The sequence below is a fragment of the Aegilops tauschii genome, chromosome 1 (genome assembly GCF_002575655.3).
Source record: "Aegilops tauschii subsp. strangulata cultivar AL8/78 chromosome 1, Aet v6.0, whole genome shotgun sequence".
Classification (NCBI taxonomy): domain Eukaryota; kingdom Viridiplantae; phylum Streptophyta; class Magnoliopsida; order Poales; family Poaceae; genus Aegilops; species Aegilops tauschii.
The window spans coordinates 195,228,728-195,300,816 of NC_053035.3; positions in this window are offsets into that span (position 1 = coordinate 195,228,728).

The window sequence follows — 72,089 nt, forward strand, 5'->3', positions numbered from 1 at the left end:
CTGCGAGCACCATGGCTTTTATTAGGAATAATTTAGTTTCGTAAGGCGGTCTCATTAGTTTTGGGACGCAAATGAAATCCTGAACGTTCGGGAATTATTAGCGTCCTTAATTAAGTATGTAAATGGAAAAGTTTGGAAACCTTGTGTATCCGTACGCATTTTGTAAGTACGTGCATATAGCACAAACTTAACTATATATCGCACTACACGTCTCACTCTATATATGCTTGCAGACTGTGCTACTACTATTACTTATGTACATGCAAATGCACGTTTTAACATTACGATGCAGTTTTTGTAAAAGTAGAAAAGCACTAGTCAAGCTTGTGAAATGATTCAATGCAAAAGAAATGCAAAAATGCTCGTCTGATTGTTTACTTTTAGCTTCCTTCTCTGTGGTTATTTCTCTATCGTACTTTTTATAGAGTATCTCACTGGTCAGGAAGGCATGCAAAGTCCCAAACCGCTTCATACACCCTGTATAGAATTTTTTGCCTAACAAGTTGTGTCGTGCAATTGGAATTCCAACTTGAGTACTATTACTAGGAGTACCAGGGGCCAATTCTTTTAGGCTTCTAGATTAGTAATCCCATAAATACTACCTCCGTCCTGGTTTATTGGTCCCCATTGTAAACTGTGTCAAATTTTGACCATAAATTTAACTAATGAAATGTTTATGCATGTCACGAAAATTTATATAACTTTTGTTGACATGCACTAACATTTTATCAGTTAAATCTTTGGTCAAAATATAGCATAAATTACAATGTGACTAATAAACTAGGATGGAAGTAGTAGTTTAGAAGCCCAAATGAATGAGTGAGGCGCCTTATGTTACTCTCCACCGTGACTAGTCTTATGGGAAAAGCTGGGGAAGAGACAACTTATTTTTTAAGCCGCCAAAAGAACTGGCCCTAGGATTAGTAGCTAGGGATACTAGGAGTAGCAGCTAGGGATATTAAGAGTAGTAGCTAGGGATCGAGCACTACAAAAAAATACACTTCCGTGATGATACGTGTTTGTCACAGTAGGTCACGTTTTTTGTCATGCATGTACATCCATGACGATTTTATGACAGAATCAAGATAGTCATACATGTGTTGTCGTAGAAGTGTTCCATGACATTACCAAAATTATCATCATGGAAGTGTCCACTTCCATGACGATAAATCGCGCGTCATAGAATTTATTCCGTCAAGGGTAACCGACACATGGCATCCACCGTAATGGGTCGCCGTTAAGCTATCGGGTTCCGGTTTCGATCCGATAACCCGTTAACAGCCCAGACCAATGGGGATTTTCCACGTGTAAAATTCTCAATGGCTAGAGGAATCACGTGTCGCCTCATTGTTGGGACAGATTTCATCCACTCATTGGACAGAAGGAGCCTATGATACGTCGACACATGGCACGGCCCAACAGAGGCCCATTCCGGTGAAAAGGGCGGCCCATTTGACTTGGTCAAAAGGTAGCAAGCCAGCCCACGGAAAACCAGTTAACAGCATGTTCGCATATAGCCCATTTACAGCCCGCTAGGTCACGGCCCATTACGGCTTATCCGAATTAGGCCCAGTAGCGTCATCTGGGCCGTCCAGTATGATTCCAGCCCTTTGTAACTTCCGGCACATGTATGGCCCATGACGTCTTTCGGCCCATATGAGGCCCTTTGTAACTCTTGGCCCATTAACGACCCGTGGTGAAACTGGCCCATAATGAACAGTGTATCGCTTTATACCCATTAACAGCCCATTAGTGCGTCGACCTTTTCCAGCCTGTGTTAACTTTCGGCCTTCTAAGGGCCCATTTATTCTTGGGCACATTTCCAGAATTTGATTTTTTACGGTCCGTTACTGGCCTGTTCCGCTTGTGGGCCAAATTCAGCCCATAGTTACAGTTGGCCTGTTTGTGGCCCGTTAACACGTTGTGTTGTTTTCATAGCGTCATCAATTATGGTCTATTAACGACCCGTTATGGTCGGGCCATAAAACAGACGATTTCCACTCTAGCCCGTTTACACGTGGTCCATGAATAGTACGGCCCATGTTTCACGAAACGATTATACGGCCCGTAGAAGGCCCATAAATGAGATGGCCCGTAGAAGGCCCATGGATCCTACGGCCCGTGGAAGGCCCATGGATCGTACATCCTGTGTAGGGCCATGGTCACTACAACAGGTAGCAGGACCATGGTCACAACAGTCCGTGTGCTGCCATGGTTATTGTGGCCTAGTTTATTGTGGCCACTAGAAAAATGTGGAAAAAGAACTACAGTGACTACAAGCAAACAACTAAACAAGATAATAAGGAAATAAATAAGCAAGCAAATAATGCTAGGCTATTAGACATATTACATCCACTGGGCATCAAAGTTCGCCACCAGTGCAAATATAGGGAACAAAGCATCATATTACATACACTGGCCATCTAAATTGGCCACCAGTGCAAATAAATGCGGTAGCAAAACAAGTCCATAATTGAAACAACTTCAGAAGAGCTCAAGAAACGTTATCCTGGGTATCCACCATGCTGGAAATAAGCTTAGCAATCTTATTAGCTTTGTCCTGTTTGGCGCTAAAATCCTCCGACGCTTGTTGTTGCACCAAAAAGTATGCATTTGAATGCTCTAGCGACTTCTGCAGTCCTTCCGCTTCTTGTCGCAGCACAGCTGATCGATGTCTTTCAGCTTGTAGTTGAGACTCAAGAAACCGAACTGATCCAGACAGTGAGTTTGAATAGCTTGTGCAAACGGTAGTTGCCAGTAACTCGAACACTAAACCAAGACAGGACTTTGGGGTTGTCTCACTGTCTTCAAGATAGTTTTCCTTAGCTGTTTTATCAGCTTTGTTGGAGACCAACAAGGATGTATCACTATCCTGAACCTTATCTGCATTACTTCATTTACCATTCCTTAATAAGGCACTCTTCGCCAATATTCCGTCAGCATTCAAAGAAGAAACAAGCAGACACATAACAGGTTTAGCATGTACTAGTATATGAAACTCATTTCGGTGAACCAGTTCATTAGTAAGGTGGACATGATTAAACTACCAAGTCTTCTATTGCCAAGTAGTACGTAATAAAAGCATCAAGCAAACATATATTTGTGTCCTATGGTCATTGCATTGTCTTGCCAAATCAAAATAGAGACACGGTTCAAATCATATCAGTTCAGGACAAAGCAACACTGAAAGAATACAAAGCGTGGGAAACTACACGGCATAACAAGATTTCAGATGGGTACCACAGGTCTACATGTACAACAACACTATTGGCTCTGTTGTGATGCTAGTAATGTGCATGATATGAGAAGTCAACTGTATACACAATTGAAATTGAAATCAACAGAGCTATTTATAAAAGCAAACCTGTTAAAGAAACATGCGTAAATGTACCTGCTATGCCATTGGAGTTTTGACTGGATCCTTCAATTTAAAAATAAGTTAGTATGAGTAAATATAGTGATACAAGAGCAAAGCAGTATGCACGATAGCAATGGAATCTTAAACGAGAACAGTTGTTCTTCAGGTTTAAGCACTTGTTCTACATGAACAGAGTACAGTAAGACGCAAGAATATAGTACTTAAAAAAATAGAAAGTGAGCTCATAGACCTTACCACATTCTTGGTTCAGGACCAGTATAGAACAAGGCATTCCCAGTCATCGTCCAGTAAATGTGTCTTAGGAGAACGTAAGGGAATTTGATTAGTTTCTTTGCCAGTGAAGTACGTTCTCTTTTCAGGTAATTCTGATACTGCCACGAAGCATTCTTGAAGATAGCAGAGGTATTAGCACAGGTTACCTTACCCTGAGTTTCCAAATCGGTCCTTCTCCATAGAGAAAAATGGGAAAAATTGTTGTATTATAACCATCATGGAGGTAGAATGTATGGGACAAAGCAAAGTCATTGCCATGAATAACATTACTTACACATAACTCCTGGACAAAAGTCTGCAACTGGCATTTTCCTTCATCTTCAGTATAATATTTCCATGATGGGAAGATATGCACATAGGATTAACAACATCAAATGCGATAGATGCTATACTATGACTGGCTGGTTTTGCTTCCTCTAGAGGAATAAGTTTACTAACTGGTGGAGTTGGGGTCCGCCGTGGTAGTACTGGCGCTTTGGGCACTGGAGCTGCCTTACTAACTGCTCTTGTTTGGGAGCTCTGTGGTGGACATGGTGCTGTGTCAACAGGAACTGGGTTACTATCTGCTGGGGTTGGGGTTAGATTGGGTGAAGCTGGTTCTCTGTCCATCGTAGTAGGGGTACAATCTGCGAGAGTCTAGGTTATGTGTGGTAGGGCTAGTTCTCGTGCATGTACAACCGGGGTGCTATCTCCACCAAGATGTAGCACTGTTTTATTTGAAGACCGTGTTTTTACTCCGCTAGATACCGCCATCACCCGCTCCAATTCAAATGGCTGATAAGCAGGAAACCTAATTGAATGTACATACTTTGTATGAGAGACAGATGCAATAGATAGTTTGGAAAAAAGATGGCATGAAATAGTTGACATGTATATCGATTCAAACAGCAATTGTTAAGCGTCTCTGGATATTGTAGCAACCTACACGCCTTTTAACTAAAACGGATCGCATGACATAATTTCACATATATGATGTCTACCTAAACTGGATAGCATAGCATAACATAATTCAAAGATACGATGAATAACTAAACGGGATCGCATGACATAATTCACATACATGTTATCTAAGTAATCAGGATCGCATGATTTAGTTCACATATGTGATTTATATGCTAAGTAGAGGGTTCACATATATGATGTCAAAACTAAGAACATGGTGTTGAATATTGTGTGTATGATGTCTAAACGATGCAATGCAAGACACCATATGCATGATATGAGCAGTATAACCATGCCAAGTTAGAGCATACACCTCGGTGGGGGAATAGGACTGGTCATTTGTCTCTGAATCCATCTCCGAGGAGCTATCTGGACCCAGGAAGAGATCTGCTTCGACAGGTAGCACCGTCTGCTCTAAAGGCCTTGTTTTTACTACAGATTTTTCCATCACTCACTCAAATGGCTGATTCACAGGAAGAGTAGTTTAATGTACAAACATTGTCGACAAATGGAAATGTAATGAAGAAAAGGATGGGCAAGATATCATTCAAATATATGATGCCTGGTTAAACAGGATGGCATTGTTCATTTCACATATATTATGCCTGGCTAAAAGACATGAGACTGCATAATTCCCATATATGATATAGAAACTAAACAGGTGGCATTACAGAACATGTATAAACTAAGTAGATGACATATATGATGTCTAAAGCAGGCACTGCAAGGCAACATATGCATGATATGTCTAACACCATCATGCCAAGTTAGAGCAAACACCTTGGGGGTAAATAGAAATGGTCAGTTGCGTCTGAATCTACCTCAGCACAGATATATTCCTCTGGATTACAATCTGGAGAGGGGGGAGCGTTTGCCATTGAACCCACCATGGAGCGATGTCTGCATGACATTGTATTGCCGCGCAAAACGCTTCTCTTTTTCTCTACATGTTCAGCATGACTGTGCACAATATCTGACATGCATACGAAAAAAATATGGTGAGATTATGTAAGGAGAGCATGTAGAAATCTAGAGTGATGGTAACAACCAGTAGATGGATTCAAAAATAATGATAGCAGGCTGATGATTGCTTTAATTTAATAAAAAGACAGATGATGATTGCTTTACTATTTGTTTCCCACCCAAGATGAACATAGGCATACCCTAGGTGAACCAGATATTAGACAGACATACTATTCATTGTTGCCTCTATATGTGCCCCACAACTAATTTGGAACTCAAGTTTGAACATTAATTTGGACCTGACTTGGAGTATAAGAGGTGACCGGGACGATAAAGTAGCAGGTAATATTAAGCAATGCATAACATAAGCAGGAACAAAAGAGTGTGACCTCTCTTGTGGGCCCGTGTACTCCTCAGGTTCATTTGCTAAGTCGATGATGGTGATGCCGTTGCGGTGGGTGCTGGCGGTAGGGAAGGAGATCTGAGGCGGCAAAAGACGGTCAGGAGTTGTGATGTCTGGTTTGGTGGATGCTTCTGTCAATGGAGCAGCTCAGGTGAGTTGGACGACGTCGTGGCAGGAGCAGGACAAACCACACAAAGTTTTCTTCGACACCTACCTGTAACTGAAGTAATTCTGTAAGGGCTCCTTTGGCTTGCATGATTCTAAAAAGGCAGGGATAGGAAAAACACCGGAATAGGATAGGAATGCACATGGGAAATAGAGCATTTGTAAACACAGGATTTCTGTCAACTTGGGTGTTTGGTTCACAGGAATTGGAAGAGCAGAGGAAGGCAAAGAAACATGGCCAAATTAAAGTGAAACCATATGAAAGCGTGTACAGTTAGAATTTTATTCTGCCACTAATGCACTTGGTCTTGTTTTCATGCATAAGATTTTCAAAAGTAGGTCCAGGTGGATGTTTTGCTCCACTCCTTTCAACAAAATGCATGAATAATTGAATAGTAGAGTGCCATAGGATTTTCATGCATAGGTTTTCAAAAGTAGGTCCAGGTGACATGCATGAGCATTTATCATACTATATATAATGTTAGTTAAATTTATGGTCGTACTATATATAGTAAGGTTCCCGTGCGTTGCATGGAAGAGTGAAATGCATTGATCGGGGAGTTGTTTATTTTGACAAAGTATGTTGGGGTCATCACATGTGTACCGAGTATCGATAGGTTTCTTCAAGTATTATTTATTTTCTAGTACTCACAAACATCTGGGTGAAATAGATAAAAAGTATCTTTTGCAAACAAAAGCGTTCAACTGTTCAACCTGCATCCAAAACCTGTGAAGAAATAACACTTATTGTGCTTTGCAAGAAATGAACTTTAAGAATTAGTTTTTTAGTATCGATTTTGTTTATTTTTTCTAGACCACCATGAATGTACTCCCTCCGTCTAGGTGAATAAGTCATCTTAAGTTGTGCACCATGACCAAGAATGAGGGGAAAACGAGAGAACTTAATGTTTATTTGCTAATTAATAGCATTGCATGCAATGAACTAACCACTGCATGTCATGTTTGGTAGTCTCGAGTCATTGAAAACATGCACGCCCCACATGTCTTATTAGTTGATATGTCAAGAAACAAGAAACGAGGTGGGAGTTAATGCACTGCGCTGAAGTGTTTTTGGATTATTTGGTTTCGTAAGGTGACTTAGAGCGACTACAATAAGGTACAGTCAGCAGGCTGTAAGAAGTAAAGTAATATTTCGAATGCTTTGTTGGAGGAGAGAGGATAGGAGAGAGAATGTAAGCGGGCTCTCATACAAGAGCCAGCTGCAGCACGTGCTCCTAGGCACTATGTGAGAGTGGAAAGTGGGCCATGTATTCATAAAGTAGCACATACTTATAGCTAATTGTTATACGTGTTGGCTATAAGTTGGCTATAGATTACATGACACTTTCTTATAGTCAACAGTTGGCTATACTATTAAGTATTAACCATGCTCTTATACACCTAGACGGAGGGATTAAATCAAGATGACTTGGAAGGGGGCAGAGGAGATGTAAGAAATGGTTTATCCTAAGTCTTTCACCATTACTGGAGTAAAAATTCTCAATTAATCTAGTAAATGACAAGCGAGAACTCTAATGGAGCAAAAGCATACATGAAAAATTCTAGACTAAACCATAAATCGATACTCTTTTATTCAAGTGTGATACTCTAATAGAGCAAGATCATGCATGGAAGGTTCTATATTATATAAATAAGAAGTCTCCACATGCTTAGACAGCTAATTACATTGAGCGAAGACTAATGATGAACATTGACTTGGTAATGTATATGACTAGTTAAACCTCCTTGGAGTCCCCGTGCACCATCTTGGGGTGAAAATCATACCAGGCGTCTTCCATGTCGACATTGCCGGGAACGGAGCAGCTCGGCACAGTCCCAATCAGCGTGATGGAGGCGGCGTGGGCGCCCTCGTACCTGGGAGGGCCAACAACAGTGAGTATGCACCCGTACACCGGCCTTGTGTCGGCGTTAGCGGAGTTTCCCCTGACGCACACTACAGAGGCGGGGCGGCGGCTTGCATGGGGCTTGCCGGTGCCCACGGCCAAGAGGAAGATGTTGTCGTCCTCCTTGGCGACTAGCAGGCGACGGTGATCCTCCAGCGACTCCGCATGGCAAACGGGTAGCATGTCTCGTACGTGATGTTAACCGCTGCGGGCTTGTAGTGAGTGACGAACGGTGCCGTGAGGTGATGCACGAGGCTCGCCGGTGAGCCCTCAAACGGCGGCGTGCACTCATAGCAGTAGCAAGGCGCGTGCGCGCATCTGGAACCATGCTCCGTGATGTCTACTATGCAACCTTCTTCTTGTAGACGTTGTTGGGCCTCCAAGTGCAGAGGTTTGTAGGACAGTAGCAAATTTCCGTCAAGTGGATGACCTAAGGTTTATCAATCTGTGGGAGGCGTAGGATGAAGATGGTCTCTCTCAAACAACCCTGCAACCAAATAACAAAGAGTCTCTTGTGTCCCCAACACACCCAATACAATGGTAAATTGTATAGGTGCACTAGTTCGGCGAAGAGATGGTGATACAAGTGCAATATGGATGGTAGATATAGGTTTTTGTAATCTGAAAACATAAAAACAGCATGGTAACTAATGATAAAAGTGAGCAAAAATGGTATTGCAATGCGTTGAAACAAGGCCTAGGGTTCATACTTTCACTAGTGCAAGTTCTCTCAACAATAATAACATAATTGGATCATATAACTATCCCTGAACATGCAACAAAGGGTCACTCCAAAGTCACTAATAGCGGAGACAAACGAAGAGATTATTGCAGGGTACGAAACCACCTCAAAGTTATTCTTTCTGATCGATCTATTCAAGAGTCCGTAGTAAAATAACACGAAGCTATTCTTTATCATAGAGTTCGTACTAGAATAACACCTTAGGACACAAATCAACCAAAAACCCTAATGTCACCTAGATACTCCAATGTCACCTCAAGTATCTGTGGGTATGATTATACGATATGCATCACACAATCTCAGATTCATCTATTCAACCAACACAAAGAACTTCAAAGAGTGCCCCAAAGTATGTACCGGAGAGTCAAGACGAAAACGTGTGCCAACCCCTATGCATAGATTCCCAAGGTCACGGAACCCGCAAGTTGATCACCAAAACATACATCAAGTGGATCAATAGAATACCCCATTGTCACCGTGGGTATCCCACGCAAAACTTACATCAAGTGTTCTCAAATCCTTAAAGACTCAGTCCGATAAGATAACTTCAAAGGGAAAACTCAATTCATCACAAGAGAGTAGAGGGGGAGAAACATCATAAGATCCAACTATAATAGCAAAGCTCGCGATACATCAAGATCGTGCCAAATAAAGAACACGAGAGAGAGAGAGATCAAACACATAGCTACTGGTACATACCATCAGCCCCGAGGATGAACTACTCCCTCCTCGTCATGGAGAACGCCGGGATGATGAAGATGGCCACTGGTGAGGGATCCCCCCTCCGGCAGGGTGCCGAAACAGGGTCCCGATTGGTTTTTGGTGGCAACAGAGGCTTGCGGCGGTGGAACTCCCGATCTAGTTTATTTTCTGGAGGTTTCTGTATTTATAGGAATTTTTGGCGTAGGTCTCACGTCAGGAGGGGTCTCCGAGTCGTCCACGAGATAGGGGCCCATGCCCAGGGGGTAGGGCGCGCCCCCACCCTCATGGACAGCCCGGGACTCTTCTGGCCCAACTCTTTTACTCCGGGGCTTCTTTTGGTCCATAAAAAATCATCAAAAATTGGCACGTCAATTGAACTCCATTTGGTATTCCTTTTCTGCGATACTCAAAAACAAGGAAAAAACAGAAACTAGCACTAGGCTCTAGGTTAATAGGTTAGTCCCAAAAATCATATAAAATGGCATATAAATGCATATAAAACATCCTAGATGGATAATATAATAGCTTGGAACAATCAAAAATTATAGATACGTTGGAGACGTATCAAGCATCCCGAAGCTTAATTCCTGCTCGTCCTCGAGTAGGTAAATGATAAAAACAGATTTTTTGATCTGGAATGCTACCTAACATATTTATCAATGTAATCTTCTTTATTGTGGCAAGAATATTCAGATCCATAAGATTCAAGACAAAAGTTTAATATTGACATAAAAATAATAATACTTCAAGCATACTAACCAAGCAATTATGTCTTATCGAAATAACATGGCCAAAGAAAGCTCATCCCTACAAAATCATATAGTTTAGCCATGCTCCATCTTCGTCACACAAAATGCTGTCATCATGCACAACCCCGATGACAAGCCAAGCAATTGTTTCATACTTTAGTATTCTCAAACTTTTTCAACTTTCACGCAATACATGAGCGTGAGCCATGGACATAGCACTTTGGGTGGAATAGAATATAATGATGGGGGTTGTGTGGAGAAGAAAAAAAAGGAGAAAGTCTCACATTGATGCGGCTAATCAACGGGCTAGGGAGATGCCCATCAATTGATGTCAATGCAAGGAGTAGGGATTGCCATGCAACGGATGCACTAGAGTTATAAATGTATGAAAGCTCAACAAAAGAAACTACGTGGGTGTGCATCCAACTTGCTTGCTCACGAAGACCTAGGGCATTTGTGGAAGCCCATTGTTGGAATACACAAGCCAAGTTCTATAATGAAAAATTCCCACTAGTATATGAAAGTGACATAATAAGAGACTCTCTATCATAAAAATCATGGTGCTACTTTGAAGCACAGGTGTGGAAAAAGGATAGTAGCATTGTCCCTTCATTATATTTTTTTATTTGGCCTTTCTCTTTTTTTGCCTTTCTTTTTTTGGCATGTCTCTTTTTTTTCTTTTTTTCGGGACAATGCTCTATTAATGATGATCATCACACTTCTATTTATTTACAACTCAATGATTACAACTCGATCCTAGAACAAAATATGACTCTATATGAATGCCTCCGGCGGTGTACTGGGATGGGCAATGAATCAAGAGTGACATGTATGAAAATATGCATGGTGGCTTTGCCACAAATACGATGTCAACTACATCGCAATATGACAATGATGAAGCGTGTCATAATAAACGGAACGGTGGAAAGTTGCATGGCAATATATCTCGGAATGGATATGGAAATGCCATAATAGGTAGGTATGGTGGCTATTTTGAGGAAGATATAAGGAGGATAATGTGTGATAGAGCGTATCGTATCATGGGGTTTGGATGCACCGGCGAAGTTTGCACCAACTCTCAAGGTGAGAAAGGGCAATGCACGGTACCGTAGAGGCTAGAAATGATGGAAGGGTGAGAGTGCGTATAATCCATGGACTTAACATTAGTCATAATGAACTCACATACTTATTGCAAAAATCTACAAGTCATCGAAACCAAGCACTACACGCATGCTCCTAGGGGGATAGATTTGTAGGAAAAGACCATCGCTCGTCCCCGACCGCCACTCATAAGGAAAGCAATCAAAGAACACCTCATGCTTCAAATTTGTCACACAACGGTTACCATACGTGCATGCTACGGGACTTGCAAACCTTAACAAAAGTATTTCTCAATTTCACAATTACTCAACTAGCATGACTCTAATATTACCATCTTCATATCTCAAAACAATCATCAAGTATCAAACTTCTCATAGTATTCAATGCACTCTACATGAAAGTTTTTATTATACCCATCTTGGATGCCCATCATATTAGGACTAAATTTATAACCAAAGCAAATTACCTGCTGTTCTAAAAGACTCTCAAAATAATATAAGTGAAGCATGATAGATCAACAATTTTTATAAAATAAAACCACCGCCGTGCTCTAAAAGGATATAAGTGAAGCACTAGAGCAGATGACAAACTACTCCGAAAGATATAAGTGAAGATCAATGAGTAGTCGAATAATTATGTAACTATGTGAAGACTCTCTAACATTTAAGAATTTCATATCTTGGTATTTTACTCAAAAATCAAGCAAAACAAAAGAAAATAAAATGACGCTCCAAGCAAAACACATATCATGTGGTGAATAAAAATATAGCTCCAAGTAAAGTTACCGATGAACGAAGACGAAAGAGGGGATGCCATCCGGGGCATCCCCAAGCTTAGGCTCTTGGTTGTCCTTGAATATTAACTTGGGGTAACTTGGGCATCCCCAAGCTTAGGCTCTTTCCACTCCTTATTCCATAGTCCATCGAATCTTTACCCAAAACTTGAAAACTTCACAACACAAAACTTAACAGAAAACTCGTAAGCTTCGTTAGTATAAGAAAATAAATCACCACTTTTGGTACTGTTGTGAACTCATTCTAAATTCATATTGGTGTAATATCTACTGTATTCCAACTTCTCTATGGTTTATACCCTCTGATACTACTCATAGATTCATCAAAATAAGCAAACAACACAATGAAAACAGAATCTGTCAAAAACAGAACAGTCTGTAGTAATCTGTATCAAACGTATACTTCTGGAACTCCAAAAATTCTGAAATATATTGGTGGACCCGAGTAATTTGTCTATTAATAATCTGCAAAAATAATCAACCTAAAATCACTCTCTAGTAAAAAATGGCAGCTAATCTCGTGAGCGCTAAAGTTTCTGTTTTTTACAGCAAGATCGCAAAGACTTCACCCAAGTCTTCCCAAAAGTTCTACTTGGCACAAACACTAATTAAAACATAAAACCACATCTAAATAGAGTCTAGATGAATTATTTATTACTAAATAGTAGCAAAAGCAAATAACAAAAATAAAATTGGGTTGCCTCCCAACAAGCGCTAACGTTTAACGCCCCTAGCTAGGCATGATGATTTCAATGATGCTCACATGAAAGATAAGAATTGAAACATAAAGTGAGTATCATGAAGACTATGACTAACACATTTAAGGATAACCCACTTCCTATGCATAGGGATTTTGTGAGAAAACAATTTATGGGAACAAGAATCAACTAGCATAGGAAAGCAAAACAAGCATAACTTCAAGATTTTAAGCACATAGAGAGGAAACTTGATATTATTGCAATTCCTACAAGCATAAATTCCTCCCTCATAATAATTTTCAGTAGCATCATGAATGAATTCAATAATATAACCATCACATAAAGCATTCTTCTCATGATGCTCAAGCATAGAAATTTTATTACTCTCCACATAAGCAAATTTATTCTCATCAATAGTAGTGGGAGCAAACTCAACAAAATAACTATCATGTGAAGCATAATCCAATTGAAAATTAAAATCATGATGACAAGTTTCATGGTTATGTTTATTCTTTATAGCATACGTGTCATCACAATAATCATCATAAATAGGAGGCATGCTTTCATCATAATAAATTTGCTCATCAAAACTTGGGGGACAAAAAATATCATCTTCATCAAACATAGCTTCCCCAAGCTTGTGGATTTGCATATCATTAGCATCATGGGTATTCAAAGAATTCATACTAACAACATTGCAATCATGCTCATCATTCACATATTATATGCCAAGCATTCTATGTAATTCTTCTTCTAGTACTTGAGCATAATTTTCCTTCCCATCATTTTCACGAAAGATATTAAAAAGATGAAGCATATGAGGCACCCTCAATTCCATTTTTTTGTAGTTTTCTTTTATAGACTAAACTAGTGATAAAACAAGAAACAAAAAGATTCGATTGCAAGATCTAAAGATATACCTTCAAGCACTAACCTCCTCGGCAATGGCGCCAGAAACTGCTTGATGTCTACTACGCAACCTTCTTCTTGTAGACGTTGTTGGGCCTCCAAGTGAAAAGGTTCGTAGGACAGTAGCAAATTTCCCTCAAGTGGATGACCTAAGGTTTATCAATCCGTGGGAGGCATAGGATGAAGATGGTCTCTCTCAAACAACCCTGCAACCAAATAAAAAAGAGTCTCTTGTGTCTCCAACACACCCAATACAATGGTAAATTGTATAGGTGTACTAGTTCGGCGAAGAGATGGTGATACAAGTGCAATATGGATGGTAGATATAGGTTTTTGTAATCTGAAAATATAAAAACAGAAAGGTAACCAATGATAAAAGGGCGAAAACGGTATTGCAATGCATTGAAACAAGGCCTAGGGTTCATACTTTCACTAGTGCAAGTTCTCTCAGCAATAAAAACATAATTGGATCATATAACTCTCCCTCAACATGCAACAAAGAGTCACTCCAAAGTCACTAATAGCGAAGAACAAACGAAGAGATTATTGTAGGGTACGAAACCACCTCAAAGTTATTCTTTCTGATCGATCTATTCAAGAGTCCGTAGTAAAATAACATGAAGCTATTCTTTCCGTTTGATCTATCATATAGTTCATACTAGAATAACACCTTAAGACACACATCAACCAAAAACCCTAATGTCACCTAGATACTCCAATGTCACCTCAAGTATCTGTGGGTATGATTATACGATATGCATCACACAATTTCAGATTCATCTATTCAACCAACACAAAGAACTTCAAAGAGTGCCCAAAAGTTTCTACCGGAGAGTCAAGACGAAAACGTGCGCCAACCCCTATGCATAGATTCCCAAGGTCACGGAACCCGCAAGTTGATCACCAAAATATACATCAAGTGGATCAATAGAATACCCCATTGTCACCACGGGTATCCCACGCAACACATACATCAAGTGTTCTCAAATCCTTAAATACTCAATCCGATAAGATAAATTCAAAGGGAAAACTCAATTCATCACAAGAGAGTAGAGGGGGAGAAACATCATAAGATCCAAATATAATAGCAAAGCTCTCGATACATCAAGATCGTGCCAAATCAAGAACATGAGAGAGAGAGATCAAACACATAGCTACTGTACATACCCTCAGCCCCGAGGGTGAACTACTCCCTCCTCGTCATGGAGAGCGCCGGGATGATGAAGATGGCCACCGGTGAGAGATCCCCCCTCCGGCAGGGTGCCGGAACAGGGTCCTGATTGGTTTTTGGTGGCTACAGAGGCTTGCGGCGGCGGAACTCCCGATCTAGGTTATTTTCTGGAGGTTTCTGTATTTATAGGAATTTTTGGCGTAATTCTCACGTCAGGGGGGTCTCCGAGTCGTCCACGAGATAGGGGCCCACGCCCAGGGGGTAGGGCGCGCCCCCCACCCTCGTGGACAGCCCAGGACTCTTCTGGCCCAACTCTTTTACTCCGGGGGCTTCTTTTGGTCCATAAAAAATCATCAAAAATTGGCACGTCAATTGGACTCCGTTTGGTATTCCTTTTCTGCGATACTGAAAAACAAGGAAAAAACAGAAACTGGCACTGGGCTCTAGGTTAATAGGTTAGTCCCAAAAATCATATAAAATAGCATATAAATGCATATAAAACATCCTACATGGATAATATAATAGCATGGAATAATCAAAAATTATAGATACGTTGGAGACGTATCACTCCGCCAGCGAGTGCTGGTCAACGTACCTCTCGCAGCTGAAACTCTTGTAGACGCAGTGCACCTTGCACGCATCGACCAGGGCGTCCATGAAACGGGATTGGCTGTAGGGGATGTTGTGCCCGTCGAATGGTGCGCAGGAGGGAGTGGCTGTAGGGGACGTTGCGCCCGCCAAATGGAGCGCAGGAGTAGCACATGAAGCAGTAGATGGTGTCCTTACTAGTACTCCCTAGTACTCCCTAGTCACTACTCTTATGAAAAAACCGAGTTGGTGATGATGGTGTGCCTGCTGTCTTGTAGTATAGACCGTCCGATCTATATCTAACAGATAGAAAGCAAACTATGACAATCTTACAAAAGATACCCGCACCTCTCTCTACATTTACAGATAAGGCCTTGCCTTGTTCATCCTTATCTCCCACAACCTCATTGCTGAGCAATTAAGAAAGGAAGTCTCTGGAACAATCTGGCATGGTGGCCGCTTCCGGCGCCCATCCCCATGCCTCCGCCCAGCCGACCACCAGTCACCACCACGCCCCACTCCTGCTCACCTTATCTCTCATCTTCCTCGAGATATCATTTTTTCTATAAAATTCTTGAGATACCATTTTTCTGATGAAATTCTCAAGATATCATTAGTTTTTACACATGGGATTACTCTTGCATGGGTCAATCACAACACGTGTTTTGTAAAAAAAATGCATGTTGATGTTCCGTGCAATGCATGGGCATCTTGCTAGTTTGCATACAATTCGAAACACCACGTAGAGACGTTCTTTGACCATTTTTACAAATATGTTAGTATCATTGTTAGTGGTCAGCCGGTGCAAGTAATAACCCCGGGGGTTTTAACCTTTCTTTAGTAATGATATCTGGCGATTGTTCGCCACGAGCTCAATCCTGGCGAATCCCACGTAACCGTCATGTTTCCATCCGACGGTGGCCTGTTTTTAAGTCATAGTATTTTAACAAAACCGCCACCCTTACACACGTACTGTAACTGCATCGTGGGCATTTGCAACTACCATGTCTCCCAGTGAATGTTTGCTGGGGATTGGAGTTAGCACCGATGGTGGTTAGTAGTCGTTCCACGCTCGGGCATTGTGGCATCCCGGCTCAGAGAGACCGGAACGCCCCGTATTCCAGCCAGAGATCGAGGAGAAGTCTTTTGGAATACGGCACTGCTTGGCATAGAACAAATCTGCTCTCTAATACAGTCTATATGGGTACAAAGGGATCACATCGGCACGACGACACTACGCCTACCACGGTTGCTCCATGCAAGCAGCAGAACGACACGAAACAGCGGAATAGCGACGACGGTGATGAACTCCACTCCGCAGGGACTCTGGCTGGAATGCTTATCCTAGCTCGCAAACACAGGATCCACGACAAACAAGCAAGCAGACAAGGCATGACCTGCAAACTGGCATTACACGCCAGGTCAGTACAGTGAATGTACTTGCAAGCTCACAGCAACCAAAGCAATCAATACAAACAACAACATGGCATTTACAGGTTACTTAACAAAGATGAACATGATAGTAGCAGAACACATGGCATGCACAGGATGAACATGATACAACTAGAACAATACCAGATGAGCATGGCATGAACATATTAGGATACTAACATGCAACATGTTAACAATATCATGCACCAACTTACTCTGTTCGGGGTTATCTCGTAACCACCACATGAATCACTTACCATCATGGTCATTACACGATCACCTCAGGATCAAATCAAACTTGGTATTAACAATACAGTAGTAATCATTACATGACCACAAGGAGCTTGATCCTTACCCTTGATTCTTGCTAACACCATAAACCTCAACCATCTTCGGTATCCTCGATACCACTGTGATCCTGTCATGATCACATAAAGATCAACCAACTTCTTTCATCATCGAACCAAGGTTGTTATTAAACGGGTTATTATTTCTGTTGACCCATAGTGTGACCACTACGAACTAGGCCCTTATTCGCGAGCACGGCAATTGGTAGATTAAACACACTCTGCAGAGGTTAGCACACTATACCCACACCACAGAACCCATGGCCTCGTGCTCCCATTTGGGTGCACCAATGGCGTTCCGACAAAACCAATGTACTGCCATGGCACTCTCCCGGCCACTTCGACCAACTCCCCTTTGGGCTAAGTCATGTGTGGCCCCGATGCCACTCTGGATATCCAAGGCAAAACAAAAACGGTCCCAAACAGGGACATGTGCACATAACCAAACTCGGGCTCACAAGGCTTATGTCCGCCTACTTTGCCAAGAGAGTGCGTGCCCATAACCTTCCCTAGTTGGAGGCACCGGCAAGAGGCGTGATAATAGACCCAGTTAGGAGCCCCCATAAAGCAAGTGTGGATGCAATGGTCAGCTCAATTTCGATGGCACTATGACTCAGCCAACAGTTGCTCAAGTTCATTTAAGTCCGCTTAAACTTGAATGCATTAAGAAAAGCCATATTAAAATAACATGATGCAACTATAATTGAGGAGCATGAAATCATCGTAAGCATGGAGGTGCAGCATAATCATCATGCATAACAACAATGGATCATTTATCCAAACAAGCATGGCATAGTGACGAGCATAAGCATAACACTACACACGAGAATAGCATGACAACTAGTATCAGAAATAAATACCATGCAAGAACATAACAATAATACTACCAAGTAAGCATATAACCAACTAGATGCAAGGGAACATGCATAGCAACAGTACTGGATAACAAACGATAAGCATTGCATCAGAATGAACAGCACTACCACCAGCATGTGCTACTACTACCAAGCATGACAGGAGAAAATAACACTAGCAAGTAGTACAAGATAACAAGATGCATCAGAACATAGCATGAAGGTGGACATGAATCTACGAGCATAACCGAAACAACGACAGTAGCAGCAAATAAGCAGGCAATAAACGGGCAAACATCTATTAAGACAGAGAGGGTGTTTGTGAAGGAAGTACCATTTGGCAAGCCAAAATGGTATGACATTTTTACAGAATCTTTATATGTTCAAATCATCATGATCTACCAAATTTCAACTCAAATGTCTAGTCCATGTGAGTGCATCATCCAAATCAATATTCTGGACCTAATCTGCTGTTACAGAGCAACCAGGTTGTTTTGTGGTCCATTTCTTCTCTAATTGCACAGGATGATAGTCCTTCTTATCCCAAACACAGCAGACATGAAGTTTGGCACTTTACCCTTCTCTGTTGATCACACGTGTGTAGCCAAGTTTGCTACAACAAACTTTCATCGATGCCTACCTTAGCTATAGAGCCTCTTCTCTCGATATTTCACTTTCCACAGCCCAACTGATGCAGAGACAACACCACGGATAAGGTTTGCCAGCCCATTGCGTCCCCAGTGTGCCAGGTCATGTGCGCATTGGATTTTGCCTACGCACGCGCTCTGCTCGCTGTGGCCGCGTCCAGGACGTAGTTTTGCTTCGGGCCCTCCCCTGCTCGGCGTCTCAGCGTGCACGGGTGTGTCTAGCAGCTCTGCCTCGTCGACCCCTTCTCCCTAGACCCCTCTCCCCCTCCCGCAGCTCGCTCGCTGGCACTCGTCGCCGCGCGCCCACGGATGAACTGTAATCGGCCGTCATCTTCCTCCTCTGGCCGTTTCTTCCCCATGCTCCCGAACCACTTCTGCCCCGTGAGACTGCCATCTGCACCTCCCTGTCGCCTTTCGTCCAGCGTGCTGGAGTGCACACGCGTACACGGCCATGGCCAAGCCACGGCCACGCATCCGCGGATGTCCCCCTCGTCCACGATTATAAGTGTCCCTCCCCGGTCTCAGTTCTCCTCACCAGCAGCTCCACCATCCTCCTCTACCCCTCCCGGCCAGAGATCCCCTCCTCACCTCCCTCTGTCACCACGGCTGCCGGCGAGCCTCGCTCCGATTCCGGCGAGTCCGAGCTCCCCTCCCCACTCTAGCACCACCTGAGCACTCCACCACCCCTCCTGGGCCCTTCCAGTGCCCCTCCCTCTCCTCCGGTGGCCCCTTGCCACAAGCTCCAGCACCGGCCGAACTCACCTCCGCCGGATTCCTTGCTACCATCGCCTCCGTCCTCCCCGGCAGTCTCCCCGTACACCGTTGGATGCGGCCCGGCCTCTTGAGTTCTCTGGTGGCCGCGGCATCCCAAATGATGGCCGGAGTCAGCCAGAATCCTCGCCGGCACGTGTCGGCCTCGCCTGTGTTTCGTCTGGCGCGGGAGGAAGATGAAGAAGGAGCGCGAGGAGAGAGAGAGGTGGGGCCCACCCGTCAGCGACCCAGGCGCCCGGCCCCGCAACAGCCAGCTGGATACGTGGAGGCGTCAAGTCCAAAATACATTTTTTGTTCAGTGAAAGCATATTTCTCCAGAAGGCGCGATCTCTTAAACCCGCCAGGGACCTGTTTGTAGAATTTTATATTACAGATTGGTCCCTCAGTTTCATCTGGCTATATCTTTTTGCCCGTAACTCCGTTCGAGGTGAATCCAATGCCTACTTCTTCGTCTCGTCGAGCTCCGTCTGTTGTTATCATTTCCACAAGGTTGTCACACTGTGAAAATGACCTTTTTGCCCTTGCCCTTATCTAGCCCCCTCCAAGAGAGAAGCGTTCCGACGAATTGTTCTGCGACTTCACCACACTTCTTCCCAGTGATTTCTTCATCACCAGGCAAGTCATAACAGCCACTTGCATGATATCTCTCTAGGTTTCAAGACCACATAGCCACAGAAAAGCAATTCAAAGCAGAAATCCAAAGAAAATCAAAAGAAAAAGAAAGGACCAAAAATCAGGGTGTGACAAACCTTCCCCGCTTAAAGAAATCTCGTCCTCGAGATTTGGTTGCTCAGGGAACAAGTATGAACATACTAACTTAAGGAGACCGTTTCCAACTCAGGTATCCTTTTTCCTGTATGATGTTCCCATAAAACTTCATATGACTGACTGCCTGGCTCTAGGGTGGTTTGCTTCACCGTATCTGATATTCTGGCACGTATTACCTCACATGTTCATGTTTACACTGGCTCCAATATCTTTTATATCTGCTGACTTAGCTGAGGTGCGAAAAATAATCATGACTGCAACACGTGCCCTTCTCACAAGTTTGAGAGTGGTTTCCGATGGATGTGTCATTCTTGAATCCATCGCTGACAACATTCCATGGATTTGCGAATAGATCTTCCCACTGGACACTAAAATCTTATTCCTTGAATTGGGTTGCTTAAATAGATGCATTTCCTCTAGGTTCAACACAGTGTTGTGAATCAAACTGTTCTTGTGGCGGAATCTGACTTCTTACAGGTATCCCTGAATCATTTTGGCTAGCTCCACTGTCTTGAGTATTAGATCCGTACCAAAGATTTGACTGTCGTGTGTAATGACCAACATAAAGGGGTATGGCCTTGCAATGATAGTATCCACCGACTTGACTGATGGTGGAGGGCTCTTAATTCCTCACGTGACCATAGGTTATGTCGGGTGCAATGTTCTGGCATACGTACTTTTATACTCATCTCCTAACACGGTAACATCTTTTAATTGGCAAGTTCACCGCCTCTCAAGTTTTATCCGTAGGGAAATGATCATCCAAACCCTCGCAAGAAATCGGCAAATAAATCAGTAGCCACCAGAATGGTCTTTACAACTCAGATCTGGGACATTACTGAAATAACTCAACTACGGCTCAAGACGGTCGAAAAGCAGCTCAGAGCATGAGACCGTGTTGATAAGAAGAAAGTGTGCGAGTTCCCTAAGACGGGTGAAAAGCAACTCAGAGCATAGGGCCGCTGTCACAAAAAGAAACTCAACAGTAGTACGAGACGACCGGAAAGCAGCTCAGAACTCGTGACAGTTGTTGAATAGAGAGATATAAAGTCGGCATACACCCCGGATGGCCAAAAACAGCTCAGAACACAGGCGTTGTGCCGTTGCCGGAGAAAAGTAGACAAGGGCTCATCAGGACCATATACCAAATTCACAGGCACTTTCACAAAGCTCACGGTTGTCATCAATCTTCATAGTCCTTTGTCACACTATGGTGTAATACTGGCTTTCTTCTTTTAACAATACTCATGTGTTTGTCAGATTCCGTTTACATCATTGTTCGAGTGACTTGCAAGACCTTGGTTGTATGCTCACAATGAGAGCATGCGTAGCTGAGCATTTGGTTCCTGAGGGAGACACTTCTGTCCAGACTGGCTCATTTTCCTGACCAAACTGTTGTGGAACTGATTTTTGAGATGCACTACCATATGTTGCCAACTCGCTGTGTAATACCTTGTACCGGTGCCATACCGAGGAAGCTTGTGCTGACATGCATCACGCTGAGGAAGACTGAATAGCTTGTGCTCAAAGCTTTCGTCAGACAGCTTGCTAAAGAAGGTAGGGTACCATACTTCAGAAGCTTCCCCCCTTAAAGATTTGCTGGGGAAGACTCAGTACCTTGTGCCAGAAGCTTTTGCGGTGGCTTACGGAAGAAGCTTAAGTATCTTGTGCTGGAAATCATCCACATATCATGCTCGAGAAGATAGAGGAATCTTGCATTGGAAGCTTCTTGGGTAGCTTCCGAGGGAAAACCGAGTTACCTACAACAGAAGCTTCATATTGTGGTATGCTGACTGAATGCCATATATATACCCTTTAATATTTCTGCTGGCGATTACTGGTATAAAAAGGTTGTCCGACTATCCTTCTTGCTGAGTACTAAATTCATAGTACATTCTGGCTTTGACTGACAATATGCCATTGGTCTTGCGCACCACTGGTCTTCCGGATGATTTCATTATTACTGCTATGAAAATTGCACACTGATATAGACTTGATGTTGATAATTCAAGCCAGGATATCATTTGCATTCAGACCATATGCTCCCAGTTCAATGCAGTTGGTTGAGAATTCCATACTATTTTGCTGAGCTTCCAAATATTTGAACTCTTCACTGATTCTTCGGGTCCGGTGTCGGATGATGAGCAAGTTTTATAAGGGGAAATAATGCAACACCAAGGGCCCAAAGAAATAAACAAAAGAAGCGACGAAAACAAAAGAACACAAAGTATACAAATAATATACACACAATATCATATTCAAGCAACATCACATATTACTGCTACTCACAACAATAATATGCGTGCATACTTAAGCACACAAATATCACGGGAACACCGGTATTTGCGATCTACTATGCTGTAGCAGTGTGCACGGAAGTGAATCCAAGTGTGGAAGGAGTTGGTGTATACAAGGTTACACCAAGCGCTGGCTTAACATCATCGCATCTGGGCGGACACGAAGGTGAGGACACTCTTGGTGATCATGTAGCAAAACACAGAGGTTACGACCACATCATCATCAAGTGGACGGACGAAAATCATACACGTCCAAAGAATGGGTGACAAGTTAGGGTAGAGTTGAAAAATAAAGCCTGTTGGCATTGCCCTTTTCTAACAGCAGAGTTCAGTAAGGGTTGCCAACACGGCGAGATGGATGGCATGATTCGGGATAGTAACATGGCTATCACCGAAACGGTAGGGGTGACTGGCAGAAGGATAAGGATGCGATACCCGTGAATGGTGTCTGGAACACTTGGTACGTCGGCATCACTCCGCTGGGACAGAGATGACGCCAAACACCGAAGAGCAGGTATGCAAAACTGGAGGGTGCAGGTAGTGGATTGACACCGATGCCACCTACACTCACAAGATTAACCGTTAGCGAACATATAATAAGTCTATATGCATGATATGCGACAAACAAATGCAGCAGACTGACAAGACTCTATACTACCGTTGTCTAACGTTCGCGCGGACTAGGGCATCCTACAACCAGACGTGCTCTGATACCAAGCATGTGGCTCCCCGGCTCAGAGAGACCGGAATGCCCTGTATTCCAGCCCACAGATCAAGGAGAAGTCTTCTAGAAAACGGCACTGCTTGGCATAGAACAAATCTGCTCTTTAATACAGTCTATATGGGTACAAGGGGATCACATCGGCACGGCGACACAGCACCTGCCACGGTTGCTCCATGCAACCAGCAGAACGACACGAAACAACGGAATAACTACTGGAAGCGGAACAACGACGACGGTGATTAACTCCACTCTGCAGGGACTCTGGCTGGACCGCATATCCTAGCTCGCAAACTCAGGATCCACGAAAAACAAGCAAGCAGACAAGGCATAACCTGCAAACTGGCATGACACGCCAGGTCAATACATTGAATGTACTTGGAAGCTCACAACAACCAAAGCAATCAAGACAAACAACAACATGTCATTTCAGGTTACTTAACAAAGATGAACATGATACTAGCAGAACACATGGCATGCACAAGATGAACATGATACAACTAGAACAATACCAGATGAGCATGGCATGAGCATCTGAGGATACTAGCATGCAACATGTTAACAATATCATGCACCAACTTACTCTATTCGGGGTTACCTCCTGACCACCACATGAATCACTAACCATCATGGTCATTACACGATCACCTCAGGATCAAATCAAGCTTGGTATTAACAATACTGTAGTAATCACTACATGACCACAAGGAGCTTGATCTTTACCCTTGATTCTCGCATAACACCTTAGACATCAACCATCTTCGGTATACTCGATACCACTGTGATCCTCTCACGATCACATAAAGACCAACCAACTTCTTTCATCATCGAACCGGGGTTGTTATTAAACAGGTTATTATTACTATTGACCCATAGTGTGACCTACTATGAACCGGGCCCTTATCCGCGGGCACGGCAATCGATAGATTAAACACACTCTGCAGAGGTTAGCACACTATACCCACTCCACAGAACCCATGGCCTCGTGCTCCCATTCAGGTGGACCAACGACGTTCCGACAATACCGATCTACTGCCATGACACTCTCCCGGCCACTCCGACCAACTCCCCATTGGGCTAAGTCATGGGTGGCCCCGATGCCACTCTGGACATCCAACGGCCACCGTCGTGGCAAAACAAAATGGTCCCAAACAGGGACATGTGCACATAACCAATGTCAGGCTCACAAGGCTTATCTCTGCCTACTTGGCCAAGGTAGGGCGTGCCTATAACCTTTCCTAGTTGGAGGTACCGGCGAGAGGCATGACAATAGACCTAGTTAGGAGCCCCCATAACACAAGTGCGGTTGCACGGGTCAGCTCGATTTCGATGGCACTATGACCCAGCCAATAGTTTTTAAAGTTCATTTAAGTCCGGTTAAACTTGAATGCGATAAGATGAGCCATATTAAAATAACATGATGCAACTATAATGCAGGAGCATGAAATCATCATAAGCATGGAGGTGCAGCATAATCATCATGCATAACAACAATGAATCATTTATCCAAACGAGCATGGCATACTGACGAGCATAAGCATAACACTACACATGAGCATAGCATGACCACTAGCATCAGAAATAAATACCATGCAAGAACATAACAAGAATATTACCAAGTAAGCATGTAACCAACTAGATGCAAGGGAACATGCATAGCAACAATACTGGATAACAAACGGTAAGCATTGCATTAGAATGAACAGCACTACCACCAGCATGTGCTACTACTACCAAGCATGACAAGAGAAAATAATAGTAGCAAGTAGTACAAGATAACAAGATGCATCAGAACATAGCATCAAGGTGGACATGAATCCACGAGCATAACCGAAACAATGACAGTAGCAGGAAATAAGCATGTAGTAAAATGGCAAACATTTATTAAATATTCAAGTAGAAACCATGGCAATTGCATGTCTATCATGCAAGTGGCTGTTGTGGCTTGCTTGGGGATGAAGAAATCATCGGGAAGAAGTGTGGTGAAGTCGTGGAACGATTCGCCGGAACGCTTCTCTCTCAGAGGGGGATAGATAAGGGCAAGGGCATAATGGCCATTTTCACAGTGTGACAACCTTGTGAAAATTGTGCCAACAGATAGAGCTCGACGAGACGAAGAAGTAGGCGTTGGATTCACCTCAAACAGAGTTACGGGCAAAAAGATATAGCCAGATGAAACTCAGGGACCAATCTGTAAAATAAATTTCTACAAACAGGTCCCTGGCTGGTTTTACAGATCGCGCCTTCCAGAGAAATACGCTTTCACTGAACAGAAAACGTATTTTGGACTTGATGCCTCCACTTATCCAGCTGGCAGTGGCTGGGCTGGGCGCCTGGGTCGCTGACGGGTGGGCCCCACCTCTCTCTCCGTCCTCCTGCTCCTTCTTCCTCTTCCTCCCATGCCAGACGAAATAGAGATGAGGTCGACGCGCGCCGGCGAGTATTCCGGCCAACTCCGGCCATCATTTGGGACGCTGTGCCACCGGAGAACTCAAGAGGCCGGGCCACATCCAACGGTGTACGGGGCGACCGCCGAGGAGGACGGAGGCGATGGCAGCAAGGACTCCAGTGGAGGTGAGTTTAGCCGGCGTTGGAGCTCGTGGCAAGGGGCCACCAAAGGAGAGGGAGGGGCACTGGAAGGGCTCGAGAGGGGTGGTGGAGGGCTCATGTGGTGCTAGAGTGGGGAGGGGAGCTCGTACTCGCCAGAATCGGAGCGAGGCTTGCCGGCGGCTGTTGTGATAGCGTGAGGTGAGGAGGGGATCTCCAGCTCAGGGAAGAAGCTAGGGAGGGGTAGAGGAGGATGGTGGAGCTGCTGGTGAGGAGAGCTAAGGTCGGGGAGGACCATTTATGGCATGGCCGAGGGGGACGTCCGCGGAAGCGTGGCCGTGGCTCGGCCATGGCCGCGTACGCATGTGCACGCCTGCAGGATGGACGAAAGGTGACGGGGAGGAGCAGAGGGCAGTCTCACGGGGCAGAAGAGGTCGAGGAGCACGGGGAAGTAACCGCCATAGGAGGAAGACGACAGTCGGTTACAGTTCGTCCATGGGTGCACGGCGACGAGTGCCGAGGAGTGAGCTGCAGGAGGCGGAGAGGGGTCCAGGGAGAAGAGGTCGATGAGGTAGAGCTGCTAGACATGCCCGTGCATGCTGAGACGCCGAGCAGGGGAAGGCCCAAAGCAAAACAACATCCTGGACGTGGCCACAACAAGCAGAGCGTGTGCGTACGCAAAATCCAACGCGGTCACCATGCGACATGGCACACAGAGGACACAATGGGCTGGCAAACCTTGTCCGGGGTGTTGTCTCTGCATCAGTGGGGATGTGGAAAGTGAAATATCAAGAGAAGAGGCTCTGTAGCTAAGGTAGGCATCGATGAAAGTTTGATGTAGCAAACTTGGTTGCACACCTATGATCAACAGAGAAGGGTAAAGAGCCAAACTTCATGTCTGGTGTTTTTGGGATAAGAAGGACTATCATCCTAAGCAATTAGAGAAGAAATGGACCTTAAAACAACCTAGTTGCTTTGTAACAGCAGATTATGTCCAGAATATTTATTTGGATGATGTAGTCACATGGACTAGACATTTGAGCTGAAATTTGGTAGATCATGATGGTTTGAATATATAAAGATTCTGTAAAAATTTCATACCATTTTGACTTGACGAAATGGTACTTCCTTCAAAGGCATCCTCTATGTCCAGAAACTTGGGATAATTTTGGAGAGAAAAGGATTTCTTAAATGATTCCAAATTCGGTGGAGAGAAGTGATATTGGTAGGAGCATGATCTGGTAATTTTTCAGAATTAATGAAGCAATATAAGATATACTTGCTTTACAACCTAAAAAAATATTGACATAATCAAAGATTTGATGCTGTGCTCACATACATCATCGGATGGATCTGAAAATTGGAGGAGTGTAATGATATGAGCACATGAAGAAGGGTGCAAAATTTCAAATCATTTGGATACTCCTAGCTAGTACTTCCTTCACAATGGCTTCTGTCAGACAGAAACTTTGAAACATTGCTCAGGAATATTCACTAGGCAAATTAAGTTGAATTTTGGCATGGGGCAATGATATGGACAAGAAAAGGTGTCCAAAAAGTTTTGAGTCAATCCAGCAAAGATAAATGACACTTCCTTCTCAGAAAGCCACTTAGGGCAGAATGAGAAAAGGAATATTTGTGAATTATCTTTGATGATGCCAAGGAAGGAATTTGACATATTTGAGGAATATATGACCCAAACAATTTATGAGAATTATTTGGGAATTTTGGAAGTGACAGAAATATAGGTTGTTTCACAACCTAGGGCTAAAAGGATTATTCCTTTAATAGAAAAAGGAATAATCCCAATAAAAAGAGTATTGGGATTGGGCTAAGATGAAAATGACAAGGTCTTGGTGTGAATATTAGGATGACAAGCCACTTGGGAGAGGAATCAAGAGTGATCTCTCCAGGTTTCAAGATCACATAGCCACAGAAAAGCAATTCAAAGCAGAAATCCAAAGAAAATCAAAATAAAAAGAAAGGGCCAAAACTCAGGGTGTGACAGGCATTGAAGTTCGTAACTATTTCATAGTATACTACTCCTCCAGTGCTAGTAGTAGAGCAGAGTGCCGGAACAGGGTCCGAATTGGTTTTGGGTGGCTATAGAGGCTTGCGGCGGCGGAATTCCTGATCTAGGTTATTTTCTGGAGGTTTCTGTATTTATAGGAATTTTTGGCGTAGGTCTCACGTCAGGGGGTCTCCGAGTCGTCCACGAGATAGGGGCCCACCCCCTGGGGGGTAGGGCGCACCCCCACCCTCGTGGACAGCCCAGGGCTCTTCCGGCCCAACTCTTTTACTCCGGGGGCTTCTTTTCGTCCATAAAAAATCATCAAAAATTGGCACGTCAATTGGACTCCGTTTGGTATTCCTTTTCTGCGATACTCAAAAACAAGGAAAAACAGAAACTGGCACTGGGCTCTAGGTTAATAGGTTAGTCCCGAAAATCATATAAAATAGCATATAAATGCATATAAAACATCCTACATGGATAATATAATAGCATGGAACAATCAAAAATTATAGATACGTTGGAGACGTATCACTCCGCCAGCGAGTGCTGGTCGACATACCTCTCGCAGCTGAAACTCTTGTAGACGCAGTGCACCTTGCACGCATCGACCAGGCCGTCCATGAAACGGGAGTGGCTGTAGGGGATGTTGTGCCCGTCGAATGGAGCGCAGGAGGGAGTGGCTGTAGGGGACGTTGCGCCCGCCAAATGGAGCGTAGGAGTAGCACATGAAGCAGTAGATGGTGTCCTTCCTAGTACTCCCTAGTCACTACTCTTATGAAAAAACGGAGTTGGTGATGATGGTGTGCCTGCTATCTTGTAGTATAGACCGTCCGATCTATATCTAACGGATAGAAAGCAAACTATGACAATCTTACAAAAGGTACCCACACCTCTCTCTACATTTACAGATAAGGCCTTGCCTTGTTCATCCTTATCTCCCACAACCTCATTGCTGAGCAATTAAGAAAGGAAGTCTCTGGAACAATCTGGCATGGTGGCCGCTTCCGGCGCCCATCCCCATGCCTCCGCCCAGCCGACCACTAGTCACCACCACGCCCCACTCCTCCTCACCTTATCTCTCATCTTCCTCGAGATATCATTTTTTCTATAAAATTCTTGAGAAACCATTTTTTCCGATGAAATTCTCGAGACATCATTAGTTTTTACACATGGAATTACTCTTGCATGGGTCAATCACAACACGTGTTTTGTAAAAAAAAGGCATGTTGATGTTCCGTGCAATGCACGGGCATCTTGCTAGTTTGCATACAATTCGAAACACCACGTAGACACGTTCTTTGACCATTTTTACAAATATGTTAGTACCATTGTTAGTGGTCAGCCGGTGCAAGTAATAACCCCGGGGGTTTTAACCTTTCTTTAGTAATGATATCTGGCGATTGTTCGCCACGAGCTCAATCCTGGCGAATCCCACGTAACCGTCATGTTTCCATCCGACGGTGGCCTATTTTTAAGTCATAGTATTTTGACAAAACCGCCACCCTTACACACGTATTGTAACTGCATCGTGGGCGTTTGCAACTGCCATGTCTCCCAGTGAACGTTTGCTGGGGATTGGAGTTAGCACCGATGGTGGTTAGTAGTCGTTCCATGCTCGGGCATTGTGGCATCCCGGCTCAGAGAGACCGGAAAGCCCCGTATTGCAGCCAGAGATCGAGGAGAAGTCTTCTGGAATATGACACTTCTTGGCATAGAACAAATCTGCTCTCTAATACAGTCTATATGGGTACAAAGGGATCACATCGGCACGACGACAGTACGCCTGCCACGGTTGCTCCATGCAAGCCGCAGAACGACACGAAACAGCGGAATAGCGACGACGGTGATGAGCTCCACTCTGCAGGGACTCTGGCTGGAATGCTTATCCTAGCTCGCAAACACAGGATCCACGACAAACAAGCAAGCAGACAAGGCATGACCTGCAAACTGGCATTACACACCAGGTCAGTACAGTGAATGTACTTGCAAGCTCACAGCAACCAAATATATCGATACAAACAACAACATGGCATTTACAGGTTACTTAACAAAGATGAACATGATAGTAGCAGAACACATGGCATGCGCAGGATGAACATGATACAACTAGAACAATACCAGATGAGCATGGCATGAACATATGAGGATACTAGCATGCAACATGTTAACAATATCATGCACCAACTTACTCTGTTCGGGGTTACCTCGTAACCACCACATGAATCACTTACCATCATGGTCATTACACGATCACCTCAGGATCAAATCAAGCTTGGTATTAACAATACCGTAGTAATCATTACATGCCCACAAGGAGCTTGATCTTTACCCTTGATTCTTGCTAACACCATAAACCTCAACCATCTTCGGTATCCTCGATACCACTGTGATCCTCTCATGATCACATAAAGATCAACCAACTTCTTTCATCATCGAACCAAGGTTGTTATTAAACAGGTTATTATTTCTGTTGACCCATAGTGTGACCTACTACGAACTGGGCCCTTATTCGCGGGCACGGGAATTGGTAGACTAAAAACACACTCTGCAGAGGTTAGCACACTATACCCACACCACAGAACCCATGGCCTCGTGCTCCCATTTGGGTGCACCAACAGCGTTCCGACAAAACCAATGTACTGCCATGGCACTCTCCCGGCCACTTCGACCAGCTCCCCTTTGGGCTAAGTCATGTGTGGCCCCGATGCCACTCTGGACATCCAAGGCAAAACAAAAATGGTCCCAAATGGGGACATGTGCACATAACCAAACTCGGGCTCACAAGGCTTATGTCCGCCTACTTTGCCAAGAGAGTGCATGCCCATAACCTTCCCTAGTTGGAGGCACCAGCAAGAGGCGTGACAATAGACCCAGTTAGGAGCCCCCATAAAGCAAGTGTGGATGCAATGGTCAGCTCAATTTCGATGGCACTATGACTCAGCCAACAGTTGCTCAAGTTCATTTAAGTCCAGTTAAACTTGAATGCATTAAGAAAAGCCATATTAAAATAACATGATGCAACTATAGTTTAGGTGCATGAAATCATCGTAAGCATGGAGGTGCAGCATAATCATCATGCATAACAACAATGAATCCTTTATCCAAAGAAGCATGGCATACTGACGAGCATAAGCATGGCACTACAGATGAGAATAGCATGACAACTAGCATCAGAAATAAATACCATGCAAGAACATAACAAGAATACTACCAAGTAAGCATGTAACCAGCTAGATGCAAGGGAACATGCATAGCAACAGTACTGGATAACAAACGATAAGCATTGCATCAGAATGAACAGCACTACCACCAGCATGTGCTACTACTACCAAGCATGACAGGAGAAAATAATACTAGCAAGTAGTACAAGATAACAAGATGCATCAGAACATAGCATGAAGGTGGACATGAATCCACGAGCATAACCGAAACAACGACAGTAGCAGCAAATAAGCAGGCAATAAACGGGCAAACATTTATTAAGACAAAGAGGATGTTTGTGAAGGAAGTACCATTTTGGCAAGCCAAAATGGTATGAAATTTTTACAGAATCTTTATATGTTCAAATCATCATGATCTACCAAATTTCAGCTCAAATGTCTAGTCCATGTGAGTGCATCATCCAAATCAATATTCTGGACCTAATCCGCTGTTACAGAGCAACTAGGTTGTTTTGTGGTCCATTTCTTCTCTAATTGCACAGGATGATAGTCCTTCTTATCCCAAACACACCAGACATGAAGTTTGGCACTTTACCCTTCTCTGTTGATCACACGTGTGCAGCCAAGTTTGCTACAACAAACTTTCATCGATGCCTACCTTAGCTACAGAGCCTCTTCTCTCGATATTTCACTTTCCACAGCCCAACTGATGCAGAGACAACACCACGAACAAGGTTTGCCAGCCCATTGCGTCCCCAGTGTGCCATGTCATGTGCGTGTTGGATTTTTCCTACGCGCGCGCTCTGCTCGTTGTGGCCGCGTCCAGGACGTTGTTTTGCTTCGGGCCCTCCCCTGCTCGGCGTCTCAGCGTGCACGGGCGTGTCTAGCAGCTCTGCCTCGTCGACCCCTTCTCCCCCTCCCGCAGCTCGCTCGCTGGCACTCGTCGCCGCGCGCCCACGGATGAACTGAAATCGGCCGTCATCTTCCTCCTTTGGCCGTTTCTTCCCCATGCTCCCGAACCTCTTCTGCCCCGTGAGACTGCCATCTGCACCTCCCTGTCGCCTTCCGTCCTGCGTGCAGGAGTGCACACGCGTACGCGGCCGTGGCTTGCGCGTCCGCGGATGTCCCCCTCGTCCATGATTATAAATGTCCCTCCCCGGCCTCAGTTCTCCTCACAAGCAGCTCCACCATCCTCCTCTACCCCTCCCGAGCTTCTTCCCTGAGCCGGAGATCCCCTCCTCACCTCCGTTTGTCACCACGGCTACCGGCGAGCCTCACTCCAATTCCGGCGAGTCCGAGCTCCCCTCCCCACTCTAGCACCACCTGAGCACTCCACCACCCCTCCTGGGCCCTTCCAGTGCCCCTCCCTCTCCTCCGGTGGCCCCTTGCCACAAGCTCCAGCACCGGCCGAACTCACCTCCGCCGGATTCCTTGCTGCCATCGCCTCCGTCCTTCCCGGCAGTCGCCCCGTACACCGTTGGATGCGGCCCGGCCTCTTGAGTTCTCTGGTGGCCGCGGCATCCCAAATGATGGCCGGAGTTGGCAAGAATCCTCGCCGGCGCGTGTCGGCCTCGCCTCTATTTCGTCTGGCGCGGGAGGAAGAGGAAGAAGGAGCGCGAGGAGAGAGAGAGAGGTGGGGCCCACCCGTCAGCGACCCAGGCGCCCGGCCCCGCAACAGCCAGCTGGATACATGGAGGCGTCAAGTCCAAAATACATTTTTTGTTCAGTGAAAGCATATTTCTCCAGAAGGTGCGATCTGTTAAACCCGTCAGGGACCTGTTTGTAGAATTTTATTTTACAGATTGGTCCCTCAGTTTCATCTGGCTATATCTTTTTGCCCGTAACCCCGTTCGAGGTGAATCCAATGCCTACTTCTTCGTCTCGTCGAGCTCCATCTGTTGGTATCATTTTCACAAGGTTGTCACACTGTGAAAATAACCTTTTTGCCCTTGCCCTTATCTAGCCCCCTCCGAGAGAGAAGCGTTCCGGCGAATCGTTCTGCGACTTCACCACACTTCTTCCCAGTGATTTCTTCATCACCAGGCAAGCCATAACAGCCACTTGCATGATATCTCTCTAGGTTTCAAGACCACATAGCCACAAAAAAGCAATTCAAAGAAGAAATCCAAAGAAAATCAAAAGAAAATGAAAGGGCCAAAAATCAGGGTGTGACAAACCTTCCCCGCTTAAAGAAATCTCGTCCTCGAGATTTGGTTGCTCAGGGAACAAGTATGAACATACTAACTTAAGGAGACTGTTTCGAACTCAGGTATCCTTTTTCTTGTATGATGTTCCCATAAAATTTCATATGACTGACTGCCTGGCTCTAGGGTGGTTTGCTTCACCGTATCTGATATTCTGGCACGTATTACCTCACACGTTCATGTTCACACTGGCTCCAATATCTTTTATATCTGCTGACTTAGCTGAGGTCCGAAAAATAATCATGACTGCAACACGTGCCCTTCTCACAAGTTTGATAGTGGTTTCCGATGGATGTGTCATTCTTGAATCCATCACTGACAACATTCCCTGGATTTGCGAATAGATCTTCCCACTGGACACTAAATATCTTATTCCTTGAATTGGGTTGCTTAAATAGATGCATTTCCTCTAGGTTCAACACAGTGTTTTTGAAACAAACTGTTCTTGTGGCGGAATCTGACTTCTTACAGGTATCCCTGAATCATTTTGGCTAGCTCCACTGTCTTGAGTATTAGATCCGTACCAAAGATTTGACTGTCATCTGTCATGACCAACATAAATGGGTATGGCCTTGCAATGATAGTATCCACCGACTTGACTAATGGTGGAGGGCTTTGCCATATATAAACTCTTAATTCCTCACGTGACCATAGGTTCTGTCGGGTGCAATGTTCTGGCATACGTACTTTTATCCTCATCTCCTAACACGGTAACATATTTTAAGTGGCAAGTTCATCGCCTCTCAAGTTTTATCCGTAGGGAAATGATCATCCAAACCCTCACAAGAAATCGGCAAATAAATCAGTAGCCACCAGAATGGTCTTTATAACTCAGATCTGGGACATTACTGAAATAACTCAACGACGGCTCAAGACGGTCGAAAAGCAGCTCAGAGCATGAGACCGTGTTGATAAGAAGAAAGTGTGCCAGTTCCCTAAGACGTGTGAAAAGCAACTCAGAGCATAGGGCCACTGTCACAAAAAGAAACTCAACAGCAGTACGAGACGACCGGAAAGCAGCTCAGAACTCGTGACAGTTGTTGAATAGAGAGATATAAAGTCGGCATACACCCCGGATGGCCGAAATCAGCTCAGAACACAGGCGTTGTGCCGTTGCCGGAGAAAAGTAGACAAGGGCTCATCAGGATCATATACCAAATTCACAAGCACTTGCACAAAGCTCACGATTGTCATCAATCTTCATAGTCCTTTGTCACACTAAGGTGTATAACTGGCTTTCTTCTTTTAACAATACTCATGTGTTTGTTAGATTCCGTTTACATCATTCTTCGAGTGACTTGCAAGACCTTGGTTGTATGCTCACAATGAGAGCATGCGTAGCTGAGCATTTGGTTCCTGAGGGAGACACTTCTGTCCAGACTGGCTCGTTTTCCTAACCAAAGTATTGTGGAACTGATTTTTGAGATGCACTACCATATGTTGTCAACTCGCTGTGTAATACCTTGTACCAGTGCCATACCGAGGAAGATTGTGCTGACATGCATCACGCTGAGGAAGACTGAATAGCTTGTGCTCAAAGCTTTCGTCAGACAGCTTGCTAAACAAGGTAGGGTACCGTACTCCAGAAGCTTCCCCCTTAAAGACTTGCTGGGGAAGACTCGGTACCTTGTGCCAGAAGCTTTTGCGGTGGCTTACAGAAGAAGCTTAAGTATCTTGTGCTGGAAATCATCCACATATCATGCTCGAGAAGATAGTGGAATCTTGCATTGGAAGCTTCTTGGGTAGCTTCCGAGGGAAACTGAGTTACTTACAACAGAAGCTTCATATTGTGGTATGCTGACTGAATGCCATATAAATACCCTTCAATATTTCTGCTGGCGATTACTGGTATAAAAAGGTTCTCCGACTATCCTTCTTGCTGAGTACTAAATTCATAGTACATTCTCACTTTGACTGACAATATACCATTGGTCTTGCGCACCACTGGTCTTCCGGATGATTTCATTATTACTGCTATGAAAATTGCACACTGATGTAGACTTGATGTTGATAATTCAAGCCAGGATATCATTTGCATTCAGACCATATGCTCCCAGTACAATGCAGTCGACTGAGAATTCCATACTATTTTGCTGAGCTTCCAAATATTTGAACTCTTCACTGATTCTTCGGGTCCGGTGTCGGTTGATGAGCAAGTTTAATAAGGGGAAATAATGCAACACCAAGGGCCCAAAGAAATAAACAGAAGAAGCGACGAAAACAAAAGCACACAAAGTATACAAATAATATAGACACAATATCATATTCAAGCAACATCACATATTACTGCTACTCACAACAATAATATGTGTGCATACTTAAGCACACAGATATCGCGGGAACACCGGTATTTGCGATCTACTATGTTGTAGCAGTGTGCACGAAAGTGAATCCAAGTGTGGAAGGAGTTGGTGTATACAAGGTTACACCAAGCGCTGGCTTAACATCATCGCATCTGGGCGGACACGGAGGTGAGGACAGTCTTGGTGATCATGTAGCAAAACACAGAGGTTACGACCACATCATCATCAAGTGGACGGACGAAAATCATACACGTCCAAAGAATAGGTGACAAGTTAGGGTAGAGGTGAAAAACAAAGCCTGTTGGCATTGCCCTTTTCTAACAGCAGAGATCAGTAAGGGTTGCCAACACGGCGAGATGGATGGCACGATTCGGGATAGTAACATGGCTATAACCGAAACGGTAGGGGTGACTGGCGGAAGGATAAGGATGCGATACCCGCAAATGGTGTCTGGAACACTTGGTACCTCGGCATCACTCCGCTGGGACAGAGATGACGCCAAACACCGAAGAGCAGGTATGCAAAACTGGAGGGTGCAGGTAGTGGATTGACACTGATGCCACCTACACTCACAAGATTAACCATTAGCGAACATATAATAAGTCTATATGCATGCTATGCGACAAACAAATGCAACAATCAAATGCAGCAGACTGGCAAGACTCTATACTACCGTTGTCTAACATTCGCGCGGACTAGGGCATCCTACAACCAGACATGCTCTGATACCAAGCCTGTGGCTCCCGGCTCAGAGAGACCGGAATGCCCCGTATTCCAGCCCAGAGATCGAGGAGAAGTCTTCTAGAATACGGCACTGCTTGGCATAGAACAAATCTGCTTTTTAATACAATCTATATGGGTACAAGGGGATCACATCGGCACGGCGACACTGCGCCTACCACGGTTGCTCCACGCAAGCAGCAGAATGACACGAAACGACGGAATAACTACTGGATTCAGAACAGCGACGACGATGATTAACTCCACTCTGCAGGGACTCTGGCTGGAACGCATATCCTAGCTCGCAAACTCGGGATCCACGACAAACAAGCAAGCAGACAAGGCATAACCTGCAAACTGGCATGACACGCCAGGTCAGTACATTGAATGTACTTGGAAGCTCATAGTAACCAAAGCAATCAAGACAAACAACAACATGTCATTTCAGGTTACTTAACAAAGATGAACATGATACTAGCAGAACACATGGCATGCACAAGATGAACATGATACAGCTAGAACAATACCAGATGAGCATGGCATGAGCATATGAGGAGACTAGCATGCAACATCTTAACAATATCATGCACCAATTTACTCTATTCTGGGTTACCTCCTAACCACCACATGAATCACTAACCATCATGGTCATTAAACGATCACCTCAGGATCAAATCAAGCTTGGTATAAACAATACCGTAGTAATCATTACATGACCACAAGGAGGTTCATCTTTACCCTTGATTCTCGCATAACACCTTAGACATCAACCATGTTCGGTATACTCGATACCACTGTGATCCTCTCACGATCACATAAAGATCAACCAACTTCTTTCATCATCGAACCGAGGTTGTTATTAAATAGGTTATTATTACTATTGACCCATAGTGTGACCTACTACGAACCGGGCCCTTATCCGCGGGCACGGCAATCGATAGATTAAACACACTCTGTAGAGGTTAGCACACTATACTCACACCACAGAACCCATGGCCTGGTGCTCCCATTCAGGTGGACCAACAGCGTTTCGACAAAACCGATCTACTGCCATGACACTCTCCCGGCCACTCCGACCAACTCCCCTTTGGGCTAAGTCATGGGTGGCCCCGATGCCACTCTTGACATCCAACGACCACCGTCGTGGCAAAACAAAATGGTCCCAAACAGGGACATGTGCACATAACCAATGTCAGGCTCACAAGGCTTATGTCTGCCTACCTGGCCAAGGTAGGGAGTGCCCATAACCTTTCCTAGTTGGAGGTACCGGCGAGAGGCATGACAATAGATCTAGTTAGGAGCCCCCATAAAGCAAGTGTGGTTGCACGGGTCAGCTCGATTTCGATGGCACTATGACTCAACCAATAGTTTTTCAAGTTCATTTAAGTCCGGTTAAACTTGAATGCGATAAGATGAGCCATATTAAAATAACATGATGCAACTATAATGCAGGAGCATGAAATCATCATAAGCATGGAGGTGCAGCATAATCATCATGCATAACAACAATGAATCATTTATCAAAAACGAGCATGGCATACTGACGAGCATAAGCATAACACTACACATGAGCATAGCATGACCACTAGCATCAGAAATAAATACCATGCAAGAACATAACAAGAATAGTACCAAGTAAGCATGTAACCAACTAGATGCAAGGGAACATGAATAGCAACAATACTGGATAACAAACGGTAAGCATTGCATTAGAATGAACAGCACTAGCACCAGCATGTGCTACTACTACCAAGCATGACAAGAGAAAATAATAGTAGCAAGTAGTACAAGACAACAAGATGCATCAGAACATAGCATCAAGGTGGACATGAATCCACGAGCATAACCGAAACAATGACAGTAGCAGGAAATAAGCAGGCAGTAAAAGGGCAATCATTTATTAAATATTCAAGTAGAAACCATGGCAATTGCATGTCTATCATGCAAGTGGCTGTTGTGGCTTGCTTGGAGATGAAGAAATCATCGGGAAGAAGTGTGGTGAAGTCGTGGAACGTTTCGCCGGAACGCTTCTCTCTCAAAGGGGGATAGATAAGGGCAAGGGCATAAAGGCCATTTTCACAATGTGACAACCTTGTGAAAATTGTGCCAACAGATAGAGCTCGACGAGACGAAGAAGTAGGCGTTGGATTCACCTCAAACAGAGTTACGGGCAAAAAGATATAGCGAGATGAAAGTCAGGGACCAATGTGTAAAATAAAATTCTACAAACAGGTCCCTGGCTGGTTTTACAGATCGCGCCTTCCAGAGAAATACGCTTTCACTGAACAAAAAACGTATTTTGTACTTGATGCCTCCACTTATCCAGCTGGCAGTGGCGCGGCCGGGCGCCTGGGTCGCTGACGGGTGGACCCCACCTCTCTCTCCGTCCTCCCGCTCCTTCTTCCTCTTCCTCCCGTGCCAGACGAAATAGAGGTGAGGCCGACGCCCGCCGGCGAGGATTCTGGCCAACTCCGGCCATCATTTGGGACGCTGCGCCACCGGAGAACTCAGGAGGCCGGGCCGCATCCAACGATGTACGGGGCGACCGCCGAGGAGGACGGAGGCGATGGCAGCAAGGACTCCAGTGGAGGTGAGTTCGGCCGGCGCTGGAGCTCATGGCAAGGGGCCACCAAAGGAGAGGGAGGGGCACTGGAAGGGCTTGAGAGGGGTGGTGGAGGGCTCATGTGGTGCTAGAGTGGGAAGGGGAGCTCGTACTCGCCAGAATCGGAGCGAGGCTTGCCGGCGACCATTGTGATAGAGTGAGGTGAGGAGGGGATCTCCAGCTCGGGGAAGAAGCTGGGGAGGGGTAGAGGATGATTGTGGAGCTGCTGGTGAGGAGAGCTAAGGTCGGGGAGGGCCATTTATAGCATGGCCGAGGGGGACGTCCGCGGAAGCGTGGCCGTGGCTCGGCCATGGCCGCGTACGCATGTGCACGCCTACAGGATGGACGAAAGGTGACGGGGAGGAGTAGAGGGCAGTCTGACGGGGCAGAAGAGGTCGAGGAGCACGGGGAAGTAACCGCCAGAGGAGGAAGACGGCGGTCGGTTATAGTTTGTCCATGGGTGCGCGGCGACGAGCGCCGGGGAGTGAGCTGCATGAGGCGGAGAGGGGTCCAGGGAGAAGAGGTCGATGAGGTAGAGCTGCTAGACATGCCTGTGCACGCTGAGACGCCGAGCAGGGGAAGGCCCAAAGCAAAACAACGTCCTGGACGTGGCCACAGCAAGTAGAGCGTGTGCGTACGCAAAATCCAACGCGGTCACCACGCGACATGGCACACAGAGGACGCAATGGGCTGGCAAACCTTGTCCGGGGTGTTGTCTCTGCATCAGTGGGGATGTGGAAAGTGAAATATCAAGAGAAGAGGCTCTGTAGCTAAGGTAGGCATCGATGAAAGTTTGATGTAGCAAACTTGGTTGCACACCTATGATCAACAGAGAAGGGTAAAGAGCCAAACTTCATGTCTGGTGTTTTTGGGATAAGAAGGACTATCATCCTAAGCAATTAGAGAAGAAATGGACCTTAAAACAACCTAGTTGCTTTGTAACAGCAGATTATGTCCAGAATATTTATTTGGATGATGTAGTCACATGGACTAGACATTTGAGCTGAAATTTGGTAGATCATGATGGTTTGAATATATAAAGATTCTGTAAAAATTTCATACCATTTTGACTTGACGAAATGGTACTTCCTTCAAAGACATCCTCTATGTCCAGAAACTTGGGATAATTTTGGAGAGAAAAGGATTTCTTAAATGATTCCAAATTCGGTGGAGAGAAGTGATATTGGTAGGAGCATGATCTGGTAATTTTTCAGAATTAATGAAGCAATATAAGATATACTTGCTTTACAACCTAAAAAAATATTGACATAATCAAAGATTTGATGCTGTGCTCACATACATGATCGGATGGATCTGAAAATTGGAGGAGTGTAATGATATGAGCACATGAAGAAGGGTGCAAAATTTCAACTCATTTGGATACTCCTAGCTAGTACTTCCTTCACAATGGCTTCTGTTAGACAGAAACTTTGAAACATTGCTCAGGAATATTCACTAGGAAAATTAAGTTGAATTTTGGCATGGGGCAATGATATGGACAAGAAAAGGTGTCCAAAAAGTTTGGAGTCAATCAAGCAAAGATAAATGACACTTCCTTCTCAAAAAGCCACTTAGGGCAGAATGAGAAAAGGAATATTTGTGAATTATCTTTGATGATGCCAAGGAAGGAATTTGACATATTTGAGGAATATATGACCCAAACAATTTAAGAGAATTATTTGGGAATTTTGGAAGTGACAAAAATATAGGTTGTTTCACAACCTAGGGCTAAAAGGATTATTCCTTTAATAGAAAAAGGAATAATCCCAATAAAAAGAATATTGGGATTGGGCTAAGATGAAAATGACAAGGTCTTGGTGTGAATATTAGGATGACAAGCCACTTGGGAGAGGAATCAAGAGTGATATCTCCAGGTTTCAAGATCACATAGCCACAGAAAAGCAATTCAAAGCAGAAATCCAAAGAAAATCAAAGGAAAAAGAAAGGGCCAAAAATCAGGGTGTGACAGGCATTGAAGTTCGTAACTATGTCATAGTATACTACTCCTCCGGTGCTAGTAGTAGAGCAGAGTCCTACTCCACTATATGCAAACTAGGGCACCGTAGTAGGTACTGTAGGGAGTACTAGTACTGTGATCACTCCAGCAAGTTGTCTGGCATCGATATGACCCTACGCTGCTGGGATGTGTCTCGTAAGTCAAGCGGCGTGCTATTGTCATCATCACCTATCCACTTCCCGCAGCACATATTCGCTTCTCCATCTTCATCTACACATAATCGTCCAATCTTCCATCCCCGGTAAGGCGCCTCCCCCCTCTTCCGAAACCCAAGCACTAACAATGGCAGAACAGAGCAGCGTCTGCCAAAAGATTGGCTGGAATTCGCTCCCCATAGAGGTAATCAAGTTCATTGTTTCGCGTGTGGACAATCTCAGTACCATGTCGCTCGCCGCGTGCTCGTCGAGGCTGTACCGCTTACTCAAAGCCCTCTGGCCGGAGCTTTTTAAGCCAGCTCCTTGCTTGCTGATGCCGCCTGATCTTCAGAAACGGCATGTCACGCAGCATAATGATCGTAGGGTGGCGAGCATCAACCCCCTTGACTGTGATCTGATCCCCGTCACCCTCATCTACATTAACGGTATGTACTGGGTCGGCATGAACACGTCTTGGATGGTGCTCGTCGACGGTCGCGGCAGCTGGATGCTCGTGGAGGTCTACACCCGGCGATTGATCCCCCTTCCTTCGATTAACACTCCACTGCTTTGGCACCGTAGCCCAGAATACTCGGAATCTTATAGTAGCCAACATGATACCAAGTTTGATTTGCTCAAGGTTGTAAACTGCCAAGTGCCCACAAGATCGGTGAATTATAAAGACTTCAGGCTAATTGCGTTCTTCAACTGCGGTCTTGCCTATCTGACAGGTCACTGTGGTAAGTGGATAAATCTACATGTCCATCGCAGGATCATACATCCTCCATGGTTCTTTGATGCCATTGAACACAAGGGCTTCATTTACACCGTGGACTCCTTCTATGGCTGGATGTATTGCTGGCCTACTCCAGTCATCACTACAAACGACTGTTACAGTAGTATGTTACTTTCCTATGATATCATGATGGCTTGCTTATATTACTGTCAACATTTACTGAAAAAATATTCATGCTCATAACATGCTATTCTTAAGATTAACTACAGTACGAGCCCTTTTTATTTGACTCCAACTTGATATGATGTTGTAGGCCGCCTGGTGTCCCTACCCTTCCTAATCCCATAACCTTTCAAAGAAAAGCGGCATGGCAGGTGCAGGTGGTTCCTGGCTCGATCAGACGACGACGAACGATTGATGATCGTTCGCACATACCGGACGTGTTGTTTTGCGGAACACAATCACAGTCACTTCAAGGTCTTTGAGCAAGATCCCAACTTCTTTGGGCCTACAGGAATTTTTGGCTGGAGGTTGGTAAGTAGCCTTGGTACACGCTCTCTGTTTCTCGGACTGAATTATCCGATTAACCAGGAGATAACCGACGGCAAGGATCGTGATGGCAGCGCAGTTTCGTTCATCAAGCAAAACAGTGTGTACACAGCATACCATGCGTCTCTCCATGCACCATACCCCGATATGTGCTGCCACGCTCTGCAGCCCAAAGTAGGAGAGAGGGTCGCAAGTATCAGACTTCGACCTGCTGGCTGGAGTTTCCGCTGTCAGGCACCCATCTGGTTCAAGCCGTCAGCCAATCTCCACAGCTTAATAAATAGTAACGTCTAACTGAGCCAGTTAGTTAGATGTGTACACTTGGTGTAGTAGGATCTTTTGATGCATACACTTGTTCTTTTTTGGTAGCCCTTTTGTAATGATGGCTGATGTTTGGTTTGGAAGAGAGAGCTGCATCTTTACTCTTCTGGCCTGCTTACTGCTTCTGTTGCACCCCAGCCCTGGTTGCTGCTGCTGTTTTCAATGTACAATCAGTAGTACATTTTGTCTGTTGGTTGAATAAATGTGTTGTTAGAACGAAAAACACAATGTTTTGAAAGTTGTTGCACGGTCCGATTCTTTAGTGTCCCGTATCGTACATAGCGCATACTATTTTTGGTACGGAACACATTTTCCACTTGTCGATAACATGCATCCCACTGATAAAGGCCCAATAGAGGAGCCCATAATTAACTGGAAGGGAGGCTCTCACATGAATCCGGCCCAGGTACATGCTCATGGTCCCCTAAACATAAATAAGTAAATAAATAAAAGATAAATGCTCATGCACCAGTTCATTAAATTCATGATTTGAAAAGTCAAATTTTAACAGGACGATATTATTTCCTATGAAAGTGTCGTTACATTCAGTCAATATTATTCTTAGGCAAAGATAGCGACTGGTCTTTTTTCGCCCACCATTTTCTTCTTGCAACCAGCGGAACCATGCAAATCGTAGTCAACGCCGTATATAGTTCTGGTCCATAATTATTTTTCGATAAGAATGTCAAACCCAGCCCAACACATTGGTGACACCACTTTATCCTCCGCCTTGGTGCGCTCGCCGCGGCGCCGCCGTCCTGCCCTGTCAACATAGTGAATCGGGAGAGGACTGTAGTTGTGAGTATGACAGTACGGACCCACCAGGTCCACTCCCAAACACAAGCAAGCGCCTCTTTTACTACTCAGATGCACCCCTCGGTTTTTTACTCTAATCCACCCTACTGATATCTGGGACCCACATCACTGTCAACGTATAGTCAATTAACGACAAAATTACACAACTTTTTTTCGAGGATTTGTTTAGAGGAGCAGGCTATAAACTGGGTTGTGCGGTCTTTGTGGCCCGTCTAACAACATGACCAGCCCATCAGTTTTTTCTTTGGGAAAATAGGTAGCCCACTATTTCTTTTTGAAGAATACCCAAGCTAGGCCTATTTGTTTTCTCCGACTTACCGAGCTGCAAATCTTTCAAGACAAGGAGGGATACATTCCGGCCTGGCCAAAGAGTATGGGCAGTATATCTAAAAGTAATATGAAAGGGGTTGCAAATTCCCAAAAAAATATAGCAAATGGGCAATTAGTTTTGTTTTTTGTTTTTGTTCTTCACTGATATTTTATATTTCATTGGATTTTAACATGACATAGTACTAATTTATTATTAAATTTGTTTCAGTATGGCTCCTAATTTTTGGATTAAGAATATTTTTTCCCCAGCAAAAATATGCGAATTTTTAAAATTTTGCACATTTTATAGTTCAAAATTTTAACCCAGGCACTGACCAGAAAATGGGCAGTAATTTAAAAATGGAAAATGGGCTTCAATAAATTCCATATGAATTACCAAATGGGCAGTAAATTATAAAAATAATAGCAAATGGTTGTACATGCCACAAATTTCGAGGCTCACTTGTTTACGCAAGGCTTTGTCAGTCAACACATGATTCTAGGAGCAGTGACTGTCGGATGTCCATCCAATGGCCGATGTGCTTCTTCAATCTCTGATCTTCCTGCTCCAGCCGCCTAAACCAGCGCCGACGGGACTGCCTGCTCCCTCCTCTTGTGGCCGGCTGTGATGCCGCGCAGGCTTCATCGGCCCACCCTACTCCCTCCATTGGCCTGGCCATCTCTCTACCCACCCGCACCTCCTGTTATTCTTCGGTGATGGCAGCCTCACGCCGCAGCAGAACCAGTCAACCGTCATACTCTCCTCAGCGTGGGCATCCATTGTTGTGTCTTCGCCGGCTCCAGGTCGTTCCATTCCTATGCCTCACCTCGTCTACCGAGTTGGTGCTCTAGGTGTAGCGTGCTCAACATTCAACAAACGTCAGCCATCGGAATAGGGATGTACGTGGAAAGGCTGACGGTAGGGACCCCCATGGTCCATGGCTGCACACAAGCAATTGCATCCTTATTACGCGAAAAAATGATTCCTCTCACTGACATCCTGGGCGCACCGGTTCGGAGGCTGACCTGTGGGCCTACTAAGTTGACACGTACACAGGGCTTTGTCAACTTAGTCAACAAACGATTCTAGCAGCAGTGACCATTGGATTTTAATAGTACGGTCCTGCTGCTTCTTCTACCGCTACTCTTCTTGCACCAGCCGCCCAAACCAGCGGCGGCGAAACCGCCTACTCCTGCCTCCAGTGGCCAGCTGTGTTGCCATGCAGGCCTCACTGCCCCACCCTACTCCCACCGCTGGCCAGGCCATCCCTCTAATGTCTACTCACCCACAACCCATGTTATTCTGGTGCGACGGCAGCCTCACACCGCAGCCGAACCAGTCAACCCTCGTACCCCTCTCCGTTTGGGCATCCATTGTCGCGTCTTCCCCGACTCCATGTCGACACCTTCCAGGCCTCGCTGTCGTCCACCGCCTTGGTGCTCTCGGCGCGGCGTGGTCAACGTGGTCAAGGAACGACTTCCATCGGAAGAGGACTATACGTGGCGAGGCTGATAGCTGGGTCCACGGCCGCAGCAAGGAAGTGCCTCCTTATTACGCGTAAAATAATTATTCCTCCACCTGACAGCGGGGACCCACCGGAAGGGACTCTGTATTTTGCAAAAAAAACATTTCCCCACTAACAGCTCGGACCTACCAGCTACGTCTTTGCATGCAACGAAGTGTGTCCATATTACACGCAAAAGAAATGATTCTCCCCCCAGACCGCTGGGACCCACCATCATTAACTTCGCACGCAAAGAAGTGCCTCATTATCCTCCCTGACAGTCGGGACCCACCTGGTCGAAGCGTACGTAGCGTTGTCATTCTGGCCGCGAACCTGTACGTACATACTGGTTGATCGGTCTCTCTGCAACCGTGGCCGAGCAAGCAGCGGCACGTGTAGTAGTAGAGCCCCCAACGTAGCAGTTCAGGCAGTCCAGTCAAAACTGTGTACATGTACGTACAGCCAGATGCCAAAAAATATGGCCACATACGTACATATGGGTAGGGTCTCGAATGCCTACTCGCGCATTTGTACGACCAGGGCTTGTGTACATGGAGAGGCAATGGTGTCATGTTCATCGGAAGCCAACCGGCTGGGTCGAAATGGAGAAACGGCGTTGTGTTCTTGGGGAGGCAACGGAATGCTTCGTGTTCATCGGGAGGCAATGGAATACGTCGTGTTTTTCGGGAGCGAGCCGGCTTGGACGGAACAGCCAAAATGAGGTCTCGCGTACCACAGAACGGAGGAAACATGCCTTCTGTTCCACCGTGTACAGCTGAAACGGGGTCCTGTTCTTTGGGAAGGGTCTGGCGTACCACAGAATGGAGGAAACGGACTTGTGTTCAACCGCGTATGGTCGAAACGGGGTCTTATTCATCGGGAAGGGTCTGGCGTACCGCAAAACAAAGGAAACGGACTTGTGTTCGACCGCGTACGGGCAAAACAGGGTCCTGTTGATCGGGAGGGGTGTGGCGTACCGCAAAATGGAGGAAATGGACTTGTGTTGGAGCGCCTACGGTCGAAACAGGGTCCTGTTCATCCACCGTCTACTGCCTCGCTCAAGCCTCCACCTTCTATTGTTCATCCACCGTGGACTTCCTCCAGCCTCCACCTGCTACTGTTCATCCACCGACGACTTCCTCCAGCCTCCACCTGCTACTATTCAACCCGCCCTCCACAGGGTCCCGTTCATCAACCCTCCACCGACTACTATTCATGGAGCCTCCACGGGGTCCTTAATCCACCCTCCACCGGCCTGCTCGATCGAGGTCCTGTTCATCCAGTGGAAATGGCCTACTACTACCACGGGGTCCTGTTCATCCAACCCCCACCGTAACTATTCATCCAACCCCAACCATGTACGTCTCGACTCGTTCAACCAACCCCCATGTTCACTATTCATCAAGAGGCAGCAGGTTCGATCAGCTTCAGTTAGCAGTAGTACCGAAGGAATCCCTCGATCGGGTTCAGTTAACAGCAAGGGATCAATCGCTCGGGTTGAGTTAGAGCCCAACGCATCGCTCGCGTTCAGTTAGAGAGCAATGCCTCGCACACACGCACGTACGTGTACGAGAGAAACACGGAAACCTCCGTGCATTGCACGGCCCCGACCACCCACCGTAACCGGGAACTCCCTGAAATTTTCCTCGCCCTCGCTTCTACCACAATTTTTTCCGTCATGGACGGCCCAAAGAATGTCATGCAGGTGCGTCTCCAGCCCGCCCAGGACAAAAAGCACATTTTCTGTCATGATTTTTTGTCATAGAAGTAGGAGCCCACCACATCTATGATGATACCGGGTTTTGTCACATTTATCATCATAGAATGTCATAAGCATGACAGAAAAAATTTGTTCGGCCCGAAATGTCATGGATGCGTCTTTTTTTGTAGTGCGTGCATTAAATGTGAGACGTGGGAGAGGTGGTTGAAATGGCTGCTGCAGTAATGCTCCTCCAAAAGTGCGTCCACGTCGGATCGTAAAGAGCCAGCCCTGCTCCTTCCCCGTAAAAAGGAAACCGCAGGGGTGCTGCTCATTTACTCCCCCTTTCCAATCTCGTAGTTGCCATCGTCTTCTTTCTTGCACCCTCAGAAAAGACCACTCTGCATCTATCTGCCACCCCCACACTCCCGCTCCTTTTCAATCCTCCACTTCCAAAGCCGCCATAGCACCGAAAGCGAGCAAGGATAAGGCGGAGAAGAGCCTCGGCGCAGACGTGAATCCTTAGCAAAGCGCGGAAGCAGCACGTCCTCTTCGACCCAGTTCTGGACAAGAGTAATCTTGTTGAACGTTACACATACATGTGGGGGGGGGGACCACGAGATCTCACACCGCCCCGCATGTACTTCCCGGCTCCACCAAGAGCAGCACATGCAAATATCGATTCTTTGTTGCTTATTTCTACTACGGGCTCTATCCCCCTTTTTCTGATTTCTTCAATGACATCATGCATAGATAGGACTTCCATCTGCTTGAGTTCACACCAAATGCAATCACTTGTATGTCTGTTTTTGCACATCTTTTCAAAAAATTTGCTGGGGTGATTCCAAACACCGCACTCTTCCGCCACTATTTCATTCGCCGCATCGAATCTGGAGATGCCCTTTCTGGATCCATCACTTGGATTCCTAGGCCCGAGACCAAGGGAATATATCCAGAAGGAGCAGGGCATAAGAAATGGGAAGAATGGCGAGGCAAGTGGTGCTGGATCAGGGAAGATGATTTCCCTCATTTATGCTTGCCCCGGTAGACCAAACCAGTTCACGGAAAGGATCGAAGCGACTTTGACAAGGATGACCAGAAGCTCACAATTGCCATCACCATGATCCATCGTCTCAGATCTGCCAAACTCACTATTGAAGTGGTTGGTGCGGACTTCCTTCACCGCCGAATTGCCCCTCTGCAGAACAGAAAGCACCAACTTGGGAATACAAGAATGCTGCATATATCATGAGGCTGCATCTAGGGATCAACAACAACTTGACAATCATGCAACATACTACTCTATGCCATGCACTATTTAGGCCAGATGGCAATACCAAGTTGCCGACAAGCGTAATTCCTCTTTGCAACAACTCCGCCCTTAGCTCCATTATCGCCATGATGCCGAAATGTAATGCACATGGTGTTCTTTGGAACTTGGGCTGAACCGTCAAGAGAGCAGGCACATGAGTTCTTCGACAACTTGTCGGAGAGGGCCATCGGGGTGGAAATAGATCTCGTCCGTGCCACCACCGATGAGGAGATGGCTTATATTGCAAGCAAAGCAGAAGAAGCTCAGCTTGCCGTAGAGGCCAGTGACTTTGGTCATTTGGTGGCCAAAACTGGCAAAGAAGGAGTATGGATGTCTGAAGAGGATCTTGTTGACAAGGACGTTGTTGCTGGGGAGTAGGGCGATGAGGTTGCTGGGAGTTCCACTGGCAGGGAGGCAACAGAAGGGTAACAACACCAAGAGCCCCCTGCTCTGCCAAGGAAGCAATGCGTCCCTTGTAAGACTACTTCTAGCGACCCAGTATGCCCATCTTCTTCAAGCGGTAAAACTTCCAACAAGGGGCCAGCCGACAAGACTTCACAACGGCAAGGAGCTTGATATGTCTCCGTCTTATCTATAATTTTTGATTGTTTCATGCCAATATTCTAAAACTTTCATACTTTTGGCAACATTTTATATTGTTTTCGGGACTAACATATTGATCCAGTGCCCAGTGTCAGTTCCTATTTGTTGCATGTTTTTTATTTCGCAGAATATCCATATCAAACAAAGTCCAAACGCAATAAATATTTACAGAGATATTTTTTGAAATATATGTGATTTCTGGGAAGAAGAATCAGCGTGAGAGGTGGTCCACATGCCCCATAAGATCATAGGGCGCGCCCCTAGGGCTTGTGGCCACCTCGTAAGATGGTTGGTGCCCTTCTTTCACCACCAGAAATATAATATTCTAGAGAATATTCCCTCAAAATTTCAGCCCAATCGGAGTTATGGATCTCCGGGAATTTAAGAACAGTGGAAGGCCAGAAAACGGGGTTTTGAAATAGAGAGATAGATCCAATCTCGGAGGGGCTCCCACCCCTGCGCTTCCATGGAGGCCATGGACCAGAGGGGAAACCCTCCTCCCATCTAGGGGGGGGGGGGTCAAGGAAGAATAAGGAGGGGGGCTCTCCCCCCTCTCTCCTAGTGGCGCCAAAGTGCCGGCATGGATCGTGACGATGATCTACACCAACAACCTCGCTACCGGCACTGCCAACATTCTCCCCCTCTATGAAGTGGTGTAACACCTCTTTTCGCCGCTGTAATCTCTACTTAAACATGGTGCTCAACTACATATTATTATTCAATGATATGTGGCTATCCGATGATGTTTGAGTAGATTCATTTTGTCCTATGGGGTGATTGATGATCGTGATTGGTTTGAGTTGTATGTTTTATTTTGGTGTTGTCCTATGGTGACCTCTGTGTCGCGCAAGCATGAGGTATCCCCGCTATAGGGTGTTGCAATACGTTCATAATTCGCTTATAGTGGGTGGTAAGAGTGGCAGAAGCTTATACCTGAGTAAGGGGGTTGTTGCGTATGGGAGTAAAGAGGACTTGCTACTTAATGCTATGGTCTTAATATTCTTTAATAGTTGCGGATGCTTGCTAGATTTCCAATCATAAGTGCATATGATCCAAGTAGAGAAAGTATGTTATCTCATGCCTCTCCCTCATATAGTGATTACTGGTCTAGTTATTGATTTCCTAGGGACAAATAACTTTCTTGTGTTACAAAAAGCACTCTACTAAACACCTAACTTTATTATTTTGCAAATTACTCGTAGTTCTATTCTTGCTAAGTACATTTAGTTTTATTCTTTCAAACTTATCCTATCACACCCAAAAAATAGTTTCATACTTGTTCTAGGTAAAGCGAACGTTAAGTGTGCGTAGAGTTGTATCGGTGGTCGATAGAACTTGAAGGGAATATAAATTCTACCTTTAGCTCTTCGTTGGGTTCGACACTTTACTTATCAAAAGAGGCTACAATTGATCCCCTATACTTGTGGGTTATCAAGACAATTTTCTGGCGCCGTTGCCCGGAACAATAGCGTGGGGTGAATATTCTCATGTGTGCTTGTTTGGTTTATCACTAAGTAGATTTTATTTCCTGTTCTAAGTTGTTTTCTATCTTTAATTATGGGTTAGAAACGCAAAATACCAAAAAAAAATAGTTGTACCTGCTAATCCAATGGTTGAAGAACCACTCAAAATCTACCACACTCCTGAAGCCTTTTACTTGGACCATCTTTGATCCATTTTTTCTCGTGCTGCAAACCCAACTAGCTTAGTCGAGGGAAAATCATTAAAGGAGCATGCTTATTTTGTGCGGCACAGCTTGCCTCAAAAAGGGAAACTTTTATGGTATCAAATTAATTGGTTGCAGTGTTATGCTTGGAATTTATGCGAAATACATGATCTTTCTTGTTGTTTTGAAGACCCCAAAAAACACCTTCAATTCCAATGTGAGTTTAAGGATAGTGGAATCTTATCTTCTTATGCCAAAGATACTTATAATTACTTCGATATTGAACAAATTGAAGAATTTGTTGCTTTTAAGGGTGCTTATGAAATTGCTTATTTGATTGAAGAGTATGATGCTACTCTTTACAAATCTGAAATTTTGGCCATAAATGAATATTGCTATAAAAACTATGATTGTAATGCTTATGTCAAACCATATATTGATGATACCTCCGCTGTCCAAGAAGAGACTAATATTGTGCAGGAATCTATGGAAGAAGAAATTGATGACACTGTGAACTCATTAGATGAAAAATACGAGGAGGAGAGCGAAGAACAAAAGGAGGAAGAGCAGATTAGCTACCCGTGCCCACCTTCTAATGAGAGTAACTCTTCAACTCACACATTGTTTAATTTTCCTTCATGCTTACCGAAGGATGAAAGCTATGATGATTGCTAGGATCCCTTGGATTCATTTGAAATATCCCTTTTTGATGAACTTGATGCTTGCTATGGTTGTGGCCAAGATGCCAATATGAGTGATGCTTATGGAGATGAACTTGCTATAGTTCCTTCTGTTACGAATGAAATTGTTACTATTGCACCCACACATGATAGTCCTATTATGTTTTTGAATTCTCCCAACTACACTATATCGGTGAAATTTGCGCTTATTAAGAATTATATTGATGGGTTGCGTTTTACAACGACACATGATTATTTTGATGAATATAATATGCATGTGCTTGTTGCTCCTACATGCAATTATTACGAGAGAGGAACTACATCTCCACCTCTCTATGTTTCCAATACAATGAAATTGCAAGAAAATATTTATGCTATGTATCGGCCTTTGCTATGTGTGCATGAATTGTTCTTTTATGACATGCCGATGCATACAAAGAGAGTTGGACTTCGTTTTTGCATGATATATGTTTCCTTTGGCTCAATACTAAATTAAAAATCATTGTTAATTAAAATTGGCTTTGATATACCTTGGGATTCGGGTGGATCCATTACTTGAGCACTATATGCCTAGCTTAATGTCTTTAAAGAAAGCGTCGCCAGGGAGACAACCCAGAAGTCTTAGAGAGTCATTTTATTCTCTGGTGTGCTTTTAAATGGTTTAAAAACAAAATAAATAGAGGGGAACCAAAAATTTGCCAAAAAGGAAAGTGAAAGTAAGAAAGACGAGCACCGTTGCAGTAGGGGAGCTCCTTGAACTTTGTTCATGCCCATGGAAACTTTGCAAATCTTGAACTACAGAATTTTGTTAGCAAAAGTAATTATCCCTTGTACAAATCTATTGTATTATAAAAATGAATGTGCCAAGATATGCTTTTAGGATGATTAGATTGCTTGTCTGGTACGTGCAGTGCGAAAACAGAAACTTTTGCTGTAGTGCGTGAATTTACATTTTTACTGGAACATGCAAAAAATCTAAAAAAAATTACATGGTACTGCTATGCAATTTTTTTATTTTTTCCTAATTGTTCAGTTTTTTTGAGTTTGAGCAATATATGCACCATCTGCATCTTTACAGACTGTCCCGTTTTCACAAATTGCTGTTATAGTTTTGGTTTTTGCTTATGTTTAAAATCTTGTTGAGCCCCGTTGACTTGGGAGACATAGAATTGTGATAGCTTACAGTGGGTAATGTTTGATTATAATTATACAATAATGTTATAGTAGTACATGAGGGGATTTTATGTTATATGTACTAACCCCGCTAATAAAATGCTTGGTTAAGTTTTGTGTGGATGAAGTGTTCGAAGATCGAGGAGGTATTGATGTGAGAAGAATGAGGAGACGCAAGAGATCAAGCTTGGGAATGCCCGAGGCATCCCAAGTAAATATTCAAGGAGACTCAAGTGTCTAAGCTTGGGGATGCCCCGGAAGGCATCCCATATTTATTCGACAATTATCGGTATGTCTCGGTTTTTGTTTTGTTGACATGATATGCGTAAATTCTTGGAGCGTATTTTCTGTTTATTTTTTACTTAATTTTATGCACCCTGATGGTATGAGATAGTCCTTGGTTGACTTATAGAATACTCTTTGCACTTCACTAATAACTTTTGTGTATGGCTATATAGAATGCTTCACGTGCTTCATATATATCATTCGAAGTTCGGTTGCCTGTTTCTCTACATAGGAAAACCGTTATTTGTAAAATGCTCTTTCGCTTCACTTATATTTTTAAGAGCTCGGGAAAGTCTTTTGTAGAAATAATTAACCTCTCATGCTTCACTTATACACCCTCCGTTCCTTTATATAAGGTGTATTTGTTTTCTCAAAAGTCAAAGGAGTGCATGTTTGACCGAATTTTTAGAAAAATATATCAGTATCCACAATGCATGATTTATATCATTTTATCTATCGTGAAAATTAGTTTCATATTTTATCTATTAGGTATTTTATGTTGTTATTTTGTTCTATAATCTTGGTCAAACATTCAAATGATTAACTTGCATGGAAATCAATACACAATATATTTTGGAAGGAGGGAGTAACTGTTTAGAGAGTCAACAGGAATTGGTCATTTGCATGGTTAGTCATAAAATCCTACATAAAACTTGTAGATCACTGAATATGATATGTTTGATTCCGTGCAATAGTTTTGGGATATAGAGATGGTAACATGTGGGAGGTAGTAGTGAATGATTGTGGTTTAGTAAGAATATTGGTGTTAAGGTTTGTGATTCCCAAAGCATGCACGTATAGTCTCTCATTGTGCTAAGAAGTTGGAGCATGCTTTATTATTGATTGTCTTCCTTATGAGTGGCGGTCGGGGACGAGCGATGGTATTTTCCTACCAATCTATCCCCTAGGGGCATGCGTAGTAGTACTTTGCTTCGAGGGCTAACAAACTTTTGCAATAAGTATGTGAGTTCTTTATGACTAATGTGAGTCCATGGATTATATCCACTTTTAACTTTGCGCAATTTGCTAGCCTCTTCGGTGCCGTGCATTGCCCTTTCTCACCTCGAGAGTTGGTGCAAACTTCGCTGGTGCATCCAAACCCCATGATATGATACGCTCTATCACGCATAAGCCTCCTTATATCTTCCTCAAAACAGCCACCATACCTACCTATCATGGCATTTCCATAGCCATTCCGAGATATATTGCCATGCAACTTCCATCATCATCATATACATGACTTGAGCATTCATTGTCATATTGCTTTGCATGATCATATAGCTGACACAGTATTTGTGGCTCAGCCACCATTCATCATTTATTATACATGTTACGCTAGCATCATTGCACATCCTGGTGCACTGCCAGAGGCATTCATATAGAGTCATATGTTTCAATTTTATCGAGTTGTAAGTAAATAGAAGTGTGATGATCATCATTACTAGAGCATTGTCCCAGTGAGGAAAGGATGATGGAGATTATGATTCCCCCACAAGTGGGATGAGACTCCGAACAAAAAGAAAAAAAAGAAAAAAGAGAGGCAAAAAAGAGCCCAACAAAACAAACAAAAAAAGATGAAATGAGAGAAAAAGAGAGAAGGGTTAATGCTACTATCCTTTACCACACTTGTGCTTCAGAGCAGCACCATGTTTTTTCATATAGAGAGTCCCTATGTTGTCACTTTCATATACTAGTGGGAATTTTTCATTGTAGAACTTAGCTTATATATTCCGATGACGGGCTTCCTCAAACGCCCGAGGTATTCATGAGCAAGCAAGTTGGATGCACACCCACTTAGTTTTCAGTTTGAGCTTTCATACATTTATAGCTCTTGGTGCATCCGTTCCATGGCAACCCTACTCCTCGCATCAACATCAATTGATGGGCATCTCCATAGCCCGTTGATGAGCCGCATCGATGTGACACTTTCTTCCTTTTTGTTTTCTCCATATTAATCTCTACCACCATATGCTATTCCACCCATAGTGCTACATCCATGGCTTGCGCTCATGTATTGCGTGGGGGTTGAAAAAGCTGAAGCGCGTTAAAAAGTATGAACCAATTGCTCGGCTTGTCATCAGGGTTGTGCATGATAAATACTTTGTGTTAATAAGATGGACCATGACAAGACTATATGACTTTGTAGTTGTTTGTTGGGATGCCTGAGTATTGATGTCTTTATATATAATTATAGACTATTGCTTTAAATCACTCATGTCTTAATATTCATGCCATGATTAGATTACATGATTAATATTATTCTAGGTGGCATTCCACATGCCTGAACTCGTGCATGCGTCCGTCCAAGCGGTCGACACTCTCGCGGTACATCTGGAGCGCGATCTCGAGCTCCAAGTTGGCTATTTCATCGGAGATCACCAGCTCGAGGATGCGACAACCATGTTCCTCTACTGCGCCCAGGTGGACACCTGGGCCAAGGAGGCGTTCGAGCCTACGGACTAGCATGTTGGCATCCAGCGGGCCGCGGACAAGGTGAATGGTGGCACCCATGCGAACGGCGCGGCGGGCGTCCGGTGCAAGTACGGCGCGGCCGGCCTCTGGTGCAAGTACTGCGCTGAGGGCCTCTGCCCACTCCGGGCGAGGAATGGGGGTACTGACGGGACGTGTACCCAGCTGCGACGCCGTGTCGACAGCAGGCAAGCGCTGATGGATCCGCTCTTGCTGTGCGGCGCGCCGCGCCTCTCGCTCTGCAGCGCTCCAACGGTCTTGCCGTGCGGTGAGCCGTAGCATATCAGTGCGGACGCGCCTAGCTTGCTCCGCGGCGCGCCATCGATCATGTTGTGCGGCGAGCTGCAGCCTGTCGGCGCTGACATGCCTAACTTGATCCGCGGCGCTCAAGCGCCATGCGCCAAAGGTCTGCTCAACCCTGGTGATGACGCGCATCACGGCGTCGTCCATCGTGTTGCCGAGGAGCGCCTCGGCCTCGACGGGCCGTGGAGCCTGCTCATTTTCCTCGTCGACGAGGTTGATGGCAGAGGCGGCGCTTTGGTGGGTTGGCATGCTTGGAAAAGGTGGATATGCTACAGGCTGCGCTTGTCGCCTCCGTGCGTCGCGTGCCGCCTATGTGCAATATATCTGGGTGGCGGGAAACAGGTGAGGAAATGGCGGGAAACGGTGGTGTGTTCATAAAACGCCATCAATTAATGGAAACTTTGCATAGAAGGAACATCGAGCTAGCACAAGAAGTAGATGATGATCAGATGAACACGGACCACACTAGGGAACCCGTCGGTGATGAATTCATCAATCCCAAACGGTTGAATACTAGCAAGCGTTTGCCCACAACACAGACGGCCTATTCCATCACAAACAGGTCGGATGGATCAACTGTATATATGCCACGTATCGCATATTGTCAAAAAGTAATGCAGTAGACCTTCTTTAACATGTGTTAAAAAAACAAGGACCTCGAGGTTAAATTAACTCATGGGATGGGTCGTATCAGTCATTTAATTTGACAGATATGACCCATCCTATCAGTTAATTTAACATCAACACAACTTCCCATCCAGTCACCCATGTCATGGCTGCTCCAGCCTGAGCACACTTAACTTGAGAGTTTTCTTACATGAGCTACTGGTGGAACAGCTAGTCCTTGCTGATAGGATGCATCTTCGCATCCTTATGGTGTATCCGGATGACCGCCCGTCCCCCAATGGCCAATAGATGTTGTGTAGACAGAGCATATCACATACGTCTTATTAGCCGCAACCGTCTGTGTTATTATCGGTCTTCGCACACATTTCTGATTACAGACCTGTTTGCCGCGTATCACACACATCTTGTTATATTGAACCGTTTATGTTCTCTTGTCTCAACGCAAACAGTTCATTCGAGTGAACCGCATGCCGTATATCGCACACACCTTCAAATGGCTGACCGTTTCTTTTGTGTTGCATAATCACAAATAGTTCATCCGAGTGAACCGTATGTTGTATATCACACACACCTTCATTTGGCTGCCCTTTTCTTTTGTTCCTCCTCATCGCAAACAGTTAACTGAGCTGAATCGTATGCCCTACATCGCACACGCAACTAAAATCTGAATCGTGTTTGATGCATCCTCCATCGCAAACGTTTTGCACCTTTTTATGGTTATTTTACACCATCGTTTGTGACTATGGCATCGCACACAGTTTCGTCGAAGGGTCTCTGATCGTAGTGTCGCGTTAGCAGCATCCTGCAGTAGTGATTGTTTAAGCAATCTTGATCGAGTTTTGCAGAGATGTGAACAAACAAATCTTGTCTTGAATTGGGAGAAGTGCCACTTTATGGTTAATGAAGGCATTGTCTTGGGTCATAAAATTTCTGAAAGAGGTATTGAAGTGGACAAAGCTAAGGTTGATGCAATTGATAGAATGCCATATCCTAAAGATATAAAAGGTATTCGTAGTTTCTTAGGTCATGCTGGTTTCTATAGGAGATTTATCAAAGACTTTTCAAAAAATTCTAGGCCTCTCACTAGTCTATTGCAAAAGGATATTCCCTATGTTTTTGATGATGATTGTTTAGAAGCCTTTGAAACACTTAAGAAAGCCTTAATTTCTGCACCTATTGTTCAACCAACAAACTAGAACTTGCCTTTTGAAATTATGTGTGTTGCTAGTGATTATGCTGTTGGTGCTGTTCTAGGACAAAGGGTTGATAAAAAACTTAATGTAATTCATTATGCTAGTAAAACTCTAGACAGTGCTCAAACAAATTATGCTACTACTGAAAAAGAATTCTTAGCAGTGGTCTTAGCAGTGGTGTTTGCTTGTGATAAGTTTAGACCTTATATTGTTGATTCCAAAGTAACTGTTCACACATACCATGCTGCTATTAAATATCTTATGGAAAAGAAAGATGCTAAACCTATACTTATTCGATGGGTTCTCTTGTTACAAGAATTTGATTTACATATCATTGATAGAAAAGGAGCTGAGAACCCAGTAGCTGATAATTTGTCTAGGCATGAAAATGTGCTTGATGACCCACTACCTATTGATGATAGTTTTCCTGATGAGCAGTTAGCTGCAATAAATGTTTCTCATAGTACTCCTTGGTATGCTGACTATGCTAATTACATTGTTGCTAAATATTTACCACCTAGCTTTACATACCAATAAAAGAAAAAAATCTTCTATGATTTAAGACATTACTTTTGGGATGACCCACACCATTATAAAGAAGCAGTAGATGGTATTATTAGATGTTATGTACCTGAGCATGAACAGGGACAAATCCTATGGAAATGTCACTCCGAAGCTTATGGAGGGCATCATGCTAGAGATAGAACCGCTCATAAGGTATTGCAGCCTGGATTTTATTGGCCTACTCTCTTCAAGGATGCCCGTAAGTTCGTCTTATCTTGTGATGAATGTCAAAGAATAGGTAATATCGGTAAGCGTCAAGAAATGCCTATGAATTATTCACTTGCTGTTGAACCATTTGATGTTTGGGGATTTGATTAGATGGGACCTTTTCCTTCCTCTAATGGGTATACACATATTTTGGTTGGTTGTTGATTATGTTACTAAATGGGTAGACGCTATTCCAACCAGTAGTGCTGATCACAACACCTCTATTAAAATGATTAAGGAAGTTATTTTCCCAAGGTTTGGAGTCCCTAGATATTTAATGACTGATGGTGGTTCACACTTTATTCATGGTGCTTTTCGTAAAATGCTTGCCAAGTATGATGTTAACCATAGAATTGCGTCACCATATCACCCTCAGTCTAGTGGTCAAGTTGAACTTAGCAATAGAGAAATAAAATTAATTTTGCAAAAGACTGTCAATAGGTCCAGGAAGAATTGGTCTAAGAAATTAGATGATGCACTTTGGGCTTCTAGAACAGCATATAAAAATCCTATGGGTATGTCTCCTTATAAAATGATTTATGGAAAAGCTTGTCATTTGCCTCTTGAGTTAGAACATAAAGCATTTTGGACAATCAAAGAACTCAATTATGACTTCAAACTTGCTGGTGAAAAGAGGTTATTTGATATTAGCTCTCTGGATGAATGGAGAACCCAAGCTTATGAAAATGCAAAATTATTCAAAGAAAAAGTTAAAAGATGGCATGACAAAAGAATCCAAAAGCGTGAGTTTAAAGTCGGAGAATATGTTCTTTTGTACAACTCTCGTTTCAGATTATTTGCAGGAAAACTCCTCTCAAAATGGGAAGGCCCATATGTCATCGAGGAGGTTTATCGGTGTAGAGCCATCCAAATAAATAATTCCGAAGGTACTAACCCGAAGGTTGTCAATGGGCAAGGAATAAACATTATATTTCAGGTACGCCCATTAATGTTGAAAGTAATATTATCCAAACTTTGACACCGGAAGAACACATAAAAGGGAACACTCCAGAATCGTGAAAATAAGGAGGTACGTGATACGGTAAGTAAACGGACTCCGAAAAATCCGCAAAAATATTTTTTATCAGTTTTGGAATATTTAGAAATTTTAGAAATAAAGAAACTTCCAGCAAGCGTCCCCTGGTGGGCACAAGACACCAGGGCGCGCCAAGCCTGGCGTGCCCAGGTGGGTTGTGCCCATCTGGGACACCTTCCGTACTCCGTTTTTCTCCCGTATGCTTGTCCTCCAAGATAAAAAAAATCTATATATACTTCCCGAACCTGTTGATCACAGTATCGCGGAGAAATCCCCAGTTTTCTTTTCCTTGGTGTTTTTTGACAGATTCAACTAGACCAACGTCATGTCTTCCTCACCCTTCAACAATGGAGAAGGAGACATGAGGTTGGCTCAGGAAGATCTAAGGAGGGAGGAAGTTGAAGAGGTCACTATGTAGGAAGAAGAAGAAAGTCCCTTTGGGACTCACTCTCCGACCCCCGAGAGGGGTACATTAGCTGGCATCTCTACTCACCCTAATCCTCATCAAGCGATGGGATCATCGAACAATCAAGCGAGCCTGGAGGAGCAAGAAGAGCTCCCACCGAGGAGGCCCCTACACAGGTTACATCATAATAATTTTCGCAATTTGATTCACAATTATGGGTTCGAGAACACTCCTCGTAGGCACATACCGTCCAACTGGGACATATCCCGGCCAAGAGAAAACAGTGCAGGAACAAAACCGTGGGGCCCAGAGAATAAACACATAATGGCTGAGGTGAAGAAGAACAGTGAATTAATTCATCAAGCCCTTTAGGAGATTCAAGGTTTGAAGGATCTACTCATGGTTATATTGGAGAATACTACTTCATCACCAACATCACCTTCTTCACCACCAAAAGAGAACTGGGTATCGGGTATGGGCACTCCCCTTGGCTTTCACCAAGCTTGGAGGAGGTGCCCCGGTATCATATCATCCCACTATCTTTTTGCTTTTACTTATTTTAGTTCGATCTTTTGCTTTAGATGAATAAATGTTTAGTTCGACCCTTTCTTCTTTGAGAGTTTGCTTAGTGATCTATCCTTGTAATCGTGTGCAAGTTATATAATAAAAGCTTAGTTTGAGTTTTTACCTTCTTTACTTTCATATTGCAAATAAAAGAAAAGAGATAAAGAAAGAAAAAGAGAAAGGAAATAAATAAAGAAAAGATTATATACTAATCCTATGGTAGGTGATGGCACCACATAAGGAAAAGTATAAGTAGAAAATTTTATTAGAGATTGACAAGCATAGCATTAGTCAATGATGCAACTCATGAAAGAATTAATAAGGGAAGAGAGGATTCACATATAAATATACTATCCTACAAATATTTTGTGATTGTGAGCCCTCATCAAAATATTATATGCCAAAATTGTTGACGTTGGACAAGGAAGACAACTTAATGATTTATGTTTGTTTATATTCACATAGAAGTCATATTGTCATAGATCCTTGAACATGTGGTGTTTGCCCCCTATCTTTGCTAGCCAAAAATTTTGCACTAAGTAGAGATACTACTTGTGCATCCAAAAACCCTTAAACCCAAATCTCATTTTCAAGAGTCCACCGTACCTACCTAGGGATTGAGCAAGATCTCTCAAGTAAGTTGTCATCGGTGCAAAAATGCAATAAAAATTGCTTCTAAAAACGTGAGATCATTTAGTGTAAGAGAAAATTGAGCGTTGCACGAACTTGTGATGGTGAAGAATAAAAGCGACAAACTGCATAATAAAGGTCGCTATCACAAGGGGCAATGTAATGTGACATTCTTTTGCACTAAGGGGTTGAGCATACAAACAAATAAGTGCATGGCAACCTCTGCTTCCCTCTGCGAAGGGCCTATCTTTTACTTTTATGTATTTACTTTTATGCAAAGAGTCAAAGTTTTCCTTCTATTCCTTTTTATTTTTCTCCTTTGGTAAGCATCATGTGGTGAGGAAAGATCTAGGCACATATGTCCAGTTGAATATAGATAGCATGATTTATTATTGTTGACATCACCCTTGAGGTGAATACGTTGGGAGGCAAAAGTATAAGCCCCTATCTTTCTATGTGTCCGGTTGAAACGTTTTGCTCATGTGTACATGGTGAGTGTTAGCAATCCTAGAAGACTATATGATGGTTGAGTATGTGGACTTGCCTAAAGGCTCCGATATGTGACTCTTCCTGAAAAGATGATGAATTTTAGTTGCAAAGTTGACTGAGAAGATAGTTTGTTGGTTTTTAATATAGTTTTTGCTTTATACTTCGATTGTGTGATGAACTATTACTTATTCACGAGAAGTATATGATAAAAGTTATATGATAAAAGTCCTATGTTTAATTTTGTAGTTGTTATAATAATCAACATGATGCTTCTATGTCCGTTGTTTTTTATCGACACCTCTCTCTCAAAGCATGTGGACATGTTTTTTGATTTCGGTTTTCGCTTGAGGGAAAGCAAGGTCTAAGCTTGGGGGAGTAGATACGTCCATTTGCATCATGTTTTCTTACTGTTATTTATGATGTTTTTATCCATAATAATGCTTTTGGAGTAATTCTAATGCCTTTTCTCTCATTATTTGCAAGGTACACACCAAGAGGGAGAATTCCGGTAGCTGGAAATCTGGACCTGGAAAAGCTACGTCAGGCTACCTATTCTGCACAACTCCAAACAAGCTGAAACTTCACGGAGATTTTTTAGGAATATTTAAGAATTATTGGAGCAAATAACTACTAGAGGGGGCCCACCTGGTGGACACAAGCCACCCGGGCGCACCAGGGACCCCAAGCGCGCCCTGGTGGGTTGTGCTCACCCAGGCCCACCTCCGGTGCCCATCTTCTGGTATATAGGTCATTTTGACCTAGAAAAAATGAGGAGAGGACTTTCGGGACGGAGCGCCGCCGTCTTGAGGCTGAACTTGGGGAGGAGCACTTTTGCCCTCCGGCAGAGCGATTCCGCCGGGGGAACTTCCCTCCCGGCGGGGGAAATCATTGTCATCATCATCACCAACAACTCTCCCATCTTGGGGAGGGCAATGTCCATCAACATCTTTAACAGCACCATCTCCTCTCAAACCCTAGTTCCTCTCTTGTGTTCAATCTTGTTACCGGAACTATAGATTGGCGCTTGTGGGTGACTAGTAGTGTTGATTACATCTTGTAGTTGATTATTATATGGTTTATTTGGTGGAAGATTATATGTTCAGATCCAATATGCTATTTAATACTCCTCTGATCATGAGCATGTTTGTCATTTGTGAGTAGTTACCTTTGTTCTTGAGGTCACGGGAGAAATCATGTTGCAAGTAATCATGTGAATTTGATATGTGTTCGATATTTTGATAGTATGTATGTTGTGATTCCCTTAGTGGTGTCATGTGAACGTCGACTACATGACACTTCACCATATTTGGGCCTAAGGGAATGCATTGTGGAGTAGCAATTAGATGATGGGTTGTGAGAGTGACAGAAGCTTAAACCCCAGTTTATGCGCTATTCCGTAAGGGACCGATTGGATCCAAAATTTTAATGCTATGGGTTAGAATTTATTCTTAATACTTTTCTCGTAGTTGTGGATGCTTGCGGAAGGGTTAATCATAAGTAGGAGGTTTGTTCAAGTAAGAACAACACCTAAGCACCGGTCCACCCACATATCAAATTATCAAAGTACCGAACACGAATTAAACCAACATGATGAAAGTGACTAGATGAAATTCCCGTGTACCCTCAAGAACGCTTTACTTATCATAAGAGACCGTTTTGGCATGTCCTTTGCCTCAAAAGGATTGGGCTACCTTGCTGCACTTTTGTTACTACTATCGTTACTTGCTCGTTACAAATTATCTTGCTATCAAACTATTCCACTACTTACAATTTCAGCACTTGCAGATATTACCTTACTGAAAAGTACTTGTCATTTCCTTCTGCTCCTCGTTGGGTTCGACACTCTTACTTATCGAAAAGAGCTACAATTGACCCCCTATACTTGTGGGTCGTCAGTAAGCTCACCAAGCGCGGACTCCCCGCTGATCGCCAGCGCTCCACCTCCCTGGCCAGCTGTTCACTGGTCAGTGAAGTGTCGAGACAGTAGGTGATTAGGTGGAGGCAGCCCATGTGTGTCAGCTTGTTGGAGAGGAGGATTACCTTTATTGACACCTGTCCTAACACTGTGTCAAGCTAATAAGAGGTAGGTGGATAAGTGTTGAATCACCCTTGCCAGGGTTCACCCTCCACGCGACACCTAGCAGTGCATTTAATGCGTTTTTGTCCAAACTAGCAGAGTTAGGTGATACGTCTCCAACGTATCTATAATATTTGATAGTTGCATGCTATTATATTATCTGTTTCGGATGTTTTATATGCATTAATATGCCATTTTATATTATTTTTGGGACTGACTTATTAACCCAGAGCCCAGTGCCAGTTTCTGTTTTTTCCTTGTTTTTGAGTTTTACAGAAAAAGAATATCAAACGGAGTCCAAACGGAATAAAACTTTACGATGATTTTTCTTAGACCAGAAGAAAACCAGGAGACTTGGAGAGGAGGCCATAAGACCTGCGGGGAGGCCACAAGCCCTAGGGGCGCACCCAGGGAGGGGGCACCCCCTAGGCTTGTGGGCCCCCCATAGACCTCCTAACCCTAATCTTCGCTCCATAAATACACAAATATTCCCCCAACATAGGAAGCATCCACGAAAATACTTTTCCGCCACCGCAAGCCTCTGTTCCTATGAGATCCCATCTTTGGGTCTTTTCCGGCACCCTGTCGGAGGGGGATTCGATCACGGAGGGCAACTACATCAACTCTACTGCCCTTCCGATGAAGCGTGAGTAGTTTACCATAGACCTACGAGTCCATAACTAGTATCTAGATGGCTTCTTGTTTCTCTATGATCTTCAATACCATGTTCTCCTTGATGTTCTTGGAGTTCTATCCGATGTAATATTCTTTTGCGGTGTGTTTGTCGAGATTTGATGAATTGTGGATTTATGATTAGATTATCTAGGAATATTATTTGAATCTTCTCTGAATTCTTATATGCATGATTTGATATCTTTGCATTTCTCTTTGAATTATCGATTTGGTTTGGCCAACTAGATTGGTTCTTCTTGCAATGGGAAAGGTGCTTAGTTTTGGGTTCAATCTTGCGGTGTCCTCACCTAGTGACATAGTAGGGGTAGCGAGGCACGTATTGTGTTGTTGCCATCAAGGGTAAAAAGATGGGGTTTTCATCATATTGCTTGAGTTTATCCCTCTACATCATGTCATCTTACTTAAGGCGTTACTCCGTTCTTATGAACTTAATACTCTAGATGCATGCTGGATAGCGGTCGATGTGTGGAGTAATAGTAGTAGATGCAGGCAGGAGTCGGTCTACTTGACACGGACGTGATGTCTATATTCATGATCATTGACTTGGATATCGTCATAACGTTGCACTTTTCTATCAATTGCTCGATAGTAATTTGTTCACCCACCGTATTATTTTCCTTGAAGAGAGAAGCCTCTAGTGAAACCTATGGCCCTCGGGTCTATTTTGCATCATATATTTTCAAATCTATAAACCAAAAAACCCAAAAATACTTTGCTGCAATTTATTTACTTTTACTTTGTTTTACGTTTTAGTAATCTTTTATATCTATCTCTATCAGATCTCATCCGTGCAAGTGACCGTGAAGGGATTGACAACACTTTTATCGGGTTGGGTGCAAGTGTTTGATTGTTTGTGCAGGTGCATAGATTGGAGACTTGCGTGTACCTCTTACTGGATTGATACCTTGGTTCTCAACTGAGGGAAATACTTATCTCTACTTTGCTGCATCACCCTTTCCTCTTCAAGGGAAAAACCAACGCAAGCTCAAGAAGTAGCAGGAAGAATTTCTGGCGCCGTTGCCGGGGAGGTTCTACATCAAGCCTACCAAGTACCCATCATAAACTCTCATCTCTTGCATTACATTATTTGCCCTTTGCCTCTCATTTTCCTCTCCCCCACTTCTAAATTGTTTTTAGAAAAATACAAAAAGATTTGCCTTTTTATTCGCCCTTTTTTATTTTTATTTTTTCGTTTGTTATATCAGTTTCTTGCAATCATGTCAGAATATGCAGATGTTATTGTTGAAAAGGATAGTAATAATCTTGAGGAAATTTTTGATGACTTTGGTAATAACAATCCTCATGAAGAGCCTACTATAATGCATACAAAAAAACTCCGCATAGGTAGCGGTAATATTATTGGAAAAGGTGTTATTCAAGATTATTTTTACTTGTGCTGGTACATTACCTGCACTAGGAGGATCTATTCTTAATAAAACTAATAGTCTTGCGGATGCAATAACTTTGGTCATAATTGAACTTGAAAGACAATTTGTTCATATGCATCCTTGCATACAAAGATTTTTCTAGAGTTCCCTAATATTCAACATTCTTCTGTTAAGTGCGTCGCTACTATATTTTTAGCTCATGAGTTTAGATTCATCATGAAAGAAGATAGTGGAAATTTTGCACATTACAAAATAAATGGTGGTTGTCCCCCCATAGAGGAGATCCTTTTTAATCAAGAGGAAAAAAATGAGATTTGAATTTCCCAATTATGTGGCCTATAATGAAAATTTGAGAAAAAGGGTCCCTACCGAGGTTTTGGTTGATTAGATTTCTGAACTTAATGATAACTTTGCTATACAAAACAACGAATTAGGGTTCGTGTTAAGAGATATGCTTATGAAGTTCCACCAAAGGAAAGCTTATAATGATGAGTTGATTATAAACTATAGGGGGCCGAAGGAGGAACCTATTCCTTCCGCGCTTGATCTTAGGGATCCTTATCCTGTTAAATTTAACCCTTTTGATTATTTTTGCTTAACAAAAAGGAAACATTCTGCTGAAAGAAGGGAGTATGAGATGAGCATGGATGATCTCCCTTACTATTATGAAAATACCTAGATCTATGTTTTATGCCTAGCTAGGGGCATTAAACAATAGCACTTGTTGGGAGACAAACCAATTTTTTTGTGTTTTTTTTGGTTCTGTTTGTCAATTTTTACACATTATTACCTATAGAGTGATTGTGTTTTGGTGTTTCAATGAGTGATTGAGCCAAGTAAGACCTTTCGGATGGCTTACCGTGATAGTTGATTTGAGCTTGGTGAAAAACAGAAACTTTTGCACCCAGTAAAATAATTTTAAAAACTCACAGAAGCGTACTTATGATCTGAATGTTTTACAAAAGATTGATACACAAATTTCCTAGATTGTCCTAATTTTTCAGAATTTTTGGAGTTACAGAAGTATACGAAGTTTTCATATTGCTGCTACCTCTTGAGCATGCGTTGGTTTTCCCTTGAAGAGGAAAGGGTGATGCAGCAAAGTAGCGTAAGTATTTCCCTCAGTTTTTGAGAACCAAGGTTTCAATCCAGTAGGAGGCCACACGCAAGTCCCTCGTACCTACACAAACAAATAAGAACCTTGCAACCAACGCGATAAAGGGGTAGTCAATCCCTTCACGGCCACTTGCAAAAGTGAGATCTGATAGAGAAGATAAGATAATATTTTGGTATTTTTATGATAAGGATAAAAAGTAAAGATTGCAAAATAAACGGCGATAGAAATAGCTAGTTGACGGGAGATTAATATGATGGAGAATAGACCCGGGGGCCATAGGTTTCACTAGTGGCTTCTCTCAAGATAGCATAAGTATTACGATGGGTGAACAAATTACTGTCGAGCAATTGATAGAAAAGTGCATAGTTATGAGAATATCTAGGCATGATCATGTATATAGGCAACACGTCCGCGACAACTAGACCGAAACGATTCTGCATCTACTACTATTACTCCACACATCGACCGCTATCCAGCATGCATCTAGAGTATTATGTTCATAAGAACAGAGTAACGCATTAGGCAAGATGACATGATGTAGAGCGATAAAGTCAAGCAATATGATATAAACCCCATCATTTTATCCTCGATGGCAACAATACCATACGTGTCGTTTCCCCTTCTGTCATTGGGATCGAACACCGCATGATTGAACCCAAAGCTAAGCACTTCTCCCATTGCAAGAAAGATCAATCTAGTAGACCAAACCAAACTGATAATTCGAAGAGACTTGCAAAGATAACCAATCATACATAAAAGAATTCAGAGGAGATTCGAATATTGTTCATAGATAATCTTGATCATAAACCCACAATTCATCGGATCTCGACAAACACACCGCAAAAATAGTTACATCGAATAGATCTCCAAGAAGATCGAGGAGAACTTTGTATTGAGATCCAAAGAGAGAGAAGAAGCCATCTAGCTAATAACTATGGACCCGAAGGTCTGAGGTAAACTACTCACTCATCATCGGAGAGGCTATGGTGTTGATGTAGAAGCCCTCTGTGATCGATTCCCCCTCCGGCGGAGCGCCAGAAAAGGCCCCAAGATGGGATCTCACAGGTACAGAAGGTTGCGGCGGTGGAAATTGGGTTTCGTGGTGCTCCTCGATGGTTTCGGGGTATATCGGCATATATAGGAGGAAGAAGTAGGTCGGTGGAGCTGCGAGGGGCCCATGAGGGTGGGGGCGTGCCCAGGGTGGCAAGCGCACCTCCCTGCCTCGGCCGCCTCGCTCCTTTCTTGACGTCCACTCCAAGTCCTCTGGATCACGTTTGTTCCAAAAATCACTCTCCCAAAGGTTTCATTCCGTTTGGATTCCGTTTGATATTCCTTTTCTGAGAAACACTGAAATAGGCAAAAAAACAACAATTTGCACTGGCCTTGGGTTAGTAGGTTAGTCCTAAAAATAATATAAAAGTGTATAATAAAGCCCATTAAACATCCAAAACAGATAATATAATAGCATGGAACAATCAAAAATTATAGATACGTTGGAGACGTATCAAGCATCCCCAAGCTTAATTCATGGTCGTCCTCGAGTAGGTAAATGATAGGAACAGAATTTTTGTTGTGGAATGCTACCTAGCATAATTCTCAATGTAATTCTCTTTATTGTGGCATGAATGTTCAGATCCAAAAGATTCAAAATAAAAGTTTAATATTGACAAAAAAATAATAATACTTCAACCATACTAACAAAGCAATCATGTCTTCTCAAAATAACATGGCCAAAGAAAGTTCATCCCTACAAAATCATATAGTTTGGTCATGCTCCATTTTCGTCACACAAGAATGCTCTCATCATGCACAACCCCGATGAAAAGCCAAGCAATTGTTTCATAATTTAGTAATCTCAAACTTTTTCAACTTTCACGCAATACATGAGCGTGAGCCATGGATATAGCACTATGGGTGGAATTGAATATAATGATGGGGGTTATGTGGAGAAGACAAAAAAGGAGAAAGTCTCACATTGATGCGGCTAATCAACGGGCTAGGGAGATGCCCATCAATTGATGTCAATGCAAGGAGTAGGGATTGCCATGCAACGGATGCACTAGAGCTATAAATGTATGAAAGCTCGACAAAAGAAACTAAGTGGGTGTGCATCCAACTTGCTTGCTCACGAAGACCTAGGGCACTTGAGGAAGCCCATTGTTGGAATATACAAGCCAAGTTCTATAATGAAAAATTCCCACTAGTATACGAAAGTGACAAAACAAGAGACTCTCTATCATAAAGACCATGGTGCTACTTTGAAGCACAAGTGTGGAAAAAGGATAGTAACATTGTCCCTTTTTATTTCTTTATTTTGGCCTTTCCCTTTTTTTATTTGGCCTTTCTCTTTTTTTCTCTTTTTTGGACAATGCTCTATTAATGATGATCATCACACTTCTATTTATTTACAACTCAATGATTACAACTCGATACTAGAACAAAATATGACTCTATATGAATGCCTCCGGCGGTGTACCGGGATGGGCAATGAATCAAGAGTGACATGTATGAAATAATATGCATGGTGGCTTTACCACAAATACGATGTCAACTACATGATCATGCAAGGCAATATGACAATGATGAAGCGTGTCATAATAAATGGAACGGTGGAAAGTTGCATGGCAATATATCTCGGAATGGCTATGGAAATGCCATAATAGGTAGGTATGGTGGCTGTTTTGAAGAAGATATAAGGAGGTTTATGTGTGATAGAGCGTATCATATCACGGGGTTTGGATGTACCGGCGAAGTTTGCACCAACTGTCAAGGTGAGAAAGGGCAATGCACGGTACCGAAGAGGCTAGCAATGATGGAAGGGTGAGAGTGCGTATAATCCATGGACTCAACATTAGTCATAAAGAACTCACATACTTATTGCAAAAATCTACAAGTCATCAAAAACCAATCAATACGTGCATGCTCCTAGGGGGATAGATTGGTAGGAAAATACCATCGCTCGTCCCCGACCGCCACTCATAAGGATGACAATCAAAGAACACCTTATGTTTCAAATTTGTTACACAACGTTCACCATATGTGCATGCTACGGGAATTGCAAACTTCAACACAAGTATTTCTCAAATTCACAACTACTCAACTAGCACAACTTTAATATCACTATCTCCATATCTCAAAACAATCAAGTATCAAACTTCTCTTAGTATTCAATGCACTTATATGAAAGTTTTTATTATATCCATCTTGGATGCCTATCATATTAGGACTAATTTTATAGCAAAAGCAAATTACCATGCTGTTCTAAAAGACTCTCAAAATAATATAAGTGAAGCATGAGAGATCAATAATTTCTAAAAATAAAACCACCACCGTGCTCTAAAAGATATAAGTGAAGCACTAGAGCAAAATTGTTTAGCTCAAAAGATATAAGTGAAGCACATAGAGTATTCTAATAATTTCTAATTAATGTGTGTCTCTCCGAAAAGGTGTGTACCACAAGTATGATTGTGGTGAACTAAAAATCAAATACTCAAATCATACAAGACGCTCCAAGCAAAACACATATCATGTGGTGAATAAAAATATAGCTCCAACTAAAGTTACCGATGGACGAAGACAAAAGAGGGGATGCCTTCCGGGGCATCCCCAAGCTTAGGATTTTGGTTTTCCTTGGATTTTACCTTGGGGTGCCTTGGGCAACCCCAAGATTAGGCTCTTGCCACGCCTTGTTCCATAATCCATCAAATCTTTACCCAAAACTTGAAAACTTCACAACACAAAACTTAACAGAAAATCTCATGAGCTCCGTTAGCGAAATAAAACAAACCACCACTTCAAGGTACTGTAATGAACTCATTATTTATTTATATTGGTGTTAAACCTACTGTATTAAAACTTCTCTATGGTTCATAACCTCCGATACTAGCCATAGATTCATCAAAATAAGCAAACAACACACGAAAAACAGAATCTGTCAAAAACAGAACATTCTGTATTAATCTGGATCAAACATATACTTCTGGAACTCCAAAACTTCTACCAAAATAGGAAGACCTAGATAATTTGTTTATTGATCTACTGCAATTAGAATCAGTATTTTATCACGTTCTGGTGATTTTTAACAATTGTGTTCGTGAGCAGAAAGTTTCTGATTTTTTTCAGCAAGATCAAATAACTATCATCCAAGAAGATCCTATAGGTTTTACTTGGCACAAACACTAATTAAAACATGAAAACACATCTAACCAGAGGCTAGATCAAATATTTATTGAATAACAGCAAGGAAAAATATTGGGTTGTCTCCCAACAAGCGCTTTTCTTTAAAGCCTTTCAGCTAGGCATTGATAATTTTAATGATGCTCACATGAAAGACAAGAATTGAAGCACAAAGCGAGCATCATAAAACATGTGACAAACACACTTAAGTCTAACATACTTCCTATGCATAGGTATTTTATAAGCAAATAAATTATCAAGGAAAGCAAAAACTAGCATATGCAAGGAAGAAGAAAGAGACGATAGCAATCTCAACATGAAGAGAGGTAATTTAGTAACATGAAAATTTCTACAACCATATTTCCCCCTCTCATAATAATTACATGTAGGATCATAAGAAAATTAAGCAATATAGATATCACATAACATATTCTCAACACGATCCGCATGCATGCAAAGTTGACACTCTTCCAAAATAGTGGGATTAACATTAACTAAAGTCAAGACCTCTCCAAACCCAGTTTTATCAAAAACTTCATAAGATTGAACATTCTCCAAATATGTGGGATCTAAACTTGACACTCTTCCAAACCCACTTTCAATATTATCGCAAACATTATCAATCTCATATTCATCATGGGGCTTGAATAAATTTTCAAGATCATAAGAAGAATCACCCCAATCATGATCATTGCAACAAGTAGTATACATAGCAAAACTAGCATCCCCAAGCTTAGGGTTTTGCATATTATAAGCACAATTGACATTAATAGAATTTATACTATCATCATTGAATCATGCTTTTTATTCAAAGATTCATCGTGAATCACTCCATAAAGTACTTCATCACAATTTTCAGATTCACGAATTTCAAGCAAAACTTCATAAAGATAATCTAGTGCACAAAACTCACTAGCAATTGCTTTATCATAATTGGATCTCTTAAAAAGATTAGCAAGCGGATGAGGATCCATAGATCTTAGGTTCTCTGTTTAGCAATAAATAAACAACTATTCCAACCAAACGAGCAAACGAGCCAAGTAAGACATCAAAGCAAACAAAAAGATGAACAGAAGAAGGGTGAATAAAACGGCAAGGGTGAAGTGGGGGAGAGGAAAACGAGAGGCAAATGGCAAATAATGTAATGCGAGGGATAAGAGTTTGTGATGGGTACTTGGTATGTCTTGACTTGTGCGTAGACTCCCCGGCAACAGTGCCAGAAATCCTTCTTGCTACCTCTTGAGTATGCGTTGGTTTTCCCTTGAAGAGGAAAGGGTGATGCAGCAAAGTAGCGTAAGTATCTCCCTCAGTTTTTGAGAACCAAGGTATCAATCTAGTAGGAGGCCACACGCAAGTCCCTCGTACCTACACAAACAAATAAGAACCTTGCAACCAACGCAATAAAGGGGTTGTCAATCCCTTCACGGCCACTTGCAAAAGTGAGATCTGATAGAGATGATAAGATAATATTTTTGG